At 36.5% G+C, this 72,089-nt stretch overlaps 2 pseudogenes; one reads left to right on the forward strand and one right to left on the reverse strand.

The window, feature by feature from the left end:
* Positions 1-4,594: 4,594 nt before the first annotated feature.
* LOC149264752 (myb-related protein 2-like) lies at positions 4,595-5,812 on the reverse strand (annotated as a pseudogene).
* Positions 5,813-12,935: 7,123 nt separating this feature from the next.
* On the forward strand, positions 12,936-43,621 carry LOC149264753 (cell division cycle 20.1, cofactor of APC complex-like; annotated as a pseudogene).
* The last annotated feature ends 28,468 nt before the right edge of the window (positions 43,622-72,089 follow it).

Raw genomic sequence — 72,089 nt, forward strand, 5'->3', positions numbered from 1 at the left:
TGAATTCTTCCCAAAATCCTTCTCTCTCTCAGCAAAATGATTTTCAATGGAGTCAAAGGTAATCTCCTTAAGGTTTCCACTTGCTTGCAATACTTGAGATAATGTGAATAGGTGGGATATCATGCCCTGACATAAGCTATGAGAGGAATATCTATCTCAAAACTAGTTCCCTTTATATCATGCATAATGGATCTTACTTCTGATGCTAAGCCAATAGGGTCATCATTTTTCAACTCAAGAATGAATAACTTTATCATCAATTTAATAAATTCAAGTTCAGAGTGTGGGTCATACAATTCCTTGAATTTCATTAAAGATCCAAAGGCATTTGAAAATGGTGAAATATGGCGACTCACTTCTTAATTTACTGACGTTGCAATCAAGGCATAGGCCTTGTTGTTATTGTTTTCCCAAATGGAAAAGTCCTTATCTAAAGTGGGATTTGCAGGTGCATTGTCTCCTTCTCCTTCACAAATCCCTTTCCACAACTCATTGAAAATGAGGGTGTGTTTTATCTTCCAAGACTACTCAGGATAGTTCTCTTTGTGAGTGAGAACTACTCCCACTATGGAGATGAGTGAATGCATCATAAAATTTGATGTGGCCTCAAAATAATTACAAAAAAAAATGGATATACCTTCAAAAGCCTTCAATTAAAAATATAATCTCTCAATATACCTTCATGACATATTACATAATGCTCACATATCTCATTACATACCACATATGGTCCACATAACATATATTATAATACACCCGTCAAAATAGGAACTCGAGATATTTTCCATCCATATGCTCCATTTAATATATGTGCCATGTAAAGGATTATGGTTTTAAAAAATAACTCCAAATACGGTCTTCAAGAAGGCTAACGCATATAAAAAAATTGATACACACACCATTCAAATAATGATTCACCCACCATTCAAATGTATATAGATAATTCCAATGCGCCATTCAACACTCCATTCACTACACAGTCATTCATCCGGATATAATGTATCGTTTCCTATTTATAATAGCTTGAATGCAGAAAAATGCATCATATACAGCCTGAGACACAATATTATAACCAGAGATACAACATTCATATAAAACTTCAATTCACTCCAACAGATGGACTTCAAGAGTTACACACATTTAATTAACGAATGACTCAAATGTAGAGAATGGATTAAGACATAGAGAACAATTGCAAAAGAAGGTCTCTCGGTTTTGAACTTCATATCTAGTAATTCAGCCTAGTGATCTACGTCTTCTAGAGAGAATAGGTTGTGTTCAACATCTGCAGGAACAAAGAGGATCTATGTTACTTGGAGCAGAACTTTAGGGAATCAAGCCCAAAATGCAAGGGAGTTATTGAGTAGGAAAATACTAGAATGGGACCTATGCTCCAACAATTTCACACTACTCGAACGCAAAGCTTCTATGAGAGTTATCCATTCAACAACAATGCATAGGATTATGCAAGGATTTGACAGAAATGTCAGTCTGCAAAAGATGTAGAATAGAAGCAGGGAGTTACAAGTGCAGAAAGGAAGTTAAAAATGGGACTGCCTCTGATACCATGTCAGGCCAAGAGGTAACCCCTCAAATCAAATTGCGTCTTTGCATTAAGATGGATTATAGATATATACATGGAGAGACAGACTCTTGGGTTTCATCTCCTAGTGTCTCTTTGTTTTCGAATTATCTTTATTTTCTTTTCACAATATTTACATGGATTTACCTAATCCCAAAGATTAGGTGTCAACAACTTTAAGGCATTAACAATCTGAGAGAAATGAACCAATTAAACCTTGGAGACTATGATGACTTGCAATGTATACTTCATAGCATGTCATTGTTAATTTTCACACTGCTCTATGTTGTTTCAATTACTTTTAGCTCAATTCAATTCTTCAATTAGAAATATTTTCAATAATAATTCATCTTTCCAATCATCAATAATAATTGAAGATAGAACAATAAATGCAATGACAAAGGAGACAATCAACAAGAGACCCCAGATTTGGTCAAAGACCAGGAAAAAAACCCCACAAGGGGGAAATCCTTTTGAAAATTCTTCTTCTATTAGATTGTCATAAAATTTTCAGCAGAGAGTAAAATGAGCCTAATACAAAATCATCCAGCAAAATTAAACCAACAACATTCATAAATATGTTCATATCATCAATATATATCAAAGAAAACTTTTCCTATCTATGGTCAACTACGGTCAGATGTGAAAATTTAGCCCTAGAGCCCAACTGCATGGAGCAAGAGTTGTACATGCGATGGAGACCTTCCAACTGCACCCTTGATCCTGATAGCCTACAATTATAGCCAAATATTTCCTTTGACGAGCCTGTGGTCGGAAACTAAAACCATAGAACATGTGAAAGCTTCAAAACCTGCATTTTCGAACCTGTGTGAACCTCTTTCCTCAACCCAACCTCAAACTTGTGTGAAAAAATCAATGAATAAGAGAAGAAGATGATGCTTGGTGATGTCCAAATATGCTTCCAAGGGTGACCATTTCTTGTTAAAGCCAACTTCATGGGAATTAATTTAAATAGAAATTTTATGAGAATTTTGGATCACAAGTAGGGGTTGTGACCATTTGATGGTAGTCATGGATAGCTTCAACAAAATGGTTGAGACAATACCTTATGAAAAATATTTTAGTGTAGTAAGTCGAGTATATTCTCTTTAATAAAGTATAGGTATACTTTTATTTACCATTGTTGATGATGTCTAATAATAATAATAAATTAATGTGAGAATTAATAAATTATTAATAATAGAAATAATATCTTATATAAAAAAAATTAATATAATAAATTAAGTATATTCTTTTTAATAAAATAAAAATCCATTTACCATTATATAATAGTAACAATAAATTGATATAAAAATGGATAAATGTTAACTTAAAGAAGAATATCATCTAAAAACAAATAGAAAATGGTTAGACAAAGCAATATACTAGCAAGTCCACCAAATGTTGCAAAGGAAACGACGTAAGGCGGTGGCATAGGAAAGAGTAGCATTAATAGTGAATGTGTGACCTACACACATCTGGAGAAAAAATATTGTATGCGGTTAACACTCAAAACCAATTCAACAATTTGAAAACATACAAAAGATTAAGAACTATGTTTCTTTGTTGTATAAGTGAAATACAAAACAAAAGGGAAAAATACAAAAACTCAGTTAATTGAAACTAGAATGCGCACCATGTCATCATACAGTTGGAATCCAATTCAACAATTTGAAAGCATACAAAAGATTAAGAACTATGTCTCTTTATTGTATAAGTGAAATACAAAACAAAAGGGAAAAATATGAAAAATCAGTTAATTGAAACCAGAATGCACACCATGTGATCCTACAGTTGGAATCTAAGTGTTTTGCAGGATTTCGTTTTCTACTTACAGAAAAGGAGCAAACAATATAAAAAACCATGTTGAAGACCATACACGTTATTTCAACAAACATGAAGCAATCAAAATTGCCACACCTACTCGAATAGAGAGATTCTTCATATGAATCGGATAATTAGTCATGTCCAGGAAAAATGAGGGCATATGGAGTCATAGTGTCAATCTGAGGGCATTGTTTGCTATTTTTTAACATTTGAGCTACAAATGTTGATAATGGTCATTCACATATATGTTACACATTATAATAGAGTTAGACTATATAATATAGTTGTGACATGTGAAACCCAGTAGTACAGGGTATTGAAAATATTTTCAGGTGATAGTATGATCATAATGTCCATGCCATCATCACCCGCAGTACAACTTTTTTCTTTTGTTCTGATATCTATACAGAGGCATCTAAACTGAGGTAATATCATGAATTGAATTCATGTCTGAATCTTTTGGATTAGTTGGAGAGGACACAATTTTTTCATTTTGTTTCAGATTTTCTTCCCAACCCAATTGTGTGGGACTCAATTTTCGGAAGCTAGCATCTTCTCTAGTCTCAATCTGCCAAAAAGGTACATTTCTATTTTGTAATGTTCTCAATCTTTTCTTGCCAGCGTTCTGCATATTCCGATCTAAATTCCTTTAAGAACTCTCATTTGATGTCAAATAGCTCTCCATTGAATAATCTGTGGTCTGAGATTATTAATTAAGGCTATTCATAGCCTATACCATATGTTTTTGCTGCATATATACCAATTCATGTATTCTCTAAAATATACAAATTTGACACCACATCAAAATTTCATTCTCATTTCTCACTGAATATAAGCATTCTACTCCATACTTTCAAAACAATACAAATGATCCAATCCACTGGGTTACGATAGCTTGTGCTTAGCTTATAGTGTATGAAAAACATAAACACAAAGCTTCACTGGAGAAACAATATAAGCTCCCTGAATTTCATATCTAGGCAGTGGTATTATAAATACATATGTTGAATAAGCTCCTAGTGGCCTATCTAAATATTTTAGCAGTTCAGCTTCTAGATAATATACCAAGAACCATAAAATCACACTCTTGATTCTGATTCATGAACCTAGGATTCAGTGAGTGATGAAGGTTTTTGTCAAATATGGAAGGTACAAATTTCTTAAATGACTTGCTAACATTCATTGTCATATGATCCATCCAAAACCATTCAAATCAAACTCCCTAAAATTGGATTCTATACTAGTGTCATCATTAGCATTCAAGTCTAATTATTCAGTGAGCTTGGAAAGCTTGTTATTTCTAACTGAAGGAATTTCAACTTCATCCCTATGAAGCCCTACCAATTCACCCATGCAGCAAAATTCATGCAAAGAGAAGCTCCTAGGCAATTCTCGTTTAATTACTTGTTTTCCTACACATGATCCATTTACTTCCATCTATTTTTCCCTTGCATCAGACATGCCATAGCCATTTTCTTTTGTTTGTACCCTAAAAATTGTGGTCCTCTCTCCTAAATTTCCTTTGGTTGCAATTGAATTCTTGTATGAATATTTTGGATTAGTTGGAGAGGACACAAATTTTTCAACTTGTTTTAGATTTTCTTCCCAACCCAATTGTGTGGCACTCAATTCTCGAAAAATGACATCTTCTCTGGCCTCAGTCTGCCAAAATGGTACATTTCTATTATTTAATGTTCTCAATATTTTATTTCCAGCGTTCTGCATATTCTGATCTAGATTCTTTTCAGAACTCTCATTTGATGTCAAACAACTCTCCATTGACTAATCTGTGACCTGATATTGTTGACTAAGGCTATGCATATCATGTACCATATGTTTTTGTTGCTTGTATAATGATGGAATTTCAGGTAAACAATAAAAAACATTGTTGAGGCATTTAGTGGACATTTTTGAAGCCAATTCTGAGATTTTTGTACAGGCAGCTTCCAGTCCAATAGAACCTAAGTTGTTGCCAGCAAGAGTTTCCCTAGCCTTTTCCAGCACAGACTTCAAGTACTTACCCTAAGTTTTAATTCAGAGCTGTAAATGTTGTTGTACCTGTTTCAACCATGTTAGATTAAGAAAAAGAGAGCCAATATTGAACTCCTTTCATGTTTTTTCTCTTTTCACCCCAAATTAATAGAGCTATCTAGACAGAATCAATGGAACCACAACTTAATCTTAGCTCTCATATCAACTTCAAAAATTGTTTCTTTTCATTTTAACATAAAATTAACACTAGAACAGAAGGTGATTACATGAAGCAATTATCTTAAATAAAATTCACAATGCCTGGTAATTTATATCTCTATTCACCCTTAATGACCATAAAAGGAGAGAACGCGCTATGCCTGCCTGCTTTGACGTTTTTGGACCTAGGACTTTATAAGACCTTACCTTCATGTGCCTTATGTGAGTAACATGTGCCTTTCCATACCTTGTGTAACGAAGTCTTGGCCTGGTCCAATGCCTTTGCTTTGGCAAAGAAAGGACTTTGCCCAGTACATAACTCTGTAGATTGATTACTTCACATACATGAAGTATTTACCTACCATAATGTCCAATTGCTTCCTAATGTTGCCTTAAATAAAATAAAAAAAAGGAACCTCCACTTATGATCAAAAGAAGAAAGAAGAAATACTTCTTGCATTGGAAGTTACATATGACCTAGAGGTGGAGCAGATGGACGTCAAGACTACATCATTGGAGCTTAACACATGGACTGTATTGTGGAACAGTTCCAAGAATAAGCATGGTGCTAAATTTCATGTCTTTCTTTTGATCCTAAGTATCAAATACTCCTACGCTACTAGAAACAAGAATTGCAAAATGGGTATGACATGAGGAAAAAAAATTCTCAGGGTTTGTACAAGTTACTTTTCTGGTTTTTTAATATTTTTTAAAATTATTAATGTGAAAATAATAATTCCAGAGAAAGTAACCAATTTCATCCTCTTTGCTACTTGACATGGTATACATTATCAGAGTGATTATAGTGCATAAAATGGAATATAGAAGAATAATTCCATGTCCAATGCCCAATCTATGGAAATTTGATGTACTGAATCAGATTAAATATGAAGCACAGAAACAAATAATGCATCATATGTTTCAAGTAGCCAAAAAAAAGGAAAAATTAAAGGAAGATATTTCCTAGAAGAGAAAATGAGTGGAATCCTTACTTGGATCAAAAAATGTGCCCAGACCAGTGCCTTTGAAATCACAATTCCAATAGAATTGACCATCAGGAAAACAATATATGAAGCTGACACGAGGGAGAGCGCAAAGCTAAGGAACAACGGTCAGTGAACAGCTAGGGTTTTGAGGTTGCAGCAGAGGTTTTTCCATGGAAAATCGCAGGGGAGGGAGCTCCACTCCCTCCTACAAGGAAGCTGTGGCCAATAAGGGAAAGAATGTTCTAGATAAAGGTAGAGATATTGTTGAAGAAGGAAGAAGAAACATGGGAGAAGAGATAGCAGGTACCAAAATGAAGGAGAATAACAACACTAAAGACAAGGAGGAAGATGACAAAAAACAGGGAACAAAAGACAAAAGACAAAAGGGATCTTGTAAACCCAAAGCTGAAATCACACCCAGAGTGGTATTAAATGATCCAGCACTGCAGGCGCACAGGGATCACATGTGCACCTATGCAATAATCTGTAAATTCATGGGATTATGGCCCACGGAAAAAGCTTTGCAAACATGGATCAAATACCACTGGAAACCCAAAGGGAGCATTGATCTACATCTTGGGTCAAAGGGTTTCTTTACGGTGGTGTTCACAAACATTGAAGATAAAGACAGAGTGTTTGAAGGAGGGCCCTACTTCTATGCAGCAGCAGGTCTTTATATGAGGCCATGGAAGATGAACTTTGTACCGGAGCGGGAAACTTTTACTTCGGTCCTGGTCTGGGTGAGACTTTATTCTCTACCTCTTGATTACTGGCAAACTGAATCGTTAGCTGCCATAGGCAATAAATTAGGTAGATTTGTTAAAGCTTCTGAAGCCACAAGAAGGGGAAAATACACCTCCTTTGCAAGGATTTGTGTGGAGATGGATATATCCGAAGCTCTTTCGGATGAGGTAATCCTGGAGGTCCATGACGAAGATTGGGTACAAGCAGTAGACTATGAGCATATTCCGTTCAGGTGCCATAGATGCCATGAACATGGGCACCTTCTCAGAGATTGCCCTCTCAGTAAAGCAGACAACAAGAGCAAAACTAATACAATGAAAGACACTGATAGTTTTCACAAAGTGGTACACAAAGGAAAAGGTGGGAAAAAAGGGCCGAAACAACAACAAAAGGAAGGACAACAGGTTAGTCAGAACCGGTTCCAAGTTCTTGAAGTGAATGAAGAATTAATAGCAGAAGATCAAGCATGGGAAAGAAGTCATGAGGAGAAGGAGAAAGAAGAAAACAGGGAACAAACACAGGAAAATGATAAACAGAAAGAGATCATGATGAGTGATACAGAGACGGAGATGGATCAGGAAATGACCCAAAGTGAGATGGATCTAGAGGACCATGAGCTTCAGGAGATTCTTGACAGAGAACAATTAGATCTGGAGGGGTTCTTAATTCAGGGAACAACCGGGGGGGTAGAATCGTTACCTCAAGAAGAGTTAAATAGAATACAGCAGTTGTATTTATGGAGAACTCAGGCTAAGGGTTTGCAGGAGGTAAAAAACATTGGCAGGCAGAGCAATGAAGGAGTAAAAACGATAAAAACGACTCTGGGATTAGCACCTAGAAACCCAGGAAAGAAAAGAGGCAGGAAAAAACAGAACGAGCTACTGATGGAATGTGGAAAACTCATGATAGACTCAGGTAAGATGAAAGATCTAGCCAGCTATTCCTTTACTAATCTTTAAATATGAAGTTTACATCTTGGAATATTAGAGGTCTAGGCAGTAAAAGGAAACAGAGAATGCTTAGTAATAGACTGAAACATGAGGCTTCGGATATAATTTTTATCCAGGAAACGAAGTGTTCCATCCAAAAGTTAAGACAAATTCATAGTAAATGGCTCAGTAGATTTGAGTTTCTAGAGGTTAAGGCAGAGAATTCAGCAGGAGGTATTCTCTCCCTGTGGAACCCCCAAAGAATAGGCATAATAGATGCTGAAGCATCCAGGAATTATTTATCAGTGGTCATTTAGCCTGTTGGAGATAGGGAAACCTATCTAGTCACAAATGTTTATGGCCCTCAAAGGATAGATGAAAAACTCCGGTTCATAGAATCCCTTGTGGATCTCAGGGATAGACATGTAGGGATACCTTGGATTATGGGAGGGGACTTTAATATGATTAAATCTCTTTCAGAGAAAAAAGGGGGAACCAGAGTTCTAAATAAAGACTCTTTGGCCTTTCAAACCTTTACAGATAATATGAAGCTAGTGGATATGGAGACAAACAATGGCTGCTTTACATGGAATAATAAAAGAGGAGGAGAGTCTCATGTAGCATCCAAGTTAGACAGATTCATAATTTCAGAGGATCTTATGCTAATAGATAGGGAAATAATAACGAGGGTTCTTCCCTTTGGAGGCTCAGATCACTGGCCAGTTCAAATGGAGATTCAGGGCATAGGGACCCCTCAGAATAGACCTTTCAAATTTGAGAATATATGGCTCTCACACCCAGATTTTATGAGCAATATTGAAAAATGGTGGGCAGAAGATTTGCAGATTCAAGGAACAAGAATGTTCCTTTTGCACAAAATATTAAAGCACATCAAGATGAGACTAAAAGATTGGAACAAGAATGATTTTGGTAACATTTTTGTTGAAAAGAAATCAGTTGAAAACAAAATGTAGGAACTCAACCAAGTCATGATCAAGGAAGGCTTTGACAAAGACAAAAATGATCAAGTCGAGAAACATCATCAAGAATGGGATAACTTGTGTAAACAAGAGGAAATATTTTGGAGACAAAAATCCAGAGTTCAATGGCTAAAAGAGGGAGAACGCAATACCAAATTTTTCCACAGATCCACTATGGCCAATAGAGCTCACAACAGGATCTCTTCGATCAAGAATGAGAATGGGCAGATTCAGCAATCACATGAGGACATAGAAGCTGTGTTGGTCCAGCACTTCCAAGGCATAGCTCAGGAAAACAACCCAGAAAGAGAACATTACATAAGGGACTTGACCAGTCATATTCCTAAGCTGGTGTCTAGAGAGGACAATTTCAACCTTAACAGATCAGTGACTGAAAAGGAGGTCAGTGAGGTCCTCAAAGAAATGTAGAATGGTAAAGCACCGGGCCCAGATGGCTTCAATGTTGATTTCTTTAAAGCCTACTGGAATATTGTTAAACAGGATATTTTGAGGGTTGTGGAGGATTCCAGGGTGAACAAAACTATCTTGAAGGTGCTCAATACCTCCTTCATCTCCTTGATTCCCAAACAGGACAATGCTCAAACTCTAGAAAGGTATAGACCCATTGCTTTATGTAATGTGGTCTACAAGATAATATCCAAGGTAGTGGCCAACAGACTCAAACCTCTGCTTCCTTCTCTGGTATCGGGGGAACAAACCGGATATGTAGAAGGCAGACAGATTCTAGACAACATCATTCAAGCTCATGAGGTGGTTCACTCCTTAACTAGCAAGAGGAAAGCTAGAATGATCATGCAACTGGACATAGCCAAAGCATATGACAAAGTGAACTGGACTTACATCAGGAAAGTACTTATTGCGTTTGGTTTTGATCATAACTGGGTCAGATGGATCATGGCCCTCGTAACGTCTTCTAGCTTCTCAATTCTGGTTAATGGCTCTCCCTCTGAGATTTTTCTTCCTTCAAGAGGCCTCAGACAGGGAGATCCACTCTCACCCTTTCTCTTCATCCTCATGATGGAAGGACTTGGTCGATCTATCAAGCATGCTAGAGTAACGGGCAAAATCCAGGGACTTCAACTAATGGAGAATGGACAGGTTTTGACTCATCAACAATTTGTAGATGACACCTTGTTACAGGGTATCCCCACAGTCAAGGAGGCTTTAGCGTACAAACAAATTCTAAATGACTTTGCCATGGCGACAGGTATGGAAGTTAATCTTTCCAAATCAAAAATATTTTTCTTTAATACCAATATTGCTATTCAAAGAAACATCTCCAGAATTCTAGGCTTTCAAAGGGATTCCCTCCCTTCCAAGTATCTGGGAGTGCCTCTAACTGCAAAACCTTTGCATAAGAGCATTTGGGAACCGTTGATCAATAAGATGCAGGACAAGGTCAGGAATTGCACCATCAGATCTTTAAATCTGGTGAGGAGATTGGTGCTGACGAAAACGGTGCTCCAATCTTTCCCAGTTTTTATGCTATCAACTCTCCCAGCTCCAAAAGGAGTTCTGCAGCAGTTCAGAAACATCCAAAGGGACTTTCTATGGGGCAAGGAGGAGAATAGAAAGAAATGGGCCTTAGTCTCTTGGGAAAAGATCTGTAAACCCAAGATCCTAGGAGGTCTAGGCTTGGATGATCAGAAGATACTCAACAACGTTTTAGGAGCCAAACTTTGGTGGTGTTGGGTTAAAAATCCAAAGGCTCAATGGGCAAGTATTTGGAAAGAAAAATATGCCAGTTCTTGGCAACATACTGATCTCATAAGGATGTCTGGAAATATAAGGGGCTCATCCATCTAGAACAAGGCCTGGGAGAACAGAGGCTTAGTACAAAGAAACAATTTTTGGGAAATCAGAGAGGGTGATCTAGCACTATTCTGGGAGGATAAATGGCAAAAAGAACCAACATTGTTAAAAGAATAATTTTTGGACCTTAAGCATGAGACAGATAACCAAGGATTAATAAAAGTAAAAGATTTTTGGGATCACACAACCAATTCAGGAAAATGGAGAACTTGGAGAAACATAGATTGCAGGGATGATAGACCCATGAAAACAAAAGCAAAGGCTCTCATGAGAATACTGGATCAAAGGATGATTTTAGTAACTGAGGGGCTGGACCAACTAAGATGGGGCAACAATAAAAAAGGCATCTTTAATATTAAAGAGGCTAAAGGTTTTCTCCTGGAGCAGGAGTCCCATGCTCCGGACAGAATTTGGCTGAACCTATGGAGACACCAAGGGTGGATGAAGATCAAACTCTTCATGTGGCTGGTGTATCACAAGAAGATATTGACTTGGGACAATATCAGGAAAAGGGGTATTTTGGGGCCTTCCAGACCCAGCTGCACTTTCACTTCTAATTTATGGGATACATTTGCCACCATTTTCAAAAAGACCAACAGGGATAAAGAGAGTATCATCAACACCCTGAGCAATTGGAGAAGAAATTTTTCAAATAATGAAGTTCTTAACTATGCTTGGGCTCTCATGCCAAGCTTCATTATATGGAACGTCTGGAAGGAAAGAAACAAGAGAATTTTCAAAAATGAAAAGAACCCATCTCTTCGCCTGTTTGAGCAGATCTTAAAACAGCTTAAGGAAACGGTTGGCACCACAGTGAGGAATCTCCCCAATAATCCTCCCTCAGAGGCTGATAAGAGAATTCTCAGGCAGCTGGGTATGCAGAGGCTCATTCCACAAGGCCTGAACAGGAAAGTTATCCTAAAGGAAACTGAAAAGGAGTTCTGGCATCCTCCCCCGAAAGGTTTTTTGAAATACAATATAGATGGAGCTTCAAAAGGTAACCTGGGATCTGTGGGTTTTGGAGGGGTTCTGCAAGATGAAGATGGGAGCATTCTCTTCCTCTTCCATTGTCATTTAGGAAAAGCTACCAACAATATGGCGGAACTAATGGCTATGGAGAAATGTTTAGATTATCTAAGGTAGGACAATTGCTTAAATGTGGTGATAGAAGCAGACTCTGAGTTAGTCATTAACTTGGTCAAAAGAATCAGTTGTGGAACAGAGTCGGAGAAAGTCTCTAATCACTGGAGATTAATCCAGGTCTTCCAAAGAATTCAGGGTCACCTTTAGGAACTATGTACGGTAAGATTCAACCACGTACACAGAAAGGCCAACAAACTGGCCAATATACTAGCAAACCAAGGTGTGAACTGTAAGGAACGTAAAGTTTCAATGGGGTGGCAAGTAGTGCCTCAGGGCAGTCTAAAAATTCTCTATCACACTCAAGCGAAAGAAGATAGAGAAGTGTATAGAAACAAAACTACAGAAGCAATATCTCTATGATTTGGTCTCTGTATGTTTCCCTTATTTTGGTCAGGCAGGTGTTTGGAGAGAGGTAGGCTTCGATCGGCCTCAGCAGCACGAGTAAGCCCATCTTCAAAAATCCCTGGTGTTTGGGGGAGGGTTTCTCAGGTTATTGGATGATAAGTTCAGTTTTGGTTTTGGGTTCAGGAACCCGGGCTTGTTGGCGAAGAACGGAAATCCGGGCTTATCCGACAGCCGTATTATTCCTTTTTCCCCTCTTCAGGAGACAAAACCACTCATTGAGTGGTATTGGATTGATCGCTCCCCTCTCAAGCAGGAAGTGGTTTTCACAATTTGGGAGTGATCCCATACAGCGTCTGACACGTGGTGGGGGATCAGAATGGTAAACCGCCCTCATCGCACACTAAAGTTCGATACCATGAAGCAGTGCGATATAGCTATCAACCGTTGGATTTTGAGGTTAGGATCTACAATTAGGAATGATCGTGCTGTTTTGTGGGACCTGAACTTAATTCAAAAGATGGCTTTATTTGATTCCGGGCACGGATGCAGTGTTACCTTCCGTACTGCTCTCGCGTCAAGATTGGATTTGGTGGATTTCGGGCGGACTACTTGCTCGAGGGTTATCCCTCCTGGCAGACCCGAAATCCTTTTATGGTGGACTATATTTCCTCATCGGGTCCAATTCATGAATTAAAGAGGTTGCTTGTTTTCGTTCTGATATGGAGCCACGTCCGTCAGATCGCTGATGGCAGATCGAACGGTCTTAGTGATTGTTAGTATTCTGAAAGTCTAGTTGTTTTGTTTGTGGGCCCTTGGCCCGATTTTGAGCCTTTGGCTCGGAGCCCAAAACTTTGTGTGGCTAGTTAACTCGAGGGCCCACATCTCTTTTGGGGTTTGCTGTAATTTATGTACGTTGTTTTACCGATTCAATTGAATAGAAGGACCAACTCTTGCATCAACAAAAAAAAAAGAAATCACAATCCCAACAGTTTTTGTCGTGAATCTGATAGTAACTATTCATTGCTTTTGAAGCATTGGCATGGACGGTATTTGGATTATAGCAAGGTCCACCCTGAAGAATTGAAGCACAATCGGCACCACCCAGCCCACAAGAAAAATCCAAAGACTCTTGAAGAACAAATGGATCAGAAATTTGTTTGGCAATGCAATAAACAACATTGCTAAGGCCTCCCCTTGAACCTTTTGGTGGTCTTGAGAATAAAGAAATTGAGCTAGGCGGTGGGCTTGCAGGAGGCGAATATGGTGGAGGAGGAGATGCACACTAACCACAACTCAAATCTACTTCATATCCATCTAGGTTTAGCAGCGCAACGTTCCTCTTAGTGGTTGGCCCTAGCTTATGGTTCTCATTAAAAATTGAAAAAATAATAAAGTTCTCTATGACTCTATTGGGTTTCATTGGAATTCCTGCATTGGAAGTAACATGTTTGATAAATTTAGTGTTATAGTTTCTAGCATTCTCAGGATTCACTCCTATATCATCTGTGTCTCCTTTGGAAGGTCAACCGGTCTCAAATACGGTTGCATGGATAGTGTCATTATGATCCAAAGAAGCCATAACAGAGTAAATGGAATCAATTTGAGCATCTAATATATTGTTATAGGTGAGACCTTTTGGATCTGAAACCCTTGGAGACCGCCAAAACAACACATAGTCCGATGAAACTTCTTTGGGATTGTCTCTGTATGAAAAATAATGATATTGATTCACCATGACTGGGGCACCTGTATCATCCAAGAATTTGAGGAGAGGATTCATAATTCGTACCTAAAGAGTAGCTATTGTGGATGCCTGAGGAAAAGAACCTAAAAGGATAGGCATACTATGTGGAGTAGATACCTTAATCTTGTCATCCAAGCTTAAAGAAACCAAACCAGAATGAATGTTCTGTATTGCAGGCACTACAATAGATTCTAACGACACATCACTATTTGTAAGGACCTCATTCCCTACAGTGATCAGAAATATTAAGGTTGAAGGGTAGTAAGGAGTAATCCTTTGAGACACCCAAGCTTGGCCTAGAGTTGGGCCTCATTCTCAAGATCCACAACAACTGTAGTGTCTTTGTTGGAAAATGCTTAAAATTAACACTAGAATAGAAGGTGATTACATGAAGTAACTATTTGAAAAAAAAAATCACAATTTCTAGTAATTTATATATCTATTCACTCTTAAAGGCCCTAAAAGGAGAGAATGTGTTATGCCTGCCTGCTTGGATCTTTCCGGACCCAGGATCTTATAAGACCTTACTTTCACGTGCCTTAGGTGAGTAACGTGTGCCTTGCCATACCTTGTGTAACGAAGCCTTGGCCTGGTCCAATGCCTCTGCTTTGGCAAAGAAAGGACTTTGCCCAGTACATAACTCCATAGATTGATTACTTCACATACATGAAGTATTTACCTACCATAATGTCCAATTACTTCTTGATGTTTCCTTAAATAAATAAAAAAAGGAACCTTCACTTATGATAAAAATAAGAAAGAAGAAATACTTCTTGCATTGGCAATTTCATATGACTTAGAGGTGGAGAAGATGGACGTCAAGACTACACTGGTGGAACTTAACACATGGACTGTATTCTTGAAAAATTTCAAGAAGAAGAATGGTGCTAGAGTTCGTGTCTTTCTTTTGATCCTAAGTATCAAATACTCCTACTTTACCCAAAACAAGAATTGCAAAATGGGTATGACATGAGAAACAAAAATTATTAGCGTTTGTACAAGTAACTTTTTTGGTTTTTTAGTATTTTTCAAAATTATTAATGTGAAAATAATAATTCTAGAGAAAATAACCAATTTCATGCTCTTTTCAACTTGACATGGTATACATTATCAGAGGGATTATATTTCATAAACTAGAATATAGAAGAATCATTTCATGTCCAATGCCCAATCTATGGAAATTTGATGTATTGAATCAGATTAAATATGAAGCACAGAAACAAATAATGCAAATCTACATCATATCCATCCATGTTTAGCAGCCCAAAGTTCCTCTCAGTGGTTGGCCTTAGCTTATGGTTCTCATTAAAAATTACAAAAATAATAAAGTTCTCTATGACTCTATTAAGCCTCATTGGAGTTCTTGCATTGGAAGTAAAATGTTTGATGACTCTGGTGTTATAGTTTCTAGCATTCTCAAGATTCACTCTTAAATCATCAGTGTCTCCTTTAGGCCAACCGGTCTCAAAGAAAGTTACATGGATAGTGTCATTGTGACCCAAAGAATCCATAACAGAGTAAATGGAATCAATTTGAGCATCTAACATATTGTTATAGGTTAACCCTTTTGGATCTGAAACCCATGGAGACCGCCCCAAACATCACATAGTCTAATGAAACTTCTTTGGGAATGTCTTTGTATGCAAAATAAGGATATTCATTCACCATAAATGGAGAAATTTTATGATCCAATAATTTGAGGAGAGGCTTCATAATTCGTACCAAACTATTAGAAATTGTGGAGGATGAAGGAAAAGAACTTGAAAGGATAGGAATACTATGTGGAGTAGATACCTTAATCTTGTCATACAATCCTAAAGAAACCAAACAAAAATGAATGTTTTGTATTGTAGGCACTACAACAGAGTCTAACGAACCATCACTATTTGTATGGACCTCATTCCCTACAGTGATCTAAATTATTAAGGTTGAAGGGTTGTAAGGAGCAATCCTTTGAGCCACCCAAGCTTGGCCTGCAGTTGGGCTTTCACTTATCCTCTGAACTTTCTCATTCTCAAGACCCACAACAACTATAATGCCTTTGTTAGCAAATTCTTGGAATATAGAGGGATCTAAGTTGTAGATCTCGACTGAGCCACTTGTAACAGGTTGAATCATCCATTGCAGGAGGCTGATTTTTGAAGTCGTATTCCTTATTTGATGTTTGTCTTACATAACATTGATTTCATCTCCTGAAGGTTATATTAGTTAGAAGCCAAACATCAAAGAGTTGAGTTCTTGAGGATAGATAAATTATTTATAAAACCCCTATCAATTTTGTGATTGATCTAAGGAGGGTTGAGTCATTCTCTGCTAAACTCAGATTGAGGCTGAGTTATTCCAGAGGGTTACACCCATATTCTAGATCACTGTGTACAACTCGATATTTGGGATCGAATATCAGAAATTTTTGCGGCTTATTGGAAGGTCGAAATATTTGGATTGGAAGTTGAATTTGTCATCACTTCCAAAACTATTTTGAGGGAAAATTTATCTGTTGAAGGACCGAATTCATCAAAGTTGGTAGTCATATTTCTTAAGGGGCCGAGTTTCCATTCTTGGAGATCAAATCCCTAGTTTGAGTTATTTTTATTTGTACTTGGGGAACCACCAATAACAAACATCATACACATAGTTCTATATTTACCCTTTTATAATTTTAGTCTCAAAACTAACTGTGACGAGTGACCCAATCATTACAATGAGTTGTTTGTGTTTAAAAGGAAATATCAATGTGTTTGCAATGAATGTCAACTATTCTTGACTAACTGGGATAGAATAGGATATGATAAAAATGACAAGATCTTATATAGTTGTGTCATAGCTCTCTACTTCACATTTTTCAAGCTTCGGACCAGCGATGTAAACTAACTTTAAACTGCTCATAAACCATGAAAAACAACAAAATAATATAGAAACCCATGTATCATTAATATATCATCATCGAGGGCATCAATTGACCATATACAACTGCACATTTGTCATCCATATAGTAACTAATAAAGCATTCATGTCATGCATATAATCCTTTGCCACATAGATCTCATTCAGGTGGCTCAAATCAACCAATGCATGGTGAGCAAGACAAGCTCACTCACATGCTGAAATGTATCCTTGCACACAACTAGGCCATCTAATCAAGCCATAATTTATGTCAATATGTTCTTTACAAACCATAATAATGCTCATAGGGCTAGAAGACAACCATTAATATGAATTCTTTGCAAAACTCAAGTTGTTAGTATTAACCAAAACTCTTACATTGCCTCAGATCAACTACAGGTACCATGTTAATGTTGAAATTTTACTCCAAAATTTTATGCAGATAGGTTTTGTAATTAAGAGAATTTGCCCTCAAGTTCTAGGGTTACTGACAACCATTAAGAAACATCCTCCATTTCTTCAGGAATTGTAGAATGAAAAACTCGAACAGATATTTCTCCACGCTTGTAAATGACAACATCATCCACTTTATCATGACGTATAAAAATAGGCATCATTTGTGCATGCTTTACAACCTCCTAAGACTCTTGCAATTTGTTTTGTAAGTTCTTGGCATAAGGAGGTTTCCCACTTAAGCCAACAACTACACTAATATTAACTGGAGATGGATCACGATTAGACTACACAACAAGTTGTTGAATACAATAAAATTGTTGCACCGCAGTTAGCAATAAAGACAACACCCTCCCACCATTGATGCATAGCATAGCAGAGTCTAACGACCCATCGCTAGTTGTAAGGACCTCATTCCCTACGATGATCAGAATTATTATGTTTTAACGGTAGTAAGGAGTAATCCTTTGAGCCACCCACACTTGGCCTGCAATTGGGATTTCACTTATCCTCTGAAATTTCTCATTCTCAAGACCCACAACCACTGCAATGACTTTGTTGGCAAATTCTTTCAATATAGAGTGATTTGAGTTGTAGATCTTGACTGGGCCACTTGTAATAGGTCAAATCATCCATTTCAGGAGGTTGATTTTTGAAGTGGTACTCCTCATCTGGTGGTCGTCTTACTTAATATTGATTTCATATCCTCATGGTTATATTAGTTAGAAGCCAAACATCAGAGACTCAAGTTCCTGAGGATAGATAAATTATTTGGAAAATCCCTGTTGAGTTTGTGATTGATCTAAGGAGGGATGAATCATTCTCTACTAAATTCAGATTGAGGCTGAGTTATTCGAGAGGGTTACACCCATATTCTAGATCACTGTGTACAACCTGATATTTGGGATTGAATAGCAGAATTCTTGTGGCTTATTGGAAGGTCGAAATATTTGGATTGGAAGATGAATTTTTCATCACTTCCAGAACTATTTTGAGGGAAACTTTATGTGTTGAAGGACCGAATTCATCAAAGTTGGTAGCCATTTTCTGAAGGGGCCGAGTTTGCATTCTTGGAGATCAAATCCTTGGTTTGAGTTATTTGTCTCTGTACGTGGGCAGCCACCAATAAAAACATCATACACATAATTCTATATTTACCCTTTTACATTTTTAGTCTCAGAACTAATTGTGACGAGTGACCCACTCATTACAACAAATTGTTTGTGTTTGAAAGGAAATTGTTTGTGTTTACAAGGTGTAGTGGCATGCTCCCTGGTCGTCTATAAGGGAAAAAAACATACAAACAAGGGTGGATTTGTGTAAGGGAAAAAACATACAAACAAGGGCGGATTTGTTTAAATCTTGAGGCAGTGTGAACCTTGCCTGTTCAGTCACAAACAACAAAAATACAAATTTGACATAGTTTCCTTTCAAGAGAGCAGCCTCCACCCTTTGCAAATCCCCTTGGTGGACAACAGAGAAGAAGGAATTTTCATTGGAGACATTGCAGCTCAAAGCCTGACCCATTTATTACCAAATCTTGCATGTTGAATCCCCAATGCCCTGAGCCCCTTATCAACACCTCTCAGACATTTGAATCCTGAAAAATCTAACTCGAGAGTCTCAAATAACTTACCAGACAACCCTCATAAAAGCTTTGTTTCACCTTGCTAGTAGAATCTCAGTCCGTGGAATACCATGGTGAAGGTGTAGAATCTCGGTCCGTGGAATACCATGGTGAAGGTGTAGAATCTCGGTCCATGGAATACCATGGTGGAGGTGTCGAAGGAGATGTTTCCTGCACACCAAGCCCTCTCATGCTGCGATAAGCAACCGAAAAAGATTAAGTTTCGATGGTTATTGTTTCAATTATAACGAGATTTTTGATTTTAATTGTCTAATATCAGATCAGACAGATCATAATAAAACACGTAAGACAAAAAAATAAAAATAAAATAAAAATAAAAAATAAAAAAATCAGAAAGAAATACCTTACGACCAAAATATATCACATTATGCTTCCATTATATAAATTTTCAACAATAAACCTTCAAATATATTTATTACCAACCTCTTTTATATATAGAATAATCTTATAATGATATAGTATATAACGGGAAAGACACTTTACACTTTGAAACATGCGTGGGTTTTTGTTAAAGGACTTATGATCTTTAAAACATATACGTTTTGTAATTGACATTTGCAATTTTATAGTTCTAACGCTCACAGAGAATGAATCGTAATGAATAATATATAGTTGAATTAACTCCAATTTATATTATATTTGTACTTCGAAGTAATGAAATTCTAAAAAGTTGTATTTATGTTTTAATGAATTTTGATATTGTGTATGAAATAATTTATAATTTTTTTTTAATAAATTAAATTTTAATATTAAATATTTTTACGGATATGTACTCTTGAGTTTGTAATTTGTTTTATTTAAATATTTAAAAATATACATATAAATTTTTAATAATATTATTTATATTTAAGTTTTCAATTATTCATCACAAAATTAAATAGGTTTTTAATACTTAAGAAGATAAGTGATTATTTGAAAAAAAATGCTTTCAAAATGTATTAAGAAAAGAAAGAGAAAGTTCCCATTAAATTTATAAGTTTTTTGTAATTCAAGATATAGGGGATTTATAATTCTTTCAATATTTAATATGGAGTTGATATGTAACATTTAAAAAAATAATAATAATAAAAATAATTTAAGTATGGGGGATTTACGCAGTGCATTATATTAGATCATTTTTTGGGATTCAACTGCGTTAAGTAAGTCATTCAAACGTATGACCATTTCCATGAGAGGTAGTCGTAACTAACTAATTTCTCATGATTTTTGAATAGTTCACTTAGCACTCATTGCATCGGGTGATGCTCACAGGGGTGAAGAAGTGGGATTGAAACTAGTCAAATGTGGAGAACGAATCACATAGCATCAATCATCACTTCCGGGGCTTGCACCCGGTAACCAGGACTTCACAGGAGGTCACCCATCCCAGAACTCCTCTGGCTCAAGCGCGCTTAACTATGGAGTTTTTCCCCACAATCAAGCCCACTTAGCTTGCTACCCCATTTGCAAAACCTTAGCAAGTATTGTGCCTCATGAACCATTCAAGTAGAGATCCCTTGACTCTTTTTGAATTTTAAGTATGGGGGATTTACGCAGTGCATTATATTAGATCATTTTTTGGGATTCAACTGCGTTAAGTAAGTCATTCAAACGTATGACCATTTCCATGAGAGGTAGTCGTAACTGACTAATTTCTCATGATTTTTGAATAGTTCACTTAGCACTCATTGCATCGGGTGATGCTCACAGGGGTGAAGAAGTGGGATTGAAACTAGTCAAATGTGGAGAACGAATCACATAGCATCAATCATCACTTCCGGGGCTTGCACCCGGTAACCAGGACTTCCCAGGAGGTCACCCATCCCAGAACTCCTCTGGCTCAAGCGCGCTTAACTGTGGAGTTTTTCCCCACAATCAAGCCCACTTAGCTTGCTACCCCATTTGCAAAACCTTAGCAAGTATTGTGCCTCATGAACCATTCAAGTAGAGATCCCTTGACTCTTTTTGAATTTTAAGTATGGGGGATTTACGCAGTGCATTATATTAGATCATTTTTTGGGATTCAACTGCGTTAAGTAAGTCATTCAAACGTATGACCATTTCCATGAGAGGTAGTCGTAACTGACTAATTTCTCATGATTTTTGAATAGTTCACTTAGCACTCATTGCATCGGGTGATGCTCACAGGGGTGAAGAAGTGGGATTGAAACTAGTCAAATGTGGAGAACGAATCACATAGCATCAATCATCACTTCCGGGGCTTGCACCCGGTAACCAGGACTTCCCAGGAGGTCACCCATCCCAGAACTCCTCTGGCTCAAGCGCGCTTAACTGTGGAGTTTTTCCCCACAATCAAGCCCACTTAGCTTGCTACCCCATTTGCAAAACCTTAGCAAGTATTGTGCCTCATGAACCATTCAAGTAGAGATCCCTTGACTCTTTTTGAATTTTAAGTATGGGGGATTTACACAGTGCATTATATTAGATCATTTTTTGGGATTCAACTGCGTTAAGTAAGTCATTCAAACGTATGACCATTTCCATGAGAGGTAGTCGTAACTGACTAATTTCTCATGATTTTTGAATAGTTCACTTAGCACTCATTGCATCGGGTGATGCTCACAGGGGTGAAGAAGTGGGATTGAAACTAGTCAAATGTGGAGGAATCACATAGCATCAATCATCACTTCCGGGGCTTGCACCCGGTAACCAGGACTTCCCAGGAGGTCACCCATCCCAGAACTCCTCTGGCTCAAGTGCGCTTAACTGTGGAGTTTTTCCCCACAATCAAGCCCACTTAGCTTGCTACCCCATTTGCAAAACCTTAGCAAGTATTGTGCCTCATGAACCATTCAAGTAGAGATCCCTTGACTCTTTTTGAATTTTAAGTATGGGGGATTTACGCAGTGCATTATATTAGATCATTTTTTGGGATTCAACTGCGTTAAGTAAGTCATTCAAACGTATGACCATTTCCATGAGAGGTAGTCGTAACTGACTAATTTCTCATGATTTTTGAATAGTTCACTTAGCACTCATTGCATCGGGTGATGCTCACAGGGGTGAAGAAGTGGGATTGAAACTAGTCAAATGTGGAGGAATCACATAGCATCAATCATCACTTCCGGGGCTTGCACCCGATAACCAGGACTTCCCAGGAGGTCACCCATCCCAGAACTCCTCTGGCTCAAGCGCGCTTAATGTAGAGATTGTGAATCCAAAAATAATATATTTCAATGTTAAACTACATATATATTATATAAAGCAAGTAAGAAAAAAGTTATGATAGTTAAAATATCTTATGAGTATGTAACTCAAAACTAGCATAGATCCATTTCAATTTTAGATCTACTAAAAGCTTATAAGAATCAAAATTTTCTAAATACAAATAATTCCTAAAGTTTCCACTCATAAAAAGATTTGCTTGATATTTTTAATAATTAATAAATATTTTTTAATAAAAAATAAAAATTATATTAAAAAAATTAAAAATAAAATATATATATATATATATTTAAAATAAATATATTAATATTACTGCTTTAAAAACATTTTTTCCTTTATTAAATAAATATTAAAAATTTTTGCATATTGAAATGTAAAGGAATACAAAATGACTAAATAATATAATGCAAATTATTGGAGTAAACTAAAGTCGAGAGAGCTCCTTTCAAACTAAATATGCTTCAATTTAAGCTCGGGAAAGAAATGGAATAATTTTGAAATAAGAGGGAGTTTTGCTTTTTTACCTAAATATGACGCTTTTAGAAAATTCCCAACCAATGGAAGTTATCAATTTTAAAACAATGTCGTGAAGCTCATTCACAGAAAAAGATTCTCTTTTCAATGGAAGTTATCAATTTTAAAACAAAGTCGTGAAGCTCATTTGCAGAAAAAGATTCTCTTTTCAAACTAAACATATGTGTTTTACTTGTGTTTTCTTTACATTTACTGAAGAAAATTACCAATAATTTTTTAGTTCAGAAAGTGAAAATATTTAATATAGTTAAAAAAAAAGAATATATATAAAAAGAAAGAAAAAAAATTATTTTAATGTCTATAAAGTTAAAGAGTATAAAATAAAATTATACTAAGCAGGAAAATTGCTTTAAATTTTATATCAAAAATAGAAAATCCACAATATTTTGAAAATATATTTATAGCTTTATTCAAATAAAAATAAAAATCCTTAATATTTTCTTTTAAATGAAATTCGAAAAAATTGTTTAATAGTCACATAATGAAAATTATCCGATCCCTTTGAATTATTCCAAACAGAATCTTGTCGGGTGATGTATGTTGATGTATTAAAGTGGGGTGGTTGGTGATGGAATTTGATTATGCTGCCCTTTTTTTTGAACTCCTAACCATGAACTGATTGTCGGGAAATCTAAAAAAAAATAAACGTGATAAAAAATTGTGTTACATTGGTCGGGAAATAAAAAAAATGGAATTATTTTTAGTGGGATTTTTTGGTCTAGTGAAATCTTTATTTTGTGTTATTTAAACTAGTTTTTTATTGTATATATGGATTCAACACTCTGGAAAATCTCTAGGGCACTTCGATTGCACAGGATTACCCATCAAACTTGTGATTTCAATAAATTCTTGTCTGATTTTAGAGAAATTACACCCAAAAACCTACGATAAAAACTTCCAAAAAATCACACTAAAAACAACTCCATAAAAAATTGTTGTAACACATTGATTTGCTTTCAAAAGAAAAATGTGCACATTCACGTCGTACAGAATAAAGCAGCGGGAGCAGGAAAGGCCCTCGGTATGATCTGTCCTTTCCTTTTGATGAGAAATTCCCAGAACTTTCTCTTAAATTGCGGAAAAGAAAAATCACGATATTAATTCTTAATATTTTCTCTTAATTCTTAATCTTATTCAGTGAAATGGTAACTTCGCTGCCATTCCATCGTCGTTGATGTATGAAGGTGGGGCTGATGGTAATGGAATCTCATTATGCGGTGAAATGGTAACTTCGCTGCCATTCCATCGTCGTTGATGTATGAAAGTGGCGCTGATGGTAATGGAATCTCATTATGCTGCTCTTCTTTATCTGATTCTTGGGATTAAAAAAGTTATGTTGCTCTTCTTTAACTTATTCTTGGGATTAAAAAGAATGGAGTAAGATAACCCTGAACTGATTGTTGTACTTTAAAATGTGGTGTGAATATATATAACTACTGGATTTAGCATTTTTGAAAATTTCTGTGTAAATTATAAAACACAAATTTATAACTTATCGTCACTCTAGCATCTGAACAAAAATTGGCTAAAGGAAAAAAATAGAATACGTGATAAACCATTATGTTATATTGGCTTGCTATCAAATGAAGATTTTTTTGATTTACATAATAGAAAAGAAAGCATCCGTAGTTGGAAGGGCTGTTATTATTAATTATCGTATAAACTGATAAATGTCTTTCGGATTAATCACAGCATTAAGATTTTGTCGACATTTCGAACCAACCAATGTGGTTCCTCCTCAGGGCAAGGTGAAAAAACCAGTCAATCTTCAAAAATAAATAGCATGGATGCATTATTGCCCCAAATTAGCCTTTGGAAACTAGTCGGTGGTGATTAGTTAATCAGTAAAAATCCAAAATGACAGTAAGGAATTATTTATTAAAATATCTTTATTTAGTTATAAAATAGTTGTTAGGAAGCATAATTATATATATTAATAATGGATAATAATACTATATGGGTCAAGATTTAGTTACAAGGTATTATTTAAGAATGGGTCATAAACTATTTCAGAGGGCCAACAAAGTGTTAAGAGTTAAAACTGCTCGTGTTGATCCTATCTCCAAGGTTCATCTCTCGTTTAAGGACCACAGATAGGATTGCCCATATTCTTAGAAAGAATATTGTTTCCTCTTCGTTCAAACCTCTCAATACCATCAGAAATTCTCTTGGTTCGATCAAACGCCTTGTTGACCCTAAGGACACAAAAGATGTTTACTTTATTCCATGTTCTTGTGGTATTTCATATATTGGAGAAACGGGTCAGCCAATTAACTAGAGGATTCATGAGCATGCTGTTGATATCAGGCACAATCGGTCTCGCTCATCGACTCTAGCTAAACATGCGAAGAAATCCAAGCACCATGTTTGCATTGAGGATTCTCGAGTTATTGCTAGGGTTGATCATTTCCACCATAAGAAGCTTAGGGAGGTGATAGAGATTGAGAGACATGCCAAAAATCTAAATAGGGATGATGGTTGGAAATTAAGTCCGAGCTCGGTTCCGGCCCTTTCTTCGTGATTCCACACCCCCTGTCTCCTCTCCCTTTTTTTTTTTTTTTTTTTTTCCATATTCTTGTTTCTTTGTTTATCATTATTAATTTAAGTTCTCTCATATCCTTTATAAATATATCATATTTTGTAGCTTGTATTTCCCCTTTTATTAAATTCATAATAATAATATTATAAATCAATTTAATCTATAATAAAATATATATTAATTTACTTTATTAGCCCCTAATTTATTTATCAAGTTATAATATGTTGATACTATTTATTTAACATAATTATAATAAATAAATAATTAAGCTCCTAATTTCTTTTTGATATATAATAATTTTATCTTATTCTTAACCACTTTATAAATTTATAATATTTTTTACTCTTAACCCTATTATTATTTAATATTTTATTAATTAGGTTATATAAACCCCCTAACAACTATTTTTAATAGTTATAACTCATTTTAACTCGTTAATTTATGACCCATTCTTAAATAATACCTTGTAACTAAATCCCAACCCATATAGTATTATTATCCATTATTAATATATATAATTATGCTTCCTAACAACTATTTTATTACTAAATTTTGATATTTTAATAAATAATTCCTTACTGTCGATTTGGATTTTTCTTGATTAACTAATCACCAACGGCTAGTTTCCAATGGCTAACTTTGGGCAATGATGCATCCATGCTATTTATTCTTGAAGATTGAATGATTTTCTCACCTTGTCCTGAGGATGAACCACATTAGTTTGTTCGAAACGTCGACCAAATCCTAATGATGTGAGTAATCCGAAAGACATTTATCTACAATATGGATCACAAAAGTCTTAGATCTAATACCGCAAAAGCTATTACGAATCTCATTTTGGTTGTTTGCTGTAATGACAATTACGATTTTTTACATCCTTGGAAAAAGAAAGAAAGAATCTTTTTTTCATTATTGAAATTAGAAAATTTAACTATTACGTTGTTGCACAACTATAAATGTGCAATTCTTTGGTCTTATCTTTGTATTAGAGTTATCAGTTACAAAAGTTCAACATTAGTGTTCAAAATCCTGAGTTTGTTTTTAGTTACACAATTCCTGGTTCCCTTATTCAAGTCTTTATTGTTGTAGTTCTAATTATTATTGGTTGAGGATTCCGTTGGTGGGAGAGAAATTTTCATTTTGAGATTTTTCAATATTGATATTCACAGGTCTGGGGTTTTGTTATTTTGTGCTATTAAGGGAGCTGAACGTATTTCTGTTCCTCTTTACTGAAATCCATATCATGGTTGATCATGGTTTAATATATGGATTTATTGGTATGGGAATAGACATGGCTATCCACCAAATTATCGATCACATTTATACCAGCCTGAATAAACTCCACAATGAAAGAGCATCATATTAATGATAAAATTACTTATTTATACATATGCAATCTAGGTAAGAGACAATTGTGTCTCGGTAATTTATTAACCATAAAAACGGAATGTAAAACTAATTACATATTATACAATAACAATCTTGAAGGATTAGTTAACATTCCCCCCTTAATCCGAAGGGACATCTGACATGCCGAGTAAAATTCTGAACTTTTTAAACTTTTCACATCCTAGTGGCTTTGTAAATATATTTGCGATTTGCTCTGAAGTAGGACAATGTGTCAAGTGAATAACTTTGGCCTCTAGAGAATGTCGAATCAAGGGATATTTTTGTGTTAATATGATTGCTTCGATCATGAAACTTGAGATTCTTGGCCAACTGAATTGTAGAAGAATTGTCAACGAGTAGTGGAGTTGAATCCTTTTGTTTCTCCTGCAAATATTCAAGTGTTTTGTGAAGCCAAATGATTTCTTTTGTAGCTTGAGTTGTCGCAGAATATTCGGCTTCGGTGGTAGAATCAGCAGTAACAGATTGCTTACGTGATCTCCAATAGATGGTTGTTATCCAAGACTCATCAAATAACCAGAAGTAGAGAATCCATTCTTCTTATCACCATCAAAATCAGAATCTGAATAACCGGTGAGATGGAAATTTGCAACTTTGGAATATTTTATGCCATATGTTCGAGTGCCTTTCAAATACTTGAGCACTCCCTTTGTTGCATTCCGATGACCTTCACATGGATGATGCATAAACCTGGAAAGTATCCCTATAACAAAAGCTATGTCACATCAAGTAGTAGTTAGAAAATTCAATCTTCCAACAAGTTGCATGTACTTTGTTGGATCTTCAAACATACTTCCTTTAGTGGAAGTAAGCTTCAAATTCTACTCCATAGGAGTAGCAACAAGATTACAATCCTGCATCCCAAATTTGTCCAATATACTTTTTTTTCAAAAATGAAAATATATTTTGGTTTCTGATCAACTTCAATCCCTAAATAATAATGTAATAAACCCAAATCTATGATGTCAAAAACTTTCAATAATTCTCTTTTAACATACGCTATATAGCCATCATTATTTAATGTGATCATCAAATCATCTACATACACAACCAAATATACAATGGTCTTTCCAATTTTCTTAACAAAAGAGTTGCATCATCCACATCAAATAACTTATAATTCAACTTGAAAGGGTGTTCACGTAGTTTTTCATACCATGCACGAGATGCTTGTTTTAGTCCATACAAAGCCTTAAACAACCTTCATAGCTTTTGCTCTTTGCCTTTAATAGCAGAACCTTCAGGTTGAAACAAATAAACATCCTCCTTCAAATCGCCATTCAAAAAATTAGTTTTAACATCCATATGGTGTATCTTCCAACTATTCTGAGTTGCAAGAGAAAACAGAGTTCTAATTGTGCCCCATTTTTCTATAGGAGAAAATGTGTCTTTGTAGACAACACCTTCCTTCTGAGTGTAGCCTTTTTCTACAAGACTTTCCTTGTATTTATCAAGCGAACCATCTGCTTTGTATTTGATCTTATACACCCATTTGCAACCAACAACTGTAGGAGGATCCACTAACCTCCAAGGTCCATTCTTAATAAGTGCATCATATTTCTTTTTCATTGCATCATTCCATGCATCACAATTAGCAGCTTCTTCAAAACAACTAGGTTCGCTAATTGTACAATGATTGAATCCGCAATCATGAGAAATGTTACCTAAACTCGAAGTAACATCACCTTTAGAAGAACTTCTTATTTAAAATCATCATACTTGATTGGAAATCTCTGAGCACATGTGGATCTTTGTAAATGTTGTTGAAGTGTTTGTGATGGTTGCTCATCTTGAAAAACAGGCTCAAGAACATGCTCTTCAAGAGAAATATCTGGTCATGTAGAAACATTACTATCATCCAAATTTTCTTCAGCAATAATATTCTCATGAGTCAAATATGGAAGAACCAAAGACTGATCCGGAATGGGAACCCCCCCTTTTGTGTGTGGAACATCATTATCAGATTCAAAATAGAACTTCTTATATGCAAATTTCTCCAAATGAGCTAGTTGTCTATCAATGGTGGAATTATTTGTGTGAAATTCAAGAAAATTAACATCTCTGGAAAGAATAAATTTCTTGTTCTCCTCAACATACAACCTATAAGCTTTGGAAGTAGTAGAATATCCCAAGAAAATATATTTGCGACTCCTAACACGCAACTTGTTGCGCTGATGTTTAGGAATTAATGCATAACATAGAGAACCAAAGAATCTAAAATGTTGAACAGAAGGCAGATGATTATACCAAATTTCATAAGGAGATTCACTATTGATGACAGAAGAAGGACAACGATTGTGAATATAAGCTGCACGAAGCACTGCTTCTACCCAAAACATCAACTTAACATTCTTAAAGAACATCATAGATCTAACCATATTAAACAAAATTCTATTCATACGTTCTGCAATGTCATTTTGTTGTGGATTATAAGGTATGGTAGTATGATGCTTGATTCCGTTGTCCTTTAAATAATGTTCAAAAGCATTAGAAGTATACTCGCCACCATTATCAGTTCTGAGAATTCCTATATTCTGTTGAGTTTCATTTTTAATCATCAAATGAAAAGTTTTAAAAACTTAAAACACTTGTGACTTATCTTTCAACAAATACACCCAACACATTCTCAAGAAATCATCAATAAATGTCAACACATATTTATTTCCATTTGTAGTTGCAACAGGCATTGGTCTACATAAATCTAAATGTATAAGAACTAATTTTCATGAAGATTTGAAAGAAGAACTATGAAAAGGTTGTTTACAATGTTCTCCCAAAATACAAGCATCACAAGGTGTAATATTTCTTGGAACTATAGGAAGACCTTTAATACATTTCTTTTTCATAATTTTGAAGCTGCCATAATTGATGTGACCAAATCGAGCATGCCACGACAAGCTAGGAGAGAAGATGTCACTATTATGTGCCAAAAGAGCAGAACATTCAAGAGAATTAGTGGATTAAGTACCATTTAATTCTAAAAGTGTACCTTCTTCCACATCAGTCATAATAACTACATGATCAGATGCTCTTCTTATCTCGATGATGCCATCAAATACATGAATAGAATGCCCTGGTTTTCAAATATGGATAAGAGACATCAAATTTCGCTAAAACTGTGGAATATAAAGTACATCCTGTAGAACATAATCTCCAAGATTCAGTATCTTCAAATGAATAGAACCAATTCCAGATGGTTTAATTTGAGACTTGTCAACAAAGTAAATAACACCATCAATATCATCACTGAAAGTTTCAAAAATATCTTGCCTAAATGTCATATGAAAAGTGGCTCCTGAATCCAAAATCCAACTATCTTGCCATGAAGAAAATGTAGTGTTGAAAACATCATTAATATTAAAATTACAGTGAGAAACAATGTAATGTGTAGACTTTGATATTTTTCCCTTATTTGGTGGTGGTTGATCTTTCTTTTCATTCCACTATTCTCTCCTTTCATTGACTTTCTCCCAAGGGATTTTACAGTTAGCAGTCGTATGACCAATTTTACCACATCTAAAACATTTGATAATTATTTTGTCATTAAAATTTCTTTATTGTCTATCATTTTGTTGTCTATCTCCCTAATTGATTTCCCCCCCTGCCTCTATAATTTCTTCTACCATGACCTCTACTACTTTTATCACCTCTAGAAGTTTCAACATGATACTTTTGATCCTTTTGTGAAAGGCACAAAATTTCTACATTAGAGTTAGATGGGGCTTCTTTCTTCCCAAAGGCCTTTTCTCTCTCGACTATTTTGTTTACAAGTTTATCAAATGTAATGTCTTTTGACTACCCACTAGCTTGGAGAGATTTCAAATAGTGTGAATAGACAGTGTGAAGGAATTTTATAAAAGTTGTAAGTTGTAAATCTACTTCAATTACAGTGGCTTTTATATCATGAAAAATGGATTTTATTTCAGAAGCACTCTTCAATGGATCATTATCTTTCATATCCAAATTGAACAACTTCAAAAACAACTGAATAATTTCGAGTTCTGAGAGTGAATCATACAATTCTTTCAACTTCTTTAAAGCTTCGAATGCAGTAACACATGAAATGATATACCGACTTACCTCTTCTATCACTAATGGAGTTATTAACGCATATGCCTTGCTGTGATTTGTCTCCCAAATTGCACACTATTTCTCGTTATCAGGAAGCTCCAATGTAATTTCTTTTCCATCACTATCCTTCTTGCCTTGAAAAACTACCCACCAATATTTAAAAACAAGGGCACTATTAAGCTTTCTAAACCACTCTCGACAATTTTCCTTTCCATTAAGAACAACTCCAACTATGGAAACTATTGAAGTCGTAATTGTTATGTAACCAAATATTCTTCAAATCCTTTCAAATTCAAAATATATGCATTACCTCTGAAAAGATATAAATTTGTTTCTCCTCTTGTTTCAAACAAATTTGGCTTTGTGGTTTAATGGTAAGTTTCAAAAATAGCTCAGCAAATAGTTAAGCTCAAATTTGATTAGCCTCCAAATATTTTATTTTACCAATGGCCTCTTAAAAAAATAAGTATTTCAAATCACCATAAAATTGACCACTCTTCAATTAAAAATTTAATTCAAACCACCAAAAATATATACCCTTCATTTTAAGCATCCTTCAAAAATTTATTTTATTGTAATTAAATGTTGTTTTTCTCTTGTAAATGTAAATACTATCCTTTAAAAATTTTACTGTCATTAAACTCCTATAAATGAGAATACTATCGTTCAAAAATTTTACTGTCTTTAAACTCATAATTACTATGGTAAATGCAAATAAAGCCTCACAAAATTAAAACAAAAAACAGCCCTTGGATGCATGGAACTGCGACATTTAGCAACTAGTCCAGTGATTGGCATTCGACACAGTCTTGGAAATTTTTATTGAAAACAACAAGCACTCAAAACTCCAACATGTATTTTAAATTCCAAGAATATGTATAAAAAAACTTTATACCACTGAATTTCTCCAATCATCTTTCATTATGACACAAATATATAAAACTTACAAAGAGTCAATATTTGAGCAACCCACTGGGCTAACCTTCTATTGCACTCATCTGTCCTCACAGACTTCATGCTTTGCGTCGTCATTATGCCACTGACTTCAAATACATGGAGTTTAGAAACAACTCAATCGGGCTCTGATACCACTTTACAAGCCTGAATACACTCCACAATGAAATAAAATCATATTAGTGATAAAATTACTTGTTTATGCATATGAAACCTAGGTATGAGACAATTGTGTCTCGGTAACTTATTAACTATAAAAATGGAATGTAAAAATAATTACATATTATAGAATAACAATCCCGAAGGATTAGTTAACAACATTAACATGTCTCTCCGTTCCAAGAAAGAATTGGCCAATCTAAAGCACCTGGTAATGGAAATTGAGCCAAAATTAAAGGAGATCCATCACTACCACCTGGAATTAAATAGGAAGAAAATTCACATTCCCCAAAGCAACAATAAGATGAGACTTGTGGTTGTTAATATATGGCTTAAGGAGTCAGATGGGCTTCTTTGACCATCATCAACAATAGCACATCAATGTAGTACGATACCAAAGTGTCACATGGTTTCTCATTATAAAATGAGTGGAGGGATTACTCGTTTGATTTCAGAAATCAGAGAGCATATCCAATCAGTTCCTTTAATTAGCATGGTCTAAATTGAGGAGACTTTCAAGAATCAACAAGTTTTGCGCCTTTCTAGTTTCATCCTCTACTTCTACCACACCCACCCACCTTGATGCTTCAAGATGTTTCTTTATCAACGAACCCCTTATCATGGGGAAACACAATGTTTTTGTAGCACTAGAGAAGTCAGTGATCGAGGTTGAGGCTCAGTCTTCCTTTTAGTGCATTAGCATGCTTGGAAATGATGGTTATGGTAAAACACTCCTCCTAAAGACCGTCTTCAGTAGCAAAAAGGTGAGGGATTTATTTTCCAATTGATTATTTCTTTGGCTGACTATTTCACGGTCTCCATCTTTCACAAATCTTAGGAATCAACTCTCTTCCCAAATAGCCATGCAAGTAAACATAAATCCAGATCAAAATATGAATGAAGAAGCCATAAAAATATGGTTGCATGAGAGTATGCAAGGGAAAAAGATTTCGTTGTTCTTGGATGATGTATGGTAGGAGGGTGGTAGATTACTAGAGGAATTGGGTCTACTTCGGCTAACGAACCATTCCACCTCCAAAATTTTGTGAGTTCAAGGAACCATAAAACGTTGCTAGAGATGGGCGTAAATGCAGATAAATCCACATTGATTACATTAGGTGATTTGATTAAGGATGATAGTTGGCAGTTGTTTGTTTATCATGATTTTCCACATAACAATAGAAATCTGCTAGCAAACATAGATGAAGGAAAGGCGAGGGTTGTTTTTACAAAATGTGGACGGCTTCCCTTCGCAATCAAAGTAGTAGGGAGGGCAATGGCAGACATTAACGATGCACAAGAATGGAACTTGGCAGTCCATAGGTTGTCAAACGCCAACAACCAATACCTTCAAGGTATTTATGATTGCCTCAAGTTGAGTTACAATGCATTGGCCAACTACAACATTAATCTTGAATTATGCTTTATGTACTTGACTATTGCATTCCCACAAGACGAAATTATTTTTGTAGACAACATTATTTTCTTTGGTTTGGGAGAAGGGTTGCTACAAGATCAAGATGGCCATGACCAAATCGAAATCGGAAGAATCAACCTCAATAATTTAGTCGACCATTTCTTGATTGAACCAACACTGAGATATATTGATTGGTGTGTGCGATGCACGATATTGTGCGTAGTTGGGGAATACAAATTGCTGAGAAGAAAGAGAACTTCTATTGTGGCATAGGTAAGGGTTTGACAGCGTTGGATGCAAATGAATGTGTAGAATGCACTTGGATTTTTTTGACTGGAAACTGGTTGAATTTTATTCCATAGTCTTTCAAAGCTCCAGAAATCTGCACATTATTGTTGGATGGAAACAACAATTTGAGAAAAATTCCAAGAAGGGTGATCGGGAGCATGATCCCTCTCAAGGTTTTTGATTTGAGTCGCACGTCCATCCAACCATTGCACAAGAGTATTGAGTGTTTGAAACAACTTTCATGCCTAGGATTAGAGTGTGGGCCAATAAAAAGGTTACCAACATCTGTCTCCAAACTTGTAAATCTCCAAGTTCTTGATCTTTGTGGGTATGGAATTACAAAATTACCATTGGGCATTCATAAGTTGAGAGCACTGAAGTATTAATACCTTGCACAGTGTGATGATTTGTAATGTCTACCGCATGGCATATCGCATGTCATATCACAAATCACTTCTTTGCAATCCCTCTTGGTTTCTACTAGTGCGTGGAGATATTGAGAGTTGAAAAGATGTCAAAAAGATGCTTCTATTAATGACTTGGGGAATTTAATACAACTAAAATATTTAGACTTAGAGAACAATGGAGAAACATTTTTGGAGGGCATTTTAGGGAGGATGCTTCAGATGGAAACATTGGAAGTGAAGATCACCTTCACAACTTTTTTACCAGAAGATATTACTAATATGTCAATGTTGAAGAAGTTATCATTAGAGAGCTCTCACATAGTTAAAATGGAAAATAAATTTTATCAATTTCAAAATTTAAATCCTCTTCAATTATGGGAGTGTTATATGTTGGAAGAACTTCCACATTTACAAAATATTAGAGGGTTAATGAAATTAGATAGGGTATGATGTCCCAAGTTAAAAAGAATTCCTGAGTTTGGCGAGATCGGGGCATTTCATATGTTCAAGACATTTTCAATGGTTGAGTTAGAAGAATTAGAAGAGTTTCCCATGATACAAGAAGGTGAAATGCCCAAACTTGAAAAGTTTACATTGTTGCTTTATGAAGCATTAACGATCTTGCCAAAAACTTATTGGAATCTCAAAAACATTTGTAGTATAAGATTATATGGATGTTCAAAAATGTTAGAAAACCTTGAAGCAATCAAAAGAGTAAATGCAAATGTAGGAGTAGTAACAATGTCCACTACGAGCACAAAAATACTTTTAAAAAAGTTACAACAAGAAAAAGATGATGTTCCTAGATATGGTGAATTTTGGAAAAGAGAGTTTTACCATTTGCTCCAAGAAATTTATAGATGTTTCTAAAATTCTATGCATTATAATCAATGATCAATAAATGTAATCTACTTTTTCATCAACATTTATATGTGACTTATTATTCATGTTTTTGTCTTCAATTGTTTCATAATTATATATCATATGTGAAGAGAAAAAATACATATTTTTAATTGATTAATAATGTTATAAATTTAGGAAATTAATTAATTATCAATATCTTTAATAAAACTTAATTTATTGATTGTATAAATTTTAAAATATGATATATTATAATGGTATTATTATTTAGGTTTAGAAAAAATGAATGAGTAATTAAGAAATATTAATAAAAATATTTGTTCTATATATTTTAATTATACATTATATTTATTTTAATTAAATTTTTAATTTTTATTTTAATATATTTTTAATTTTATTTAGATTAAATAAATAAAAATAATAATAATATATACAAAATAATAGAAGAAAATGATATAGGAAAGTTATTTTTTATATTATTTCCAAAAAAAAGTGAGAAACACAAATAAATTTTGTAGTAAATAAAAGTGGTAACAATGTCGACTAACAACACACACACACACATATATATATATATATATATTTCAATTTATTAAAAAAAAAATAGTATTTTTCAATTCATTAATAATATTATAAATGTTATAAATTTAGAAAATTAATTAAGTTATCAATATTCTTAATATAATTTAATTTCAATGATGGTATAAATTTTAAAATATCATATATTAAAATAATATTATTATTTAGATTTGGAAAAAAATCAATAAATAATTAAGAAATATGGGATAAAATGAATTTATTTAATGTATTTTAATTATACATTATATTTATTTTAATTAGATGTTTTATTTTAATTTTATAAAAATAAAATATTTTTATTAAAATTAATTTTATATATAGAAACGGACTTAGACTTGACTAATGTTATTTTTTTGTTTTATTTAAAGAAAAAAGCTAAATACATATAAATTTTGATAATTGAAATTTGAATTTCCCAAAAAAAAATGAGCCATTCTATATAAGAAAATATATTGTTTTATGCAAGTGATATTGTTTTTTAATTAAAATTTTGGATTTTTAAAATTGTGATTAATAGTATAATGCATGAAAGTATAGAGATTAAGGCAACAAAAACTAGGAAGACCTTCATTGCTAGCTTATCACAGAGCTTGCTTTCTTCATTTCTCATAATGGTGATTATGCTTATGTACACTTTTCAATATGATAATGGAAAAAGTTTTGCTATTTAATTTTAAAAATTAATTGAAAATGGGTTATGACAATGTTGCACAAACATAAATTTGTAGTTGTTTAGTTATATGGAGGTGTAATGCTCACAAATTTGGGTTTATTTTAGTTCTTCACATTAGAGCATTAACAAGTTGAGAGAAATGAACCAATTAAACCAATTTGGAGAGTGTGATGACTTGCAATATATACTTCATAACATGTCATTGCTAACTTTCGCATTGTTCTATGTTGTTTTAATTGCTTTAGCCTAACTCAATTCTTCAATTAGCAATCTTTCAATAAAAATTAATATTTGCAATCATCAATAGTAATTGAAGATAGAACAATAAATGCAATGACAAAGGAGACAATCAACAAGAGACACCAAATTTGGTCAAAGGCCAGGGAAAAACCCCACAAGTGAGAAAACCCTTTGAAAAATATTCTTCTATTAGATTGTCATAAAATGTTCAATAGAGAGTACAATGATTCCAATACAAAATCATCCAACAACATTAACCCAACAACATTCAGAAATATGTTTATAGCATCAATATATATCGGAGACAATTTTTCTTACCTGTAGTCAACTTCGGTCATATTTCAAAATTTATCCCTAGAGCCCAATCGCGAAGAGGAAGAGTTGTGCATGAAGTTGAGACCTTCCAACCACACCCTTGAGCACGCTAGCTTGTAGTTAGAGTCGAAAATTTCCTTTGACGAGCTTGTGATCAGAAACCAAAACCTTAGAACACATGCGAGCTCCAGACCCTATATTTTCAGACCTGTGCGAACCTCTTTCCTCAACCTAGCCTTATACCTGTGTGAACGAATCAATGAAGAATAGAATAAGATGATTCTTGGTGGGGGCCAAATGAGCTTGAGGTCACTTGTATTTATAGGCTTCCAAGGGTGACCATTTCGTGTTAGGGATGATCTGTCCAAATGTCCATATGTGGGCTTTTCTTCATAAGTAGATTTTCCCTTGTCCAAATTGAGCACTTCAATATTCAAAATTGGTCCTCTCGAAAAGAGGAATTGATCCCCATAGTTGGAATTTGTCACTAAGCTACCAAATTAACACTCCCTCTCATCTAGGGATAAATTCCAACTACATTATGTCATGTGTATCTTGTCATCATATCATGTCCCATCTCTGCTCAACTCTATTTGTTGTAACATTCTCGAATCTAAATAAGAAGTATTTGGGAGCATTAAATACCACCCTCTATAACGTCGGAGAGCACATCTTAATCTGCAAATAATATTAGGAAGCACATATAAGCCTGAATCAACATCAGGGAGCACATCTCAATGGAGAATCTCATGGGGGAGCAAAACATCTTCAAACCCAAATCAAGCAATAGGTGATATAGGGGAGAACATCTCAACCCATCCTATTTCCCACTAATATTACCAACAATGACCCTCAAGAGTCACGTGGTAGAACACCTCCATCATAATCAAATTGGGTTGTACACCCCCAGGTACACTCTCAAATTGTTGGCTAAACGGGGAGTGGTAATCCCGATAATCCCAACTTATGGGTATGATGAAAAATGGGGTATACTCTACGAAGACCAAGATAGGGGAGCAACATCTCCAACCCTATGGGTACTGGATAGAGGAGAAATATCTACGACCCTATTGTCTAGAGATATCTCAACCCTACGAGCCCTCCATCTCAATTCCTCACCTTGGGATCTTAGACAAGGGGGAAGAGTCGGCCCAGTGTTCTTGATCAATGAATACCCTTATCGTAAAGGGTCACATCCAATAGTTCAAGCTTCTATTTGAAGACCAAGAAATTCCCTTTCAGAAAAGCCTTGGTGAGCATATCTGCAATCTGCTCATTTGTCGATATATAATGGAGTCTAACGACTCCTCTATGTACCATGTCTTGAATATAATGATATCGAATCTCTATGTGCTTGGGCTTGTCATGAAATACAAGATTATCTACCAGACATATCCCACTCTTGTTGTTGCAATATATTGTTGTAGTGTCTGGGATTTGCTCAAATAGCTCTCTAAAGAGCTTCCTGAACCAAACTGCTTCACAACTAGCCATGATAGTGGAAATGTACTATGCCTTGACAATACTCAATGCTACAGACTTCTGCCTCCTGCTCACTCAAGATATCATGGCAGATCCATGTCTAAAACACCATCTAGAGGTACTCTCAATCTTTTTGACAACATTTCCTGCCCAGTCAACATTAGTATATCCATGAAGTCGAACATCTTTGGTAGTGTATCTCATACCAAGGGTGATCATCCCATGCAAATATCTCAAAATGTGTTTAGAAACAATCCAATGTGCATGGAGAGGCTCAGTCATGAATTGAATCAACATGTTCACTACAGAGCATATGTATGCACGAGTGTTCATTAAGAACATCATAGCCCCAATCAACTATCTATACTCGGGTGGATTTTCCAAGTCAGATCCTGCAAATTCTCCACATAACTTCTTGAAATTCATTTCTATCGGTGTTGGCAAGGACTTGCATCTGTCATTCCAAGTTTCTCCAATAACTTCACGACATATTTTCCTTATGAAAGGAAAATCTCACCGGGCCTTTGCCACACCTCAAGGCCTAGAAAGTAGTTCATGAAACCAAGGTCTTTTATCTCAAATTTAGAGGCTAAATCCCTCTTACACTCAATCATTAGGGGCTCACTACTTGTCAAGAATAGATGGTCAACGTATAAAACCAAAATCAGCGACATACCTTGGACTATCTCGAAATAGAGGTTGGGATCAACATTGCTTCTTGCGAATCCCAACTTCACCAAATAATTGTCTTTGTGGGCATACCATGCTCTGGGGGATTGCTTCAAGCCATACAATGCCTTCTTCAAGCTATAAACATGTGATTTTTGATCCTCTACTTCAAATCTCTATGGCTTCGCAATGTACACTTCTTCATATAACATGCCATGGAGGAATGTTGTCTTTATGTCTATCTGATGTAGGGTCCATCCTTGAATTGCGGCAAGAGAAACTATTGAACGAATGGTTGTATATTGAGCCATAGGTGCAAATATGTCATCATAATATTATCCCTCTTTTTGAGTGAATCCTTGGGCCATGAACCTTGCTTTATATTTTTCAATGCTACCATCAACTCCATGATTGATCTTGAATAAAGTCACCACATATTTCCAATTCAGTCTTGACATAACATCGCATACATCATTTTTCATAATAAACTCATATTCTTCAACCATAGCATCCTTCCAAACTTGTTCTTTCATGACTTCTTCAAAGGTGGTAGGTTCGTATTGAAGCATAGTGCTCATGGATGCAACATATCCCAAGTACCTACATGGCTTCTTGCTTTCTCTAAATGATCTTCGAATGAGAACTCATCTCTCATCATCATGTAATGTGTCACGAAGCCAAAGTGGCCTCTTCCTGGTAGGAGGATCACATGGAGGAGGGTCTAAGGGATCCATTGGCTCCATGGGATCATCAACAATGTCTCTCTCAGATTCAAGCATGGAAGGACCATTTAAAAAATCCATATCATCATTCTTCTTCTCAAGAGGAGGAGGCAGAGGAAGGTCCCTTTCTTTCCCAAGGGAAACATCTTCATAAAACGTCACATCCATGCTAATTTCAACCTTCCTTTGACTAGGAATATATATTCTAAAAGCTTTAGAATATTCACAATATCCAACAAACATACCTTTTCTTCTCGTGGCTTCCAATTTGTTTCTTTTTTCCTTCAATGCATGGAAATATGCAAGACAACCAAAGATACAAAGATGACCAGCATCAGGCTTGATGCCTGTGAACACTTCTTCAAGGGTCTTGTTGTCCAATTCTTGATGAGGCACCCTATTTTGAACATATACGACAACATTCATTGCTTCTCCCCAAAAGAACTTTCGAAACTTTTGATCGTGGAGCATGCCATGAGAAACTTCTACAATAGACTTGTTCTTTCTTTCAACTACTCCATTTTTCTCAAGAGTATAGGGTACAATCGTGTCTTTCTTGGTACCTTCATTCTTCCCAAAATATATGAACTCATTCGAAATGTAGTCAGCACCATTATCAGACCTGAAGATTTAATTTTCTTCCCTGCTTTATTTTTGACCAAAGCTTTGAACTCCTTAAACATTTTGAAAGCTTCATCCTTGTGCTTCAAATAATATATCCATATATTTCTTAAAATGTCATCAATGAAGGTGATGTAGTAGAGATGGAAACCAATAGAATGTATGGGCATCATACCACATAAGTCGAAATGAATGAGATGGATGACGTCATTTGTCTTGTTCTTTCTAGAGGGGAATGGTACCCTTGTCTTCTTTCCACTGGCACAACCTAGACATACTCCATCATGTTGGACTTGAACATCAGGAATTCCAGACTCCCAATTTCATCAATTTCGGAAGAGCATCATAATGTAAATGGGCCAATCTTTGGTGCCAAAACTCGCTTAGATGATTAGTATCATGGACCAATTCTAGAAGAGGTCTTCCAATAACCTTGTAGAGTCCTTCAAATATCATTCCCAATGTGAATGCATCTCTCATTGGTGATATAACAAGCCAAGTAATAAATTTTCCCCTAATGAAGCCAACCCTCATCCCTTTGTCCTCCAAAGTAGATATTGATACCAAATTCTTCTTCAATCCTGACACATACATCACATTATGGAGAAAAATAGATTCCCCAAACTCCAAATGGAATTTGAAGGACTCAAAGACTTTAATGGGATTAGTGGAGTTGTCTCCAAGAAAAATTTTCAAATTTGACTCTCTCTCTCTACCAAATTAGAGAGAACTTCCTTATACCCAGAGAAATGATGAGTAGCACCACTATCAACCAACCAACCATCCCATGAATCCAGAGGAGAGGAAATAGTAGGGGCTTAAATAAGGATATATTCAGATTGATTGCCAACATTGCTTCCATAACTGGAGTATCTTGACTTCTTTTGAGGATGATGATCTTCTTCATGGTCACTTGGAGCATCTCTTATTCTTCTTTCATCTCTTGTATTGCGATCATTCCTTCGGTCATCTTCTCTTCTTCGATAATCAAACATGTTGTTGTTGCTTCTAGTGTTGTGGTGTGTGTTGGCTTGTTGGGGCCTGACCCAGGTTTGAAGTTAATTAGCCAAACAAATCCCTGTACTACTGGCACTTTCGGCAACAGTCCACGAAGCGTGGACTGAGGTCTCACCCAAAGTAGTATGGGACTCACTAATTACGATATTTTTGGCACCTGAAGAAAATCTCAATGCCGCCAATATCAACGCAAGTTCTTGCCCTAAAATTTTCTCCTCTTCTTCATCAATCAAAACCCTAGATTTCCTGCGAATTCCTTCGTTTTCCCTAACGTCCCCAACCAAATCTAAATCGTTCTCTAGATCATTTAAACAAGGTTTTCCAGGGTTTAGGGGTGGGGTGCAAATTGTATATGGGTTATAAAGTAGAGGGCACATAAAGTACCTGGCCCTGTTATGCAAAAACTCTGATTAGATTTCCATTGGGGGAAATCTTAGGTAGATCCTATTTCTGGAACTTGGTTGTCCAATTTTGTTCCGCCGCAGGACAACGTTGCAGCTTTTGAAGTCGACATTCTTCTTTATGTGTCCGAGCATGAAGCCTCTCGGGCGAAAGGCGGCCGAAGAAGGCCAGAAAAAGGGTCACTATCATATTCCATTATATATAATGCTTTGAGAACCGGATCTTCTGTTGATGTTTACTTGTGTAAGAAACCCAAACCCTTAAGCCCTTTTAGATTGTACAAAATGGCTTGTGTTTGTTAATGCAGTAATAGTCCATTTGGTGGATTGTTTACAATCTCCTTATACTTTTTCACTTAATGTTGAATTTGCTACCACACCCCAATCCAATTTTTAAAAATATTTACAAACTATTTCAGCACTGAAAAATACCTTTCGTGAATGAAACTTTAATCCCAGCCATTGATATTTACCTGCTTTTGCATTCTAAATATACCCTTGGAGTCCAGTCAAACAGAATAGTATTTGGGGCTTTCGTTATTAGTACACTGGATATGCCCATCTCAGAACAATTGTCCTTGGGCCATTTACCTTTTTTTTCTTAATATTTTAACTTATCCATGTTGATTATAGTCTGCAGATAGAACTCTGGATGCACCAGACCTTGTGGATGATTATTACTTGAACCTACTGGACTGGAGTTTGAACAATGTGTTGTCCATAGCCCTTGGCAATACTGTATACCCGTGGGATGCTTCAAATAGTTCTATATCAGAGCTTTTGATTGCAGACGATGAAGAAGGCCCTGTTACTAGTGTTAGCTGGGCACCTAATGGGAGGCACATTGCCATTGGGTTGAATAATTTTGTTATATAGCTATGGGACTCTTGATCTGATAAACAAGTAAATAAAATCTCCTTATCTCTTCAAGGTTTTTTCATTCCAATGTAATGGCAATCTCCAAATTTTGACATGGATAAAATTGCAGTTAAGAGCATTGAAAGGTCATCATGCACGTGTTGGTGCCCTTGCTTGGAATGGTCCTATTCTTATGACAGGAGGACAGGATGGGATCATAATCAATCATGATGTTCGTATGCGAGAGCACATTGTTCAAACATACAGAGGGCATGACTAGGAGGTTTGTGGATTGAAATGGTCTCTTTATGGCCAACAACTTGCAAGTGGGGGGAATGACAATCTACTGTACATTTGGGATCAGAGCATGGCATCCCATAATTCTACCTCTCAATATCTCCACCGCTTAGATGAACACTGTGTAGCAGTCAAGGCCTTGGCGTGGTGCCCCTTCAAAAGCAATCTTTTAGCATCTGGTGGAGGGAGTGCAGACAGGTCTATAAAGTTTTGGAATACTCACACAGGTGCCTGCTTAAATACTGTAGACACTCATTCCCAAGTTTGTTCATTACTCTGGAATAGGCATGAACGTGAGTTACTGAGTTCACATGGATTTAGTCAGAACCAGTTAACCTTATGGAAGTACCCATCTATGGTGAATATTACTGAACTTACAGGTCATACTTCTCAAGTTCTTCATCTGGCACAGGTATGGAAATTGATTTATTTTTATGAGTACTTATGCATTCATCTTTCATTTTATGAATGGATTTGTCCTCATGATCCTTCTTATGCCTTACCTCTTCAAAGCCCTGATGGGTACACAGTTGCATCAACTGTAGCAGATGAAACACTTAGGTTTTGGCAAGTATTTGGAGTTCCTGATACCTCAAAAAGGGTGAAGAGTAAAGATGAAAATGGGGCTTTCAGCAAGTGTCATACTTACATCCACTAATAAGCATCTTTCTATATTTATGAAATGAGGATGTTTAACTCAAGGTAGTAATTAAATGTTCTGTTTTCTATTTCACATAGCTCTTCTACAGGCTGTTGGATTGACATGGAGCATGTTCCACTTTCTTCAATGTAATATGCTACAGTTTCTTCTTTCTTTCTTCTCGTATACCATGAACTTTGAACTTATCTTTTGTGAAACCTGATGGAACAATGTTGCAATAGCTTTCTGAGACAAGAATCACTCCTTCAACTGCATCGTAAAAATTAAAATGGTTTTGGAAAGTCTTTGGAGTCCCATATTCTTCAATGAAGGTTCTGAAAATGAAACATTATGAGTGTCAGCAAGTATGTCATTCACATCAACAAAGAAACCTCCACGCCTCCTCCACTCATGGAATGATTCACATTCTACAAAATGCCTTCACAACTCTACTCAATCTTATAGGTAATTCTTGAATGATTTATCTTCTTCATTTTGCTATGACGCACTTATTATGTAATTTCTTACCTGAGATAAATTCTATATCTATATTGCTATAGAATTTTAGTTATGTATCTATATTGCTATCTCATTTGTATAATTTTTTTGTAATATTTTACATTGTACTATAGTTTAGTTCCTTAGGCTTGCAAAATTCATCTCTTCACATATATTCATTCAAGAGATCAGTAAAGCATTTTTTAATAAACATTAATCAGAAAAATAGTCACATACATAGGTTCTTGAAACTTGAAAGAACTCCATGAATTACCCTGACTTGTGGCTACAACTCTCAACCTTACAAAAATATTGACTGTGACAGAAGAACTGAAAAACTGACTAAAGACCTCCATGCATACCAGGTATTGATGATATAGCCATGAATGAGTAGACACTAAATTGAGAGCTTCTAATGTGCTGCTAGGACAAGCGATATTCATCATCATTTGTTGTGCCCTTGTTGCAAGATCCTGTCTCATGGAACTGTTGGTCTGATCAGTTATCTTTGTCCTCTGACACCTTACATATTTTGAATGTTTGTTAAAGTTGTTCATGCTCATTGGTTCTATGATCTATCATATCATTCCTCCCATTTGCTGGTATCTGTTATTGGTTTGTTGGACTGATCAACCATATTTATCTTTTTTTATTAAAACAACCATATTTATCCTATATTCATCTGCTTCCCAAATTAGTTTAAGTTGTGGCTTTTTTGTTTTGTCTGATTTCCATCCGGTGCCTGTGCTTTGATTTGAAACTTCGTTGTTTGTGTTAATTGTTGTGACTGATTTCTTTGGGACCCTTGTCAGATTTTGGCCTCTCATACTGTTTGCCCCACTAATTGATATTTTCACTGGTGCTAAAATTTAACATACCCACATGTGTTTTCGAATACCTTTCTTTATGCCAAATAGTGTGGGTTTCAGTGCCAATAAAGTAGATTAAGTTCTGTCATGGTTTCATCTATTTATTGCCACTTTCCAGTACATTTTGGTAATGAATTCATTTATTGATGAGTAAGAAATAACCAGATCAAAACTTTGTTTTCCCTATTCGTAAAGTTCTAAGGTAATTGAAAGGAGATACTTGTTAGGTTTCTTAAATTTAATGTGGCAGCATTTAGTAACTTAGTTTTATTCAGAGTTTGCAGATGATCTGTAATTTATTATGCATGGCTGATTGGTACTTAGCAAGTTAGCACTACATTTGCCATATGTCTAACAAATGATTTTTGAAATTTTCATCCTTTTAGTCAACAATAAAGGGGATAATGAGGTATCAACAATGAATTCTGTTAATCTACCCTTGCCTAGCCTAGCCTAATCTAGACTAACATTGTCTAGTCTAGCCTAACCTAGCTTAGCATAGCCTAGTCTAATCTAGCCTAGCTTATCCTAGCCTAGCCTAGGCTAATCTAGACCAATCTAGCCTACTCTACCCTACCCAAGCCTAGCCTAGCCTAGCCTAACCTATCCTACCCTACCGAAGCCTAGCCTACCCTACACGAGCCTAGAGTAGTCTTGCCTTGCCTAGCCTTTCCTAGCATAACCTAACCTAACCTTGCCTCCCCTACCCTACGCTAGCATAATCTATCCTAGCCTAACCTAGCCTACCCAAGCCTACCCTAGCCTACCTTACCCTACCCTCGCCTACACTAGCCTACCCTAGCCCATCTGAGCCTACCCTTACCTAGCCTAGCATAGCTTAATCCAACCTAATCTAACCTAGCCTAGCCTAGCCTAGTCTAATCTAGACTAGCCTAATCTAATCTAGCATAATCTAGCCTAGCCTAACCTAGCATACCCTAGCCTAGCATAACCTAGCCTACCCAAGCCTACCCTAGCCTACCTTACCCTACCCTCGCCTACACTAGCCTACCCTAGCCCATCTGAGCCTACCCTTACCTAGCCTAGCATAGCTTAATCCAACCTAATCTAACCTAGCCTAGCCTAGCCTAGTCTAATCTAGACTAGCCTAATCTAATCTAGCATAATCTAGCCTAGCCTAACCTAGCATACCCTAGCCTAGCCTAACCCACCCTAGACTTGTTTAATTTAGCCCAGCCTAATCTAACCTAAGCTAGCCTAGCCTAGCCTAGCCTAATCTAGCCTAATCTAATCTTGTGTAATCTAGCCTAGCCTAGCCTAATCTAGCCTAATCTAGCCTAGCCTAATCTTGCCAAATCTAGCCTAGCCTAATCTAGCCTTATCTAATATATCCTAGCCTAACTTATCCTAGCCTACTCTAATCAAGCCTAATCTATCATAATCTAACCTAATCTTATCTAGCATACCCTAATCTATCCTAATCTAACATGGCCTAATCTAGATTAATCTAACCTAATCGAGCCTATCCTAGCCTATACTAATCTAATCTCACCTAATCTAGCCTCCTGGCCTACCATAACCTACCCTACTGGAACCTAGCCTATCTTACCCTGACCTAACGTACCCTAACCTGGCCTACCCTAGCCTAGCCTAGCCTAGCATAGCCTAGCCAACCCTATCCTACCCTAGCCTAGCCTATCCTACCCTACCTAAGCCTAGCCTAGCCCATCCTACCTTCCCCAAGCCTAGCCTAGCTAGCCTTTCCTAGCATATCCTAGCATATCCTAGCCTAATCTAGCCTAATCTAGCCTAGGAAATTCTAATCTATCCTAGCCTTGAATAATCTAGCCTAGCCTAGCCTAATCTAATCTAGCCTAATCTAGCCTTATCTAGCATAATCTAACCTAATCTAGCATAGCCTAGCCTAGCCTAGTCTAATCTAACCTAATCTAATCTAACCTAATCTAATCTAGCCTAATCTAGCCTAGCCTATTCTAGCCTAGCCTAATCTAGCCCAATCTAATCTAGCCTAATCTACCCTACCCTGATCTAATCTAGCCTAATCTACCCTACCCTGATCTACCCTAATCTAACCTAACCTAATCTAGCCTAACCTAGCCTAGCGTGGTCTAATCTAGCCTAGCCTAAACTAGCCTGATCTAGACTAGCCTAGCCTACCCTAGCATAACTTAATATAGCCTAATCTAGCTTAGTCTAGCCTAGACTAATCTAGCCTCATCTAGACTAGCTTAGCCTAATCTTGCCCAATCTAGCCTAGTCTACCCTACCCAAGCCTACCCTAGCATATCCTACCCTACCCAAGCCTACCCTAGCATATCCTACCCTACCCAAGCCTAGCCTTGCTAGCCTATCCTATCCTACCCTAACCTACCCTACCCTAGGGTAGCCTTTCCCTGAATAGCCTTGCCTAGGATAGCCTTCCCTAGCCTAGCCTCCCTACCCTACCCTAGCATAATCTATCCTAGCCTAGGCTAGCCTAGACTACACAAGCCTATTCTAGCTTAGCCTAGCCTACCCTAGCCTACCATAGCCTACCCTATCCTAACCTAGCCTACTGTACACTAACCTAGCTTATCCTAATCTCACCTAACCTAGACTAGCTTAGCCTAGCCTATCCTGACCTAACCTAGCCTACCTATCCTACCCTACCCTAGCCTATCCGAACCTATCTAGTGTAGCCTAGCCTAGCCTATCCTAACCTAACTAAGTGTAGCCTAGCATAGCCTATCCTACCATGCCAAAGCCTAACCTAGCTAGTCTTGCCTTGCCTAGCCTACCCTAGCCTACCATAGCCTGCCCTAGCCTAGCCTAATCTAGCATAATCTCATCTAGCCTAGCTTAGCGTAATCTAATCTAGCCTAATCTAACCTACCCCAGGCTAATCTAATCTAGCCTAGCCTAATCTACCCTAATCTAATCTAGCCTAGCCTAATCTAGCCTAGCCTAATCTACCCTAATCTAATCTAGCCTAGCCTAATCTAGCCTAGCCTAAACTAGCCCAATCTAGCCTAGTCTACCCTACCCAAGCCTAGCCTAGCTTATCCTAACCTACCCAAGCCTAGCCTAGCTAACCTATCCAATCCTACCATACCCTACCCTACCCTAGGGTAGCCTTGCCTAGCCTAGCCTAGCCTCCCCTACCCTACACTAGCATAATCTATCATAGCCTAGCCTAGCCTAGACTACCCAAGCATACTCTAGCCTAGCCTACCCTACCATAGCCTACCCTACCATAACCTAGTATACCCTATGCTAACCTAGCTTATCCTAATCTCGCCTAACCTAGACTAGCCTAGCCTAGTTTATCCTGGCCTAACCTAGCTTACCCTGTCCTACCCTACCCTAGCCTATCCTAACCTATCTAAGTGTAGCCTATCCTACCATGCCAAAACCTAACCTATCTAGTCTTGCCTTGCCTAGCCTAGCCTACCCTACCCTACCGTAGTCTCATCTAGCCTAGCTTAGCGTAATCTAATCTAGCATAATCTAACCTACCCTAGGCTAATCTAATCTAGCCTAGCCTAATCTACCCTAATCTAATCTAGCCTAGCCTAATCTAGCCTAGCCTAATCTAGCCTAGTCTAAACTAGCCTAGTCTAGCGTAGCCTAATTTAGCATACTCTAGCTTTTCCTAGCCTAGCATAGGCTAGCCTTGTCTAATCTAGCCTAGCATAGGCTAGCCTTGTCTAATCTAGCCTAGCCTAATGTAGCCTAATCTAGTCTAATCTAGTCTAGCGTAGCCTAGCCTATCCTGGCCTAGCCTAGCCTAATCTAGCCTAGCCTAGCCTAGCCTAGCCTAGTCTAATCTAGCTTAGCCTAATCTATCCTAATGTAGTCTATTCTATACTAGTCTAATATAACGTATTCTTCCCAAGCGTAGCCTAGCCTAGCCTAGTGTAGCATAGCCTAGCCTAATCTAGCCTAGCCAAGTCTAATCTAGCCTCATCTAGCCTAATGCAGCCTAGCCTAATCTAGCCTAACATAGCCTAATCTATCCTATCATATCCTAGTCTAATCTAACCTAGCCTAATCTAGCCTAATCTAGCCTAGACTAATATAGCGTAATCTAGGATAATCTAGCCTACCCTAATATAGCCACACCTAGCCTAATCTCACTCAATCTGGCCTAAACAAGACAAATCTAGCCTAATCTAGCATAGTCAACCCTAGCCTAGCCTAGCCTATCCTAGCCTAGCCTCGTATAGCCTAGCCTAATCTAGGCTTACCTAGTCTAATCTAGCCTAGTTTAGCCTGGCCTAGCTTAATCTAGCCTAGCCTAATGTAGCCTAGCCTAATCTAGCCTACCCTAGACTAGCCTACCCTAGACTAGCCTACCCTAGCCTAGTCTAACCTAATCTAGCCTAGTCTAATGTAGTGTATCCAAATCTAGCCTAATGTACCATAACCTAATCTAACCTATCGTGGCCTAGTCTAACCTAGCCTAGCCCAGTCTAATCTAGCCTAGCCTAATCTAGCCTATCTAGTCTTTTCTAGCCTAGCCCAATCTACACTAATCTTGTCTAATCTAGCCTAATCTAGCCTAATCTAGCCTAGCCTAGCCTAATCTAAGCTAATCTAGCCTAGTCTAATCTAGCCTAGCCTAATCTAACCTAGCTTAGCCTAGTTTAGCCTAGCATAACCTAATCTAGCCTAGCCTAATCTATCCTATCCTAATCTAGCCTAATCTAGCCACGCCTAATCTAGCCTACCCTAATCTTGCCAAATCCAGCCTAATCTAGCTGAATCTAATCTACCCTCGCCTAGCCTAATCTAATCTAGCCTAGCCTAGTCTAATCTAGTGTAGCCTAATCTAGCCTAATCTAGCCAAGCCTAGCCTAGTCTAGCCTAGCATAACCTAATCTAGCCTAGCCTAATCTATCCTATCCTAATCTAGCCTAATCTAGCCACGCCTAATCTGGCCTACCCTAATCTTGCCAAATCTAGCCTAATCTAGCCGAATTTAATCTAGCCTGGCCTAGCCTAATCTAATCTAGCCTAAGGTAGTCTAATCTAGCCTAATCTAATCTAGTTTAGCCTAATCTAGCTTAATCTAATCTAGCCTAAGCTAGCCTAGCCTAATCTAGCCTAATCTAACATAATATAGCCTAGCCCAGCCTAGCCTAGTCCAATCTAGCCTAGCCTAAACTAGCCTAATCTAGCCTAACCTAGACAAGCGTAACCTATCCTAATCTAGCCTAATCTAGCCTAATCTAGTGTTGCCTTGTCTAGCCTAGCCTAGCCTAGTATCGCCTAGCCTACCCTAGCGTCGCCTAGCCTAGCCTAGTCTAATATTGCATAACCTAGCTTAGCCTAGCCTAGCCTAGCCTATCCTACCCTCCCCAAGCCTAGGCATGCCTACCCTACCCTACCCTACCCTATGCTACCCTAGCCTAGCCTAACCTAGCATAGTGTAGCCTAGCCTAGCCTAGCCAAGCCAAGCCTATCCTAGCTTACCCTACGGTGGCCTACCCTAGCCTATCCAAGCCTACCCTAGCCTAGCCTACCCTAGCCTAGCCTACCCTTGGCTATCCTACAATAGCGAAGTCTATGCTAACATAGCCTACCCTAGGCTAACCTTGCCTAACCTAGCCTACCTTAACCTACCCTATCCTACCCTAGCCTAGCCCATCCGTAACCTACCCAAGCCTAGCCCAGCCTACCCTAGCTTATCCTACCCTACCAAAGCCCAGCCTAGCCTACCTATCCTAGCCTACCCTAGCCTTACCTAGCCTAACCTAGCCAAACCTAGCTAGCCTACCCTAGCCTAGCTAGCCTACCCTAGTCTAGCCTACTAGAGCCTACCATACTTTAGCCTAGCCTAACGAGGCCTACCCTAGCCTATCCTACCCTAGCCTACCCTAGCCTACCTTAGCCTACCCTATCCTACCCTACCTTAGGCTATCCAAACCTAGCTAAGCCTACCCTAGCCTACCCTAGCTTATCCTACCCTACCCAAGCCTAGCCTAGTCTACCTACCCTAGCCTACCTTAGCCTAACCTAGCCTACCCTAGCCTAACCTAGCCTAGCCTACCCTCGCCTATCTAGCCTACCCTAGCCTAGCCTACCCTAGCCTAGTCTACCTTGCCTAGCCTATCATAGCCTACCCTAGCCTATCATACCCTAGTCTAACATCACGCAACTTGGCCTAGCCTACCCCAGCTTACCCTAGCGCAGCCTACCCTACCCTAGCCTATCTAGCCAACCCTAGCCTAGACTAGCCTACTTATCCCACCCTAGCATAGCCTAGCCTAGCCTAGCAAGCCTAGCCTACCCTAGACTAGCCTAGCCTAACCTAGCCTACCCTACGCTACCATAGCCTAGCCTAGCCTAACTTAGCATAGCCTACCCTACCCTACCTAGCCTATTGTAGCATAACCTAACCTAGCGTTGCCTACCTAGCTTACCCTCGCCTAGCCTAGCCTAGCGTAGCCTAACATAGCCTACGCTACCTTACCCTACCCTACTCTACCCTATCTAGCCTACCCTACCCTAGCCCAACGTAGCCTACTCTAGCCTACCCTAACCTAGCCTAGCCTAACTTACCCTACTCTAGCCTACCCTAGCCTATCCAAGATTACCTTACTGTAGCCTAACCTAGTCTACCCTAGCCTAACCTACCCTAGGCTATCGTACAATAACCAAGTCTAGTTGTTAGCCTACCTTAGCCTAACCTAGCCTACCCTAGCCCACCGTACCTAGCCTAGCCTTGCCTACCCTACTCTAGCTTAAGCTAGTTTAGTATATAATAAAATAATTTCTCAATATACAATAAAAACACATATATATAAAAATTGTGCAATTAAGTAATTAAATAGTAAATTTAAATAAATAAATAAATACTTTAAAAGATAAAATCACTAATATAAAATTCATATATTATATTATTAAAAAATATAAAACCCAAGAAGAATCATATAAAATATATGAATGTTTAAGAAATTACAAAAACCAATTTAGGTTAATCAAAGCACACGAAAAAAATAAAAATCTAAAAAGATGATTTTTTTATTAAAAACAAATTAATATAAAAAAAATAAATCAATTAGGAAAAAAACAAAATTATCTATTTCTTATTTTAATAAATAAAACTATATAAATAAATAAATAAATACTTATGACGAAAATATAATAGATATGAATGATTAAAATATAAACTTTATAGGATATTCAAAATATTTTCATTATGAAAATACAATCATTCAAATGTAACAAATTTTCACTCACCTAAAATTACTCAAAAAAAAAATGGTAAAATAGAACCAATGATGCATCAACAACTATCTGTGCGACTTGGAGGCTCGAGTGGAGCATATTGACTTCCACATGCATGAGAGAGATGGCTTCCTTGCAACACCTTTTGGGCTTCCTACTCAACCTCTTCTGTGACATGATCTTTTCAGGTTCTCTGTCTATTTTGTTGTTCTTTGTTATGTAAGGTTATTTATCCTATCGGGAATAATTGTTGTATGGTTATATCTTCCGCATTCTCCGACTCCCCTTGCTATCATATCTAGTCTAATCGAAATCAATAAAGCCATGAAAGTAAATTTTGTACTCTAATTTACTATGCTAATAATATAAAAATGCACTTTTGAATTTTATAAATCAAAAATAGAAATTATAAAGATTTTATATATATTTTTTTAAATTAATAAAAAAATTGATTTAATATTTTATTAATATTTATATATTAAGTAGCTGAGAAATTTTAAGTTCGTAAAATTACTTTAAATGGTTATGACTTAAACCTGAAGGAAAAAAATTGAAAAAATCATAAGTTCAACTTTTTTGATCCTTTAACATAAAGTACTTCAAAATTAAACACTTGATTTACCTCATTTACCATCTTCCCCTAATGAGGAAGTATTCACAAAGTTTGCAAAAAAAATTCTTGTAAGCAAAAAAACTATATATTTAAAAAGTTTTATGAAAATTTAGAATACCCTAATTTTGTTCATTTTATGTCCTCATTCATTATTTAAGTAATATTTTGGAGAAAAGGAATTAGATAAAGTAAATAAATTGAATTCAATAGATACAGTTTGAATTTTGAGTGCTTTGCAGGTTCATATAGATGATGGGATGAATGTTTACACCTTGTTCACTATGCATTGGATTAACATTGGCCTGCAGCCTATCTTGTCATATTCACCTCCTCTAAATCATATGATCTTGTATAGTGATGGGTTATGGCCTTTTGAGTCAGATGACTTGATGCTTGAAATGGAAATAGCCATCAAGAGTAGTGAATGATTCCTCCCATGTGGCCACGCTAAAGCAACAACACGGGAAGTGGAAAAGAAAGCAACAACATGGAAAACGGATTCTCCCATTCTGTGTTGAAAATTCGAAAATATTTTCTAAGTGGTTATCCTTCGCAGTCCTGATGATTTGATACTTTGAAAAGATCTATTCAGAGATGGGATTTGACAAAATGCACAGGGTGATTTGCTGGGTAATTTGAAATTCTAAATTTGACTGGGTTATTTATCAGTCAAATATAGTTTAGTTTTTCAACTCATGAAAATTATGTATTAAAATGTTTGAAACATTAAATATTTAAATGATGGAAACGGATATTAAATTAAATAAATTATTAAATTTAACCAATGCGTCACATTTGAAATTCCTACCCTGGTGGCCATTATCCTTAGCAGTCCTGACGATTGGTTATCATACTTCAAAAATATTTATTGACTGGTTATCCTTTGCAATCTTCATGAATTGATTTTGAAAATATTTATTAAGTGGCTATCCTTCGCAATCTTTGAGAATATTTATTAAGTGGTTCTCCTCCACAATCCAAATCTCGCCCCCTCAGAATTTACCTCAGTTTTCTCGAAAGAAAATCCCTAGGAATACAAAGATGTGCGGCGAATTTGATGCAGATGGGCAATCTTACTCTCAGATAGAACCAGAACCTGAATCGCTGGTAAGCCCTCTTCCTTATCAAGTTTTTATAAAAACCCCTAATGGGAGGACACATTTGGCCTAGGTACAGATCACCAAATCAATATTGTTTTTGAAGAACAACATCTACCAGCATACTGGTTATCCTACAGGAACACAAGTTTTAATCTATGGAGGTAGAGTACTCCAAGACTACAAAACCCTTATTGATGAGTAAGAAATAACCAGATCAAAACCTTGTTTTCCATATTCGTAAAGTTCTAAGGTAATTAAAAGGAGATACTTGTCAGGTTTCTTAAATTTAATGTGGCAACATTTAGTCACTTAGTTTTATTTAGAGTTTGCAGATGATCTGTAATTTATTATGCATGGCTGATTGGTACTTAGCAAGTTAGCACTGCATTTTCCATATGTCTAACAAATGATTTTTGAAATTTTCATCCTTTTAGTCAACAATAAAGGGGATAATGAGGCGATAGCCCCCTACATGGGATCCAGGACAGTGCCCAAAAAAAAAAATGGGCCCTATAATATCTGGGCGAACCTACCTATGCTTTTGTGCATGGGTTTTGTATCATGAGCAACTCTGTCGGGACCAGATCTCGCCCCCTCAGAATTTACCTCAGTTTTCCCGAAAGAAAATCCCTGGGAATAAAAAGATGTGCGGCGAATCTAATGCAGATGGGCAATCTTACTCTCAGATACAACTAGAACCCAAATCGCTGGTAAGCCCTCTTCCTTATCAAGTTTTTATAAAAACCCCTAACGGGAGGACACATTTGGCCTGGGTACAGATCACCAAATCAATATTGTTTTTGAAGAACAACATCTACCAGCATACTGGTTATCCTACAGGAACACAGGTTTTAATCTATGGAGGCAGAGTACTCCAAGACTACAAAGATTGTTGCGTTCCTGCATAAGTTCGGATCAAGGTGAATGCTAAGTAGTAAATATTCGATGTATAAATCTTGTTCACCATCAAGTAATAGATATAGTCATGTCGTACACCTAGGGAAAGTTAACTTCATTCCTTCGTCCCCAATAATGGTGCCAATTTGATGTTGTTCCTTGAAGAAAATCTATGGTTGGGAGACTGTGCCAAGACATCAATATGAGGTATTTGTTGAAAGATGTTGGCTATGATTCAAACTCTTATTTCTTCAAGATATGAATCCCTAACCATTCAGAGTTTCAACTAAATGGTCTGCATTCAACCCTCACAAATTCGATATGATAATAATGATGAAAGAATACTACAAGAATATATCAAATAACTTCAAATCCAATCTAAATATATTTTCTATCTGATATAGAGTGAAATCTAATGAAATGGAATTCAATGGCTCAACAAAAGAGCATATTAGAACTATATGAAGCTTGGGAAATAATCTAACAATGAAGAGGGATAATAGAAATATCCTATAACTATTACTATCTCAATGTTGAATATAATATTTCCAAGGAATCAAGTTAAATTGAACCTCAATTTAGCCTCTCTAGGATTTCATATAATTTAAATAATTCCAAGATGAAATGGATTATGAAAATTACTAGAAATCATACTCACAAAGAAGATAATCTATTGCATGTTGAAATAAGAATCCCTTAATTAAATATACTGAAAATAAGGAGCTCAAAAATATAGATTACAAGTCCTTTAATGGCCCCAAAATCCAACCTTTGTTACATTACAAATGATCATATTTATAGATATTACTGTTAGAATTCCAGTGAAAAAGTAAATTCCTGAACACCCTCCTCCCACATCTACCCAAGGCATCGGCCAGCTGGGGTAAATATGCGGTGAGAGGCTACTATGATAAGACTCAACCTCCTAGGTAACCTTAAGGCAATGGAGTTGACAAAATAAGACCTTATAGACCTCCCTCGGGTGCTTCAGAACCCCGGGAGCTAATCCACCACTCCAGGTGCCCAACCCCTAAGTTAACCTAGCATTTCAATGAGTTAAACCCAAAGTCGCTCCCATGACAAGGCATGCATGCAATTGGAACCCTATAGTCACTCCCATAATACCTGCAAGGGAGAGACTGCAGTCTTTTTCAGCTAGTTCTGTGCTAGAGGCTACGAGATTTAAGCCACTTTTTTAGGGCTAGTCTCCAAACCAATGCATAGAACTTGATGAGACTTTCCAAGACAATAAATGACACCAAGGAAAAGCCTCTAATAAAGAACTTGATCAAAACCTTGGACTAACCAAGCCTAACCATGATAGACATTTTGTCAAACACTTAGTAAATGTGCAACCTACATGTGTAAATAACATATCTGAGCATAGGGGTCTCATAATTATCTGAGATCTTCTATGAAGCATTGTTTCCTTATCACTTTAACTGCCATTACATCCATTAGGTCATAGATACATTGTTCATTCATTTACAGGTATAAACATGATGAGATCCATACATAATTGTTGTCATAAAACATATACATAACCATCATAATAGGGACAGAAATATCAATGAAATCACAGGCATATACACCACATATAATCCATCATAATACTCATAGAAATACCAGGAAAAATAACCTTTCATTAATGATGCAAAATCAAAAACCAAATGGGACTTCCACATTCCACCCGACCATAGAATCGCTGAACCAAATCTCCCTTCGGTCATTCACCCCCGTTTCATATTCCAAGCATGAATGTGGTATCTCATAGAACACATCAATCAAAAACCATCGAGGGATTGTAGAGGCCATCCACCTCAACCCATGAAACAGTGATTCCACCTCACAATCAAACATCACCAAAACCATCATTTGATCGGTATCTATCCCAACCTTCCAGAGCCCTAGAGCATTTTTTCCAACCCGGCTCCCAGGACTAGTAACTCAACCCACGGTTGCTGCTGGACTCCATAGCATTTGTCCAACCAAGGCTCTAGGACTAGTAACTCAACCCACAACTATTATTGGGCTTCTAGAGCAGTTGTCCAACCAAGGCTTCCAAGACTAGTAACTCAACCCACTAAGGGCTTCCAAAGTGTTTTTCCAACCACGGCTTCCAGGACTAATAACTAAACCCAATTTGTTACAGGTCTTCTAGAGCGTTTGTCCAACCAAGGCTACGGGACTAGCAACTCAACCTAAGCCGTTACAGGGCTTCCAGAGGATTTGTCCAACCAAGGCCTCCAAGAACTAATAACTCAACCCAAGCTAAGGAAACATGAGAACCAACAAAAAAAAAGCAAGGAAATAAACCAAAAATCTCCATGGCTATCCAGGAAATGGCAAGGCTAGGCAAATCCGCTATCAATCTAGGCAATCCTCCATGCCAGTCACATATAATAACCAATAAACCACATGCATGCCAAAACTAGTGACGAAAACAAACATGCAACTCGGTACCTGCAAATAAAAATGTTGTAGCTACTGATCCCAATGCCCTCTTGCACTTTCTTGCTCTTCCTTTTCCTTCTTTCTCCAAAATCAAAGCATGCCACACCCTCTAAGAGTGCTCCCAGAAAACTCTAAGTATATAAGAGTATGAGAGAGAGAGAATAAAAGAGAGCTCCACCCAAACCTATCAAGGTACATTCTCCATTTGGTTTTGGTAGGGTTGTGGCTTTGATCTTTGGTCAAATTTTTGGTATTTGTTTCATGGTTCAGGCTCCAAACACTATGTGGTTAGGTATTCTACCTTCCTTCATACACTTTGTAACACAAATTTCAGGGTATCAGGACTTTCATCTCTACTCATGTTTGGGGTTGTTTAGTTTCAAACCAAAAACACATCGTTTTTCATCTTCTTTTTCGTTTATAGTTTGAGGCTCATTTCGAACATATGTATCCACATCCTCGACTAGTCCAAGTGGGTCTCTGTGCCAGGATCCTTGTTTGTTTTATTTGCACTTTCATTGGTTTTATGGCTCCACGACAGTGTCTTCCCTATCGCAAGGGTGGGAACTTTCCTGACCCTTCCTCCACGAGAGGACATTATTTATTTAAATGGGAATTAGTTGCAGGGTTCTTTGATGCACCCCTACTAGAATTGCTAAAGGAAATACACCATCTAGAGGCAAAGGAATTTGGTGAATGTGCTTATTTCTTTGACTCGAAAATTGGAAAAAATAGTCTCAAATGGGTTCCTCACCCGGGAAAGTTCTGTAAAAGAAGAATGAATTTTCTTCATTCCATCACTCATCATCATCAACTGGATACTATGCTCATAATGGTCATTAGAGATAAGGAAATTGACAATTGCAAGTTGTTTACGGGACGGGAAGAGATAAAAAGAATTCTTCGAGACATCATATATAATTTGGATGATATAGTGGTGAGACTGTCTAGCATTGTACATTACGTGGTCTGACATTCAGACACTGAATATAATGAACAACGTGATGTGTCGACAGTCATCAAGGATCCAACTCCAGCATATCCAAATGCCAACTTTTTTGCAATGTCACCAGTAATTTTCTTGGACTAAAAAGTCCACTTTGCAACTGCTCTATGGGTCTCATATTGAAAGTTTATGTTTTTTTGTAAACGATCTTATTATTTTTTTGCAAATACTAGTCTTTAGAAGACATTTATGTAATGGGGTACAAAATATAGTTTTTGGTAGGACTGGTCAACAAGAATATTTAATTGTCAATAACTATAGTGGTGACGAATCTTAACTTCCTCATCGGTAGTTGGTAGTTTTCTTGAAAGAACTTTTGAATACTCATGCAAAACCTTGGGTCAATCAAGATTTACCAAGTCATCTGGAAATCTTCATAAAGTTTGCTTTTAGAAAGTTTTCCATGTAAACTATTATATGGATAAGTAATAGAAATCAAAGGAAACATTTACAAAAAAAAATGGTAGTGTTGATGTAGAGATCAATGCCTGAAAATTCTAGATATTAACTCTAACATGGAGGAGTCTCAAAAAGCTCAAGTAATATACCTCTTCTTTTGTATGGGAATACATAGATATGAGAGGTATAAATCCTAAGATATATATATAAACAGAAAAATATTAGACCAATTAGGCAACCTTAGAGAAGGATGAATCCCACTATGAAGGAAATTATAAAGAAGGAATTACAAAAATTGTTAAATGTAAATTTCATTAGACTATAGATAACTAAATAAGGCTACTATGAAATATCATCTTCCAATTCTTTTACTTGATCAAGTATGCAAGAAATATTTTTCTTTTCTTTTTTTTATGATTTTAGTGGATATAATGAATCACATGTTGCACTAGAATATCAAGGCAAGACAACATTTACATGTCCATGGAAACCATACACTTACAAAGTATTACCTTTTGGATTATGTAATGTTCTTGTTACTTTTGCAAGGGCTATTTTAGGTATATTTTCTGACATTATCCATGATTGTGTTGAGTTTTGTATGCATGATTTTACAATCTATGGGAATACTTTTGATGAAACTTTAGGAAAACTTGAAAAAAATCTTATAAGATGTTAAGAGACTAACATTTCTTTAAGTCATGAAGAATGTCATATAATTCTTAATGAAGGGATTTTTTGGCAATATTGCATTTTGGGTGATGGGATTAGAGTCAATCCAACAAATATTGAAGTTATTACCAAACTCTCGACACCTAAGACTCAAAAAGATACAAGAAATTTTCTTGGACATGAAAATAATTATAGAAAATTTATAGAAATTTTACCAAAGTAGTTTTTCGACTATTTAAAATATTGATCAAAGAAAATAAATTTTGTTGGAATCCCTCATGTCAACTTGTTTTTAAAACTCTGAAACAAAAGAATTTTAAAGAACTTATTTTAAGAGGAAAAAATTGGTCTCTTCGATTTCACATTTCTATAGATGCTTCAAATACAACTTTAGGAGTTGTCCTATGATAGATAGAGCATCAAACTCCTTATACTATCTATTATGTAAGTAGAAATTTAACTCCTATAGAGTTAAATTACACTGTAACAAAAAAATAGTTTCTTGTAGTCGTTCCATGCCATAAACAAGTTCATATATTATATTACTGGGTATGAAAATTTTATCCATACTAAACATTATGCTATTAAATATTTAATGAACAAACCTATAACAAATGTTTGGATTGCTAGATGGCTCTTGTTATTATAGGAATTTAATATTTCTATATTGGATAGAAATGGAAAGGAAAATACATTAGCTAATTTCCTTTCTAGAATCCAAAATGAGAATACATTAATTCTTGTAGATGATATCTTTCCAAGTGAACATTTATTTAAAATTGTTACTAAAACTCCTTAGTATGTACATATTGATAATTATTTATCAACATGGGAGTTGCCTCAAAAATTAACAAAAAGAGAAAAACAAAGGATTGTATAACTCAATGCAACATACTCTTGGATAGATGGAACAATTTTCTAAAGTAGACATGACATAATCATTAGAATGCATGTAATAGAAAATAAAGTGATTGATATATTAAAAGCATGCCATGATGAACCATGCAAAGGACATCTTACTATCAAAATACCTCTATATAAGTCCCTTTTTATGGATATTATTGGCCTACCCTTTTCAAGGATGCCAAGGAATAGGTCAAAAGATGAGATCATTGTCATAAAATGGAAAGATCGATTCAATAAGATGTCTCTACAACCTTAGGTACTCATAGAGCCATTTGAAAAATGGACTTTAAACTTTGTAGGGAAAATTGCTCCAATAAACCAATGAAAAAGGTATATTCTTGTTTGTATTGATTATGTAACCAAATGGGTAGAAGCTAAACCTTTAGTTTATGCCATTGAAAATTATGTTTAAATTTTCTTTTTGAGGATATATTCACTCCTTCTGGTGTTCCAAGAGAAATGTTACATAACAGGGTGCAAACATTACATCTAAGCTTGTCCAGAAGACTGTGGAGTAGTACAATATCAATCATCGAAAGTCTTATCCATCACCCACAAGGGAATAGGTAAGTAGAATTAACAAACAAAGTCCTTGAAGTAATTTTGACAAAGAAAGTTCAACTACAACACAAGGATTAGGAAGATAGGCTTCTAGAAACACTTTCGACATACTAAACTATGTGGTGGAACACTACTAGTCACACATGATATGAAATTGTATATGTAAAGTAAGTTTTTCTTCATATAGTATTTAAAATAAAGACCTTTAGAATATCAACAATATTCGGATTAGAAATGAGAGTGGCACAAAATCAAAGTTTAGCTCAACTCAATGAAATAGACGAGGTTCGAAAAAATGCAATTCAAATAACCAATGTCATCTACCACCAAAGGACCGAATGGCATGACAATTTTAGCAATTTAAAGAAATTCAAACTAGGAATTTGGGCCCTCCTATTTGACTTTTGATTTGAAAATTTTAAATGAAAACTTCAAACACAATGGTTAGGTCCATATGAAATATAGGAAGTCTATGATAATGGATTAGTTCAAATCAATACCATTGAAGATGAGGGTGTCTCTTTTCTTGTTAATGGTCCTAGATTGAAGTTATATCATAAGCCCTTAACAAGAGAAGAAATTTATAAAAATATGCTTTAACATTCAGATAAGGAATTAGTGAATGGGGACAATTATTCTCCCCTTCCTAATTCAATTTAATTTTCTTATAAAAAAATATCAAATAATAAATTATAGTCATGAAAACTAGGTCGTTGGCGTCATTGTAGAAGAATTTTGGTTGAAAACTAGTCTCTGATAGATAGAATTCCCCTTTTTTATAGCTCTTGTTACAAAAGAGAAACTTCCAAAATTCAATTTCCTTTTTTAGCATGCAAAGTATGTTTCAAAAGTAAAATCAATTAGAAACAAATAGCAGCAACTTCCATAGTATAAAAAGATTTCTATCTCGAGGTATCACATACTATTCAAGGATGCCAAGGAATAGGTCAAAAGATGAGATCATTGTCATAAAATGGAAAGATCGATTCAATAAGATGTCTCTACAACCTTAGGTACTCATAGAGCCATTTGAAAAATGGACTTTAAACTTTGTAGGGAAAATTGCTCCAATAAACCAATGAAAAATGTCAGACCAGGCAGTAACTCCTCAACCAAAATTGATTCATATATCTTATTCCTTCAGGTAGGTCTTCATTATATACATGAGGGAGAGACTGTTCACTTCATCTCCCGATGACTGTTCATATTACTTATTTATTTATTTACATTATATTCACCCAATCCTGATGATTAGGTGTCAACATTCCCCCCCTTAATCTGAAGGGATGTTGGTGAGTCCAAGAATCATTCTGAATCATTTAAGTTTTTCTCTTCCAAGCGCTTTGGTGAAGATGTCTGCAATTTGCTCGTTAGTGGAACAATGGCAGAGATGGATTGTTTTGGCCTCAACATGATGTCGAATCAGATGATATTTAGTATTGATGTGCTTCATTCGATCATGGAACTTTGGGTTCTTGGCCAACTTTATTGCAGAGGTATTGTCAATCATGAGTGGAGTTGATTATACTTGTTTTACCTGCAAATCTTCAAGAATTTTCCTGAGCCACACAATTTCTTTTGTTGCTTCAGCTGCTGCCACATATTCTGCTTCAGTTGTGGAATCTGCTGGAACTGATTGTTTGCGTGATCTACAGGAGACAGCTCCTGATCCAAGACTCATAGCATATCCTGAAGTAGATACCCCAGTTTCTTTGTCTCCATCGAAGTCTGAATCAGAGTATCCAATCAAGCTAAAGTCGTCCACCTGTGTATACTTCATTCCAAAGTCTTGAGTTCCCTTCAAGTACCTTAGAACTCTTTTTGCAGCAGACCAATGTCCCTCACAAGGCTTTTGCATAAACCTGGAGAGGATTCCAACAGCAAATGAAATGTCTGGTCTGGTAGTAGTTAGGTAGTTGAGACTTCCTACAAGCTGTCTATACTTTGTTGCATCCTCAAATTCTTTTCCTTCAATAGATGTGAGCTTTAAGTTTTGTTCCATTGGAATAGTAAGAGGATTGCATTATGTCATGCCAAACCTGTTCAACAGATCTCCAATGTATTTCTTTTGAGAAACAAATATGGACTTCAGATGTTGGGTTACTTCAATACCAAGATAGTAGTGAACATAGCCCAAATCAGTCATTTCAAAACTTTTCCCCAATTCCTTCTTTATGGATGCAATGTAGCTTTCATTGTTCCCTGTCATCAAAAGATCATCTACATATACCACAAGATATACAATTGTTTTGCCAACTTTCTTGACAAATAAAGTTGCATCATCAAGATCATAATGTTTGAAATTGAGTTTCAGAAGATGCTCAGTTAGTTTTTTCATACCAGGCTCGCGGTCCTTGTTTGAGGCCATACAAGGACTTCACAAGTTTGCATACTTTATGTTCATGTCCTTTCACAGCAAATCCTTCAGGCTGGGACATAAAAACATTCTCTTTTAGATCTCCATTCAAGAAGGCAGTTTTTACATCCATTTGATGGACTTTCCAACCGTTATGAGTTGCTAGGGCAAAGAGTGTCTAGATGGTAGCCCATTTTGCTGTGGGGGCAAAAGTCTCCTCATAATTGACCCCTTCCTTTTGTGGAAAACCTTTTGCCGCAAGCCTAGCTTTGTGCTTGTCAAGTGAGCCATCAGCTTTATACTTGTTCTTGTAGACCCACTTGCAGCCAATTGGTTTGGTTCCTAATGGAGAATCAACCAGCTTCCAAGTGCCATTCTTTATGAGGGCATCATACTCCTTTTGCATCGCTTCTTTCCATTCATCATGAGAAGCAGCTTCTTTGAAGGAAGTTGGTTCAAAATCTATAGACAAGTTCAATTCACAATCATAAGAAACATCCATATCAATAGGTGAATTAGAGTCATCTACATCACCTCCATTTTGCCGGTTTGAATTTCTAGTTCCTGTCTTTCCAACTTCATCAGGATGAACACTTTCAAGTGTCTTTGTCAGCCACTTTGGGGGACCTTTCTCAGATGGTCCAGGCTGCTCTGTTGATTGAGTTGGGACTCAATCAAGATTGAGTCTCCTAATTCTATCAATCACATCACTTTAAGCATCATCCGTTGTTGGAGTTTCATGCGGGGGAGAGTGTTCTTCAGAAGAAGATTCCACATGTTGATCTAGTATAGGAATCCCCCCCTCAAGATGTGGAATCTGATTATCAAATTCTTGAAATGATTTTGCATTTGCGAATCTATCCAAGCGATCAAGTTGCTGCTCAACAACATTGTCAGTTTTGGATGATTCAAGAAAAATTACATCTCTAGATACAACAAACTTTTTATTTACTTCATCATAGAGACGATATGCTTTGGAGGTGTTTGAATACCCCAGGAAGATACACTTGCAACTTCTAGCACCAAGTTTGTTTCTATGTACCTTTGGTATCAAGGCATAACAGGTGGAACCAAAGACCCTGAGATGCTTTACCGAAGGAACATGTCCATACCACATTTCATATGGAGTCTTGTTTCTAATAGCATTAGATGGACATCTATTCTTTATATATGTAGCACATAGAACAACATCAGCCCAAAACATTATCTTTACATTTTTGAAGAAGAGCATGGATCGTACCATATTTAAGATTGTCCTATTCATTCTTTTAGCTACACCATTCTGTTGGGGATTATAAGGCACAATTGTTTGATGTTTGATCCCATGTTGGCGAAGATAGTTTTCAAATTCATTTGATGTTTACTCTTTTCCATTATCAGTGCGAATAAACCCAATATGAGATTGTGCATCATTTTCAATCCATTTATGAAAGTTCTTGAATGTTTGAAAAGCATCAAATTTTTTCTTCAATAAATAAACCCAACACATTTTGGTGCAGTCATCAATAAATGTCATCATATATTTATTTCCATTTGCAGAAGGAACAGGCATTGGACCACATAAATATGAATGAATGAGTTCAAGTTTTCTATGTGCTCTTGAATGTGAATCATGAAAAGACTGTTTGATATGCTTTCCTAGAATGCAAACATCACATTGTTTAAGTTTCCTAGGAATTGTAGGTAAACCAGCAACACCATTTTTCTTCAACAAGTGGAGGCTATCATAGTTCAAATGTCCAAATATAGCATGCCATAATAAACTTGATGGAAGAGTACCTTCTTCATGATGAGAATTGTATGAGAAATGTTGTGCACGAGCAGAGGTTCCTTGCAACTTGAGAAGCCTTTCTTCTTCTATTCCCCTCATGACAAGTGAGTGGTCAGATGCTTTTCTCACCTCAAGCTTGCCATCAATCATATGAATGGAGTGACCTTGCTGGCAGATGTGAACCAAGGACAACAAGTTTCTCTTCAGCTGTGGGAGATACAGAACATGGTGCACAAGAAAGTTTTTCACGAGTTTTTTAGGAGTTTTCTTTAGTGCGACTTTTTGGACTTTCCGATGCCGGAATCTGACGGAAACAATTGAGGTCAAATCTTGATTTGTGTTATTTAAATTGGTTTTAAGACTGTATATATGGATTCAACACCCTGAAAAAATCCCTAGGGAACTTCGATTGTGTAGGGATTACCCATCAAGCTTGTGATTTTAATAAATTCCTACCAGATTTTAGAGAAATTAGACCAGAAAAGATTCCAAAAAGTCTCACTAAAGACAACTCGGTTTTTTTATTTTTATTTTACTTTCACCAAGTAAAAAAAAATGAATAATTTTATTGAAAAAATAAAAATATATTATATTATTTTTTAAAATAAAAATATTACATTTTAAAATATTATATTCAAAACATAGAGTCCAAAAATTATCAATGGTAAATTCACTATTTTATTTTAATTTATAATTTTATTTGCTTTAATTTTAATTTTAATTTTTATGCTATTTGACTAAGTCAAAATGTTAAATAGGACAAGACAGGACATTACAACATCTCTACCATATTGGCTGGAGAGCACCTCTCAACTCAATAAATAAAAATAAAAAATATAATATAAATTGAGTATTAAATATTATGAAAAAATATTTTATGTATTGATAATCTCATCTAATTAATAATATTCATTAAATAATTTTTTTTGGTCAGTCAAAATATTTTCATTAATTCTTGGAAAAGGTATATCATATATGTAGGTTTTAACTCCGACAAAAATTACCTGCATGCAAATTCTAAAAACAAAAAATATGCAATCGCAAAAGCATAACACATAAAACCAATATACACAGATTTTCTCCTGGATCCCAAAACTGGGACTACCAGATTGATTTTTCATTATGTTCCTTTCAATGTTACAATACATATATATACATGTCGGAGCATCCATAAACCCCAATCCATTAACCTTAGATTAGAACATAATCGTAGTTCCCTTAACCGGATCTATAAAATTCCATGGACCGAAAACGATCGCACCAAAAACCATGTGCGAAATCCATGCACAAAACCATAGTTAGGTCTGCCCACCTAATATAGGGTCCAAACAAATTTCCCTGGGCACTACCTTGGACCCCGTGCAATGTACAGGGGGCCTACCGCCTGACAGTGCAACGTACAGGGGGGCTACCGCCCCCTCTATAACCCCCCCCCTCACGTGGGCTAGTCATGGAAAGAATATAACACAACCCAACATTCTCCCACTTGTTTTCTTTTCACAGGGGCCACAGGAGAGCTTAGTCATTGATCCAACCCTACAACGCTCATTGTTTCTCTACACCAAGAGAACTTCTCAGTGCTCACAGACTTTGTCAATGCATCTGCAGTATTCTTCAAACTGTCCACCTTTACCAGCAACACCTTTTTGTCTTCTACCATATCCCTCACAAAGTGATACTGAACATCAATGTGCTTTGTCTTTGAATGATAAGTAGGGTTCTTTGCCAAGAAAATTTCATTTTGGCTATCACAGTCTATTCCTTATAGCTCACTTTACTAACCCCATACTTGAACACAATCTCTGCAACCAAACTGCTTCCTTGCTTGCATGAGTGGCTGCCATGTATTCTACCTCTGTAGTTGAAAGTGGCACTACAGATTGTCTCTTATTCATCCAACTGACTGCACCTCCAAATAGGTTAAACACATATCCACTTGTAGATCTTCTCTGATCCAGATCTCCAGCCCACTCTGCATCAACAAAGCCACAAATTTCCAAAACTCTGTCCAATCCTGGTCTTCCTTGGTAGCACAAACCATAATCACTAGTGCCACGCAAATACCTGAAAACCCGCTTCACTTTTGTCCAATGCTCCTTCCTTGGTTTTGACATAAACCTACTCAATACTCACACTGCATGTGCAATGTCTGGTCTAGTATAGACCATCACATACATCAAGCTATAGACTACACTTGCATATGGAACATGGGACATGTCCTCTTCCTTTTCTTGTGTCTTGGGACACTATTCAGTAGATAATTTTACACCTACATAAATAGGAACCTTTACCGGTTTACTATCCTGCATATTAAACCTCTGCAATATTGACTCCGAGAAAGCCCTACTGCTGCCATTGTCAAATTCAAGGCTGGAAGTATCGAGCCGGCCCATCACCATACCTTTGGGCATGATCTTCTTGTTGTGTCTGGGTTGAAGAGAGTGTGGAATCTCACTAAGAATCAGTGCTTCGATTTGGGCCCTGGGATTATCTCTATACTCTTGCGCCTGATGTGCACAGGGTGCAGTGTTTCACGGATACTGAGTTTTTCATCAGATGGGATGGGCATTGGGATATATTTTTGGACAAGGATTTGCCCACAGCAGCCGATCACATTAAGGCGAATGTAGAGGAATCCAAATAGGTGTTTTTTCGTGTGCGTAGAAGCTCATATGCAGGTGCAAGCAATAAGTTAATTTCGTGGTACTATGCTGTTTAAAGTTTCTGTAGTTTATTGTCTGGGGATGGATTCTGTATGCTATTTCCTGAAATTATGTTCAGGTCTTTTATATATATAATAATTAAACTATATATTCAAAGTTTGCCTAATACCCTTTGTGATGTAAATAAATTTCAATGAACATCAAACTATTCTCATAATTTGCATGGATTCTCGCAACATATCGTCGACAGGTTTTTTTCCCTTCAATTTTGTGATTCCTTCCTTTTGGCCAAGGAAGGTTCCAGACCTTCACGTCTTACCTGAGCTCAGGTAAAGTCCTAGTTGTGAGCTCTGCTCAATCAAAGAGAGGGCCTTACTCGCCTGAATAAAGGTAGCTTACTCAGAATTTTCAAGACCTTAATTGACCTTGAGTTATTTTATTTTTGCACAAGAGAAGCAAGATGTCGGGTGGGCGTGGGGGCTGAGTTGTGCAAAATTTCACGCCCTGTTGAAGGTAGTGTATGAAGGTGTGAAGAGAAACATGATGGGCATGGGAATTGCACTCCCTCAAGATGGTGGGGTTTGGTGAATTTCACTCCTTCAAGATGTAGTATCATTCTATATATGTATATTATTCTTTATAAAATATAATAATAATATCATGGTTTCTAATGGAATTAACTTTTTAATAGCAATATATCAACATGTTTTCTAATATTATGTTTTGACTTTCTCAATGCAATATACAATTATGGTTTTCAATGAAATATATTGGTAGGGGATAGTCATGGTGGTTATTGCCTTGGTCACTAGCAAGCTTCGTATATGCTTGTCCATTTATAGAGGCTTCTTGATTTTGGGTAATTAACTTACTCTAAAATGAAATAAGACATTCAATGTGTTCCTTGTAATATAGATTTTTTTTCCACTGGAAAAAACCGTAATGTTTCATTAATATATGAAAGATTACATATGTAGATACTGTGAAGCATATGCCTTTGTTCACTGTTTTGCTGTACATTTTCTCATAATTTGCATATCTATGCTGTATATGTTTCTGTTACATTTCTCTGTATGCTGTGTAAGATTTGATGCCATTGGCATCCTTCAGTCTATACAAAAAATTATATCATGTTATGCTGTCATTTTATAAATAACTGCTGTCAAAAAACTGTAAATTTTTATGTCGCATGTAGACTCGCTGTTGGATAAGTCGGGTCTATATATGGGCGGTGATAATATTTCTGCTCCTGCTGATCCAAAAATTCTGTGATTTCCCATAATCCATTCTCCATCATCGCGGCCTCCTTGGAAAGTTTGTCAGCATCCTGGTTATGTTCCCTGTATATATGAGATACATGGATTTGGTCAAAAGCTTCTTTAAATATAAAGACTTCATCAAGTATGACATTTAGTGTGTGCGAGTGACAAGAAGATATTCTATTGATCCAATTTGTGACTATCTGAGAATCTCCAAAAATGTTGATGCTGGTGCAATGGTGTCTTAATGCAAAGTGAAGCAGATGTCGAAGGGATATGAGCTCAGCAAAATTGTTGGTTCCGACTCCCAATCCCACTTTGATGTGGTAATAATGGCTCACGGATTTGTGAAGGATGATACCCCCTCCGCAGCTATGTGCATTTGCTGCACCATCAAAAAAAGCCCACGGGGTGCCTTGATTGATATTAGGTGGAGGGGTCTGTCTGCGTTGTTTTGGGGGCGGAGGATCCGGAAGTTCATTGTATGCAGATATGATGCCAGCTTCTATGAGTGGCCACTGTGCCTCCCGGTCTTCAAATATCATTTTGTTCCTGGTCCTCCAGATAGACCAGTTTACGATGATGGGGAGGTTCACAACCTTCGAGCCCCTGTGTATGTTGCCCCATTCAATCCATGTATTGATAAGGTCTGTACCAATCCATTCACCCGAGTAATGCACATAAGGTTTGATGTTTTGCCAAATATGTTGTACAGTGGGGCATCGCATGAATAGATGTTCAGTTGATTCTATGTCGGATTTACACAGCACACATCTCGAAGGCCCATATATAGCCCTGCGCTTGAGGTTTTCGCCAGTGGGTAATCTATTACGGAGGACACACCATGTGAATAGTTTTGATCTGGGCGACGCTGATAGCTTCCAGATATGGTGCCACCATCTATCTAATACCTCCGGTTTCCTGTGAATGATGATTTGTTTGTATCCCTCTTTTGGAGTATATAACCCACTTTCAGCCTGCTGCCAAATGAGCTTGTCTGGTCCCTCCACTATTCTGATATGAGATTCGGTGAGCGCAACACAGAATTCTCACCATGATATGTGCCATCTATGCGGGAGATTTAGCTGGGCAGCGGTCATCCAGGCCTGGTGGAATATATCAGAGCCCTCATGATCTGCAATCTGCGCGATCACCCTGATACCACGAGAATTGAGAAATTCAACCAGGTCTCGTGGGAGCCTATGTCTACCCCCACAGCCACTCCAGGGATCTATACCTATACGGGCACTGCTTCCGCTCTTGATACGCCAAACAATATTGTTCCTGATGAGAGGGAGAGAGTGCAGGAGGGCTTTCCAAATAGAGGAGATGCCAGATCTGTTCCAGTTGGGAAGCCGAGCCCATTCGATGGTGTTGAGGGGCCAGATGTACTTATGGTAGGTGATGTCTGTCCATAGGCTATGAGAAGTCAGCAGGCCCCATCCCATTTTGGCTGCCAGAGCATTAGCAAATGATGCTAGATCCTTTAAGCCCCAGCCTCCCCATTTCTTGGGGAGTGCAATCTTGTTCCAAGCAATCCATGCAAAGGTGCGCTTCTCTTCATTACCTGCCCACAGATATCTGTTGCAGAGTCTCTGGATCTTTGCAAGGATATTCCGGGGGATCCAAGCAAGTGCCATCCAAAAAACTGGAGTCGCTTCTAAGACTGATTTGATCAGTGTTAGTCTTCCAGCTCTGGAGAGGTATCTGAAGTACCAGCATGATATTTTCTTTTCCACTTTGGAGACCAGCCAAACCCAATCTGCTATTTTTTGGTTAGTGGGTTTTAGCCAGTAGCCAAGATATTTTAGACCCCTATCCAAGGGATGAGTGGAATATGGAAAAGCATGCTTGGCAGAGAAGGATTCATTTACAGAGGTGCCCACCAATGTGATGGTAGACTTTTCCTTGTTTACCTCCATCCCTGTGGCATGTGCAAACAACTTTAAGATTCTGTTGAAGGTTGATGTGTCCTGGATACTGCCATCAAGGAGGATAAGGACATCGTCTACGAACAGAAGATGAGTAAGATAGCAATCCTCTGTAATTTTGAGTCCCCTGATGGATCCCTCCCTTTTAGCTGAAATGATGAGACGACTGAGAGCTTCCATTACCAAAAGGAAAAGAAGGGGGGATAGAGGGCTTCCTTGTAATATAGATATGAACAAAACATCTAAAGAAAAGTAATTGCACAATGATCCAGTCCAAGAAAACAAGGTTTTCCACAAACCAATTAACTCTTCTAGAAAAATTCAACAATTCCAATTTAATAATCCTCTCGGCCTCTCTTTGTACCTTTTGGGACAATTGGTAGTAATAGTTTTTTGAAAAAACCATGATTAATACTTCAAATTTGAAATTCTTACCCTAATCGTTATCCTTCACACTAATGATGATTTGATACTTGATATTTTGAAAATACTTATCACGTGGTTATCCTTCGCAATCTTGAAAGTTTGGAAATATTGATACTTGATACTTTGAAAATACTTATCCCGTGGTTATCCTTGGCAGTCCTCGTTATTTAATACTTTGAAAATATTTGTTCAGTGGTTATTCTTTGCAACCTCGTTAAAAATAATATTTTAATTTATGTTATTTAAATTAGTTTTTTGATTGTCAGCATTCTGGAAAACTTTTAAGGCACAAGATTAATCATAAGTTTGTAATTTTAATAAATATTTATTAAATATTTGTTCAATGGTTATTCTTCGCAGTTTCGTGATTTGAAAATATTTATGTAGTGGTTATTTTTGGAAATTTTGAAAAGATTTATTAAAAGAGTTGTATTTAGTATTATTTTTTGGAAATTTTTATCGTAGGTTTTTTTGGTTTAATTTCTCTAAAATCTAGTAGGAATTTATTAAAATTACAAACTTATGGTTAATCTTGTGCCTTAAAAATTTTCCAGAATGTTGAATCTATATATACAGTGAAAAAACTAATTTAAATAACATAAATTAAAATTTTATTTTAAATTTTTCCACCAAATTCCAACACACAAAAAAATCCAAAAAATAACACTAAAAACAACTCCTTTATTAAATATTTGCCTGTGGTTATTCTTCGCGATTTGATGATGTTTATTTAGCAGTTATCTTTGCAATCTTGAAACTTTGAAAATATTTATTAAACATTTGTTCCGTGGTTATTCTTCGCAGTCTCGTGATTTGAAAATATTTATTCAGTGGTTATCTTCGCAATCTTGAAACTTTGAAAATATTTATTAGATATTTGTTCAGTGGTTATTCTTCGCAGTCTCGTGATT

This window comes from Pinus tabuliformis, chromosome 6 (genome assembly GCF_031772625.1).
Source record: "Pinus tabuliformis cultivar Carrire ecotype Pingquan chromosome 6, CPIR1, whole genome shotgun sequence".
Classification (NCBI taxonomy): domain Eukaryota; kingdom Viridiplantae; phylum Streptophyta; class Pinopsida; order Pinales; family Pinaceae; genus Pinus; species Pinus tabuliformis.